The 72,089-nt window shown below is 36.5% G+C and overlaps 2 protein-coding genes and 3 long non-coding RNA genes across 11 annotated transcripts in view; all 5 read left to right on the plus strand.

The window, feature by feature from the left end:
• The first annotated feature begins 6,957 nt into the window (after positions 1 to 6,957).
• LOC311093970 (uncharacterized protein) lies at positions 6,958 to 49,122 on the plus strand. Of its 5 annotated transcripts, none has more exons than XM_084131682.1 (7): positions 6,958 to 7,073; positions 19,207 to 19,256; positions 19,683 to 20,000; positions 20,255 to 20,500; positions 20,613 to 20,675; positions 20,758 to 20,896; positions 23,731 to 32,853. In XM_084131682.1, coding segments are annotated over exons 1-7 (891 nt in total). In that variant the 5' UTR covers positions 6,958 to 7,071; the 3' UTR covers positions 23,804 to 32,853. The 5 variants fall into 5 exon arrangements, with proteins under 5 accessions (XP_083987808.1, XP_083987810.1, XP_083987809.1 ...); XM_084131684.1 differs by having other exon boundaries at positions 30,811 to 32,853; XM_084131683.1 differs by having other exon boundaries at positions 20,764 to 20,896.
• Positions 39,838 to 41,798, plus strand: LOC311094040. Its single transcript, XR_014608542.1, has 5 exons — positions 39,838 to 39,945; positions 40,784 to 40,827; positions 40,946 to 41,231; positions 41,376 to 41,621; positions 41,744 to 41,798. It is a non-coding gene; the product is annotated as an uncharacterized lncRNA (long non-coding RNA).
• A 2,371-nt stretch (positions 49,123 to 51,493) lies between the features above and the next one.
• LOC311093044 lies at positions 51,494 to 52,687 on the plus strand. The gene is made up of 3 exons (XR_014608354.1): positions 51,494 to 51,594; positions 52,422 to 52,465; positions 52,585 to 52,687. It is a non-coding gene; the product is annotated as an uncharacterized lncRNA (long non-coding RNA).
• Positions 52,688 to 59,121: 6,434 nt separating this feature from the next.
• On the plus strand, positions 59,122 to 60,866 carry LOC311093683. Its single transcript, XR_014608466.1, has 3 exons — positions 59,122 to 59,314; positions 59,827 to 60,052; positions 60,257 to 60,866. It is a non-coding gene; the product is annotated as an uncharacterized lncRNA (long non-coding RNA).
• Positions 60,867 to 69,478: 8,612 nt separating this feature from the next.
• Positions 69,479 to 72,089, plus strand: part of LOC311093993 (uncharacterized protein) — a 3,547-nt gene continuing 936 nt past the window's right edge. Inside the window, exons 1-5 of one of the 3 annotated variants that reach the window (XM_084131720.1) lie at positions 69,479 to 69,583; positions 69,693 to 70,034; positions 70,374 to 70,418; positions 71,528 to 71,572; positions 71,687 to 72,089. The exon at positions 71,687 to 72,089 is cut by the window's right edge and continues 936 nt beyond it. In XM_084131720.1, coding sequence (XP_083987846.1) covers positions 69,523 to 69,583; positions 69,693 to 70,034; positions 70,374 to 70,418; positions 71,528 to 71,572; positions 71,687 to 71,844 — 651 coding nt within the window. In that variant the 5' untranslated portion in view covers positions 69,479 to 69,522 and the 3' untranslated portion in view covers positions 71,845 to 72,089. Of the gene's footprint in view, positions 69,584 to 69,681; positions 70,035 to 70,373; positions 70,419 to 71,527; positions 71,573 to 71,686 lie in introns of all 3 variants that reach the window. The other 2 variants (XM_084131719.1, XM_084131721.1) reach the window with 2 other exon arrangements.

Consider the following 72,089-nt stretch of genomic DNA (forward strand, 5'->3'; position numbering starts at 1 on the left):
ATATAATGCCCGGTCCCAAAATAAGGATCTTCTGGAGACTGTAACAGTTGTCATAAATGACCTAAAATTAGATATCCTACAGAATATGTTTTAACTGGTGGCGATTTCAACATGACACCAGACGAATTTATGGATCGACATCCTTCTAAATTTAGTAGTTCTGATACAAACTATATTATTCAAGATTTCTGTTTATCAAATTCATTAACTGATATATGGAGAAAATTAAACCCCACTTCCAGACACTTTTCTTGGTTCAAACCAAATGCCACATCAAAATCGAGAATCGATTATTGGCTAGGATCTGAGACTCTTTCAAGTTATGCAACTAAATGTAGTATTTCAGGTGCCCCCTTAACAGATCATAGTGTAATCAATCTAATCTTAGAACAGAATAAGAAATCTTCTAAAACTAAAGGGTATTGGAAATTTAATGCAGACTTACTAAATCATAAGGACTTTTGTGCATATATAAAAAAAATAATAGCTGATTTGAGAGAATATTCAATTACATTTAGTAAAAATCTGATCTGAAAAAGAAACGAGAAAAAGAATTTCAGTTGATTCAAGAGATTAATAAATGTTGTTGTCAACCCATTATGTCAGAAGAGGAGAGACAAAAACTTACTAAATTACACTCTATTTTAGATGAATTGTATATTAAAAAGGCAAAAGGGGCTTATGTGAGATCCAGGGCTAAGTGGATGGAAGAGGGGGGAAAAAATAGTTCATACTTTGTCAATCTGGAAAAAAGGCATCAAGAAAGAAATTCGATTAACTGTTTAATTGTGAATCAAGTAGAGCACTCAGATCATAACATAATGATAAAAGAGGTATTTAATTTTTACTCTAAATTGTATTCGTCATCATTTTCCCCTAGTATTTCTAATTCTTTTTTTCAGATGATAAAAAATAATATACCATCAATTGATAGTGGGTTTAAAGAAGTTTGTGAATCAGAAATAACCGTACAAGAACTTGATGTAGCTGTTAAAAAGAGCAGACCTGGTAAATCACCCGGTCCTGATGGTTTAACCATAGATTTTTATAAACATTTTTGGGAGGACCTAAAATTTCTTTTGTTGGAAGCTTTACAGGAGTGTATAAGGAATAATGAACTTTTACCTACTATGAAGCAAGGCCTTATAATTTTGTTACCAAAACCAGGTAAAGATAAGAGATTATTAGATAATTTACGCCCCATAACACTTCTAAATACGGATTACAAACTATTTACTATGACTTTGGCTTATAGATTGAAAACTGGAATATCACAAATTATCAGTGTGACACAATCAGGTTTTTTAAAGGATAGATCAATTCATAATAATATTAGGTTAATTTTTGATCTGATTGAATATAGTCAATTAATTGAAGAAGATGGGTTTATTTTATTTTTGGATTTTTATAAGGCCTTTGACATGGTGGAACACCCTTTTATTTTTCAAACTCTTGAACACTTTGGTTTTGGTCCAAAATTTATAAGTATAGTAAGAATGCTATATAAAGACATAAACAGCTCTGTAGCTCTTACTCAAGGTACATGTTCAAGATTCCTGGTTGAAAGAGGTATTAGGCAAGGTTGTAGCTGCTCACCTTTACTTTTTATCATGGTTGCAGAAATGTTGTCTATTTTAATCAAAGTGAGCAACATATCGGGCATCAATTTAGAAGGGAATCATTTTATCATTAGTCAATTTGCTGATGATACGACTCTTTTTTTAAGAAATGAGCAGCAAATTCCCTTAGCACTCCAGTCTATAATGATTTTTTCAAAAGCTTCAGGTTTATGGTTGTACATGTCAAAATGCAAGCTATTGGCCATCCATGATCACCCTAATATATCATTATACAATATCCCAGTAAAAAATGAAATTAAATACTTAGGTATTTAGTTATCTAAGGAAAAGGATAATTTAGAAAACTTAAATGTTGATAAAAATCTAGAGAAATGTAGATTAATAATGAACAATTGGTTGCAGAGAGACATAACGATCTTTGGTAGGATTTTATTAACGAAAGTGGAAAGCCTTTCTAGATTCATTTATCCTTGTTTTTCTTTATCAATGTCTGCAAAAAAGATAAAGGCAATAAATAAGTTAAATTTTGATTTCATATGGAAAAAGAAAAGTCATTATATACGTAAAAGTGATATGATTAAAGATTACGATGAAGGTGGTCTTAAAACAATTGACTTTGATATTATGAATGGGGTCATAAAACTTAAGTGGTTACAATCTTTTATAAACAACAAATCTTCATTTTGGTTTCAGATTCCTACAGCTATATTCAAAAAGTGTGGTGGTATTAGTTTTCTGTTACAATGTGATTTTGAATTGTCTAAACTCCCCATAAAACTTTCTGCGTTCCATCAACAAGTACTACTTTACTGGAAACTGATTTTTAAACACAATTTTAGCCCACATAACATGTCTATCTGGAACAACAGGTGTATTGTGGTGAATAGAAAATCTATATTTATTGATGATTGGTGGAAGAAAGGAATATGGTCACTAACACATGTTATGAATGACTTAGGGAATATATTGAGTTATGATGATATGTGTGGTAAATACAATGTATGTTGTTCCCCTAAAATGTATGATAAAATTATTAAGGGTATCCCATTGCAGATGATAAATTTGGTTAAGGAAATAGTAAAATATTCAACAATAACTCCCAAATTGCCTGATCTTATGATAGAAAATGTTAACTTTACTGATAAAAAATGTTCTAACAGATTTTTGAGAAATTGTTTAATACAACGTTGTTTTCCAGGACCAGTAAAGAGATCTTATATAATTTGTCCTTTTGTCATTTTGATAAGAAAAAAGTGTCTGAAATTAGAATACATTTATACATTCCCTGTAAATTCTAAATGTAAAGAGGTACATTTTAAAATTATGAATCATTTTTATCCTACAAAAGAATTTTTAAGAATAAGATTCAATGTTGGGGATTCCAATATTTGCCAATTATGCAATCTGGAGATAGAAACAGTTGAACACTTGTTTTTTCAGTGTAATTTGGTACAAACATTCTGGAATGATGTATTTTGCTGGATCCACCAAAGACTACCTGTAAGACTGATCCTCTCTTGGGATATTGTTAAATTTGGTATGATATTTAAAGACAAAAAGATTTCATACGTATTAAATAATTTGTTACTTTTGTTAAAATTTTACATTCATAAATGTAAATTTTTCAAAACTCCCCCAAGATTAGTGGTGTTTAAAGAGGAATTTGTAATATATCTAGAGACGTTGAGAGAGATGAAAAGTCCTAAATCAAGATTTTTGTATATTTTATTAGAAGATTTTGGTTTCATAATATAACCCCCTACTCCCTTAAAAAAATTGTTTTTTAGAAAGTTGCGACACAGTAGTGATGTTAGGTGTGTTCGACATCGGCTGCGGCTGGATGCAACCGATCGGCGAGAGTAGCCGCGTGCAGGCGGGGAGGAGCTGCAAACGGAGACGTGAAGTCGGACACTTTCTGGTTCCCGTAGTGACCGCTCGCGTGGTGTTTGCATACTTTACCACAGCTGCAGTGAAATAAATGCAATATTTGCCAAATAATACACAGATGTTTCAGAGACATTTTCATTCAATACTTTATGTACAGCTTTATACAGCGTCTGTTTGAACAAGAATAAAGTTCAACATAAGCTACTATCAATGAAGTATGGCAACCTGTCAAGAATGACTAAACCTCAAGCCAATAGCGTTCGAGTATGAGATGTGATGGAGCATGATAGTATTTGTTGGATGTAGTGAACGAATACGCCCTTCACTGACTGTGACCGAGTTGCCTTTAAGTCTGAACGAGAAGAGATCTTAGTAGTTCCCGAAAGTAGTAGCAGCAGCGCGGTAGAACAGACCGTTTGTGATGCACTTTTAAAAGGTAAGACGTTTAACGAATAACATTGTATATTATCAGTACATCTGAATCAAATTAACTTGTGTATTAAAGCATGGTAGTTTACTATTGCTCTCTAAATTAGTAGTTTTAGGGGACGTTATCAGATAAAAGAAAGCTCACTGGATCAAGTTAGTAGTGCATAACAAACCACGAACAGCCTATTAATGGTTAAAACCGTTCTATTAATGCATTTGTATCCTTTGTTGTGTAATAAGAGATAAAGGCTTCTAAAACAGGTGTTAAATATAGCATTGGGGAGTGTGATAGTGATAGGTGGAAGTGATAAAATGAGAATATCATTTGAGACTATTTGAGAATATGTGCAATAACAAAAAAAAAAAAATCCTTATTTTAAATTGCATATTTGAGTTACAAAAACGTATGGGTGGAGTTTTTTAGGCATTGTGTTCCTGTAAGCTACCCGTCTATATTATGTTTCAGCTCAGCTGATTTTTGGATTGATGGGAAAGGGAAGTTTATTCATGAGATTAAAAACAATGCTTAAAAGCAGCAAGCCATTTACAAAAACAAATCACACTAGACTAAATGGGATAATAATATTAAATACCACAACATGTAATATATGCTACTATATTTTTTAAAAAAAAACAGTAATATTGTGAAATATTATGACAATTTAAAATGTTTTCTATTTTAATATATTTTAAATTGTAATTTATTCCTGTGATCAAAGCTAAATGTTCAGCATCATTACTCCAGTCTTCAGTGTCACATGATCCTTCAGAAATCATTTTAATATGATGATTTGATGCTCAAGAAAAATTCATTATTATTATCAATGTTGAAAACAGTTGTGTACATTTTTTTTTTTCAAAATTCTTTGATAAATAGAAAGTTCAAAAGAACAGCATTACTGTATATTCACATAGAAAACAGCTGTATTAAATTGGAATAATATTTCAGAATATTACTGTTTTTGTTTGCATTTTTAATCAAATAAATGCAGCCTTGGTGAGCAGAAGATAATTCTTTTAAAAACATTAAAAATCTTACTGACCCCAAACTTTTGAACGGTAGTGTATATTTTCTGACCTTCATCAGCTCCAGTGGCAGATGATGATAGTGAGGAGGATCAGGAGAGAGATGAGAAAGTGTAGAGCCTGCGGTAAGCAGAACTACTTTTAAAACACTTAGGCTATGTCATGAGTGTAGGAACCCATAACCCAGTTACAGATTATTTAGCACATCTGCATAGTTGACGATTACCGCAATTCACTAGAAATTTAATGAGAGGCGTTTGTAAACCATGTTTTCCGCCAAAATAAAAGCTTGATGCAGTTTGCGTCAAAATAAAATATCATGTGCTTATCTCTTTCAAGTATAGAAATTGGTACAAAACTAATTATGAAAGTTTCCTTTATTGTTTTACTAAATATGGCTATTACTGTCATTTAATTAATATTATAACTATTATTATGTAGTAGGTGTAATGTAGACACTGTAACTAAAAGAGGTTTGAATATTTCTTTGTTTAATTTGCACACTGAATATGGGTTGGAGCTTTTAATTTTGAACTCTCAAAGTGCACCAGATTGATGAATTTAACATTAAAATGCACAAAATTTTCTTACGGGGGGGGCATACCCCCAAGGACAGAGGTCCCACCACAGTTTTACCAAAAATCCTGTGAGAAACACTGGTATTGCTATGCCAGTGCAGCTTATAGCTTGTTTTAGGATTCATCACTGTATTAATAAATGTCAAATTTTTACTTATTTCATCTGTTAACTCTCATATACTCACTCATTACATGGCATTAGTGGTTTTAAGGAATTGGAGTTGGTATGCATATATTTAAGGGCGTGCAAAGATGGGTGCTGTTTATGATCATATAGTGGGCCAGTGTGGGCCAAAATGCCAGGGCCGATTTTTTTTATTTTTATTTTTTTTTTTCAGTCCAGCCCTGTGCACAACATATCCACGTTCTTAGAATTAGCTGCTTGTCTAATCAAATTATTGTACTCTTGATCAGATCTAATACAAATAACTAAATTTTGCCACACTAGTGTGCCCCCCCCCCCCCCAAAAAAACAAAACAAAATATTGCCCCTTTTTTGGTTTAGGCCACTGCCCCTTAAAATGTCTGTGCACGGCCCTGCGGATCAGGAAGCTTTCGTGTAAAGACCTTACGGCACGCCCCATTCCTTTCTATGGCTCTGGGCACGCCCATTGCTCCAGCCTGCAGTTACTAGTGATGGGATTTATGGCTCTTTGAGGGGATCCGGATCTTGGCGATCCGTTCCTTTCAAAGAGCCGTTCGAAAGAACGGCTCTTTTGGCTCTTTTTAAATATTTAGTCAGTTTTAAGAAGCCAGCTTGGGGGCATCTCAGTTTATCCTGGAAATAATCACTGGGAGGAATGATGAGGTGAGATTTGTAGTCAAATAATTAAAACTCAGATATCACACACACCAATATCTGAGTTTGAATTATTCAGAAATATTGATTATTACCTCATTTGTCATGTGTGGACTATATTCCAGGGTTGCACAACATCCCTCTGCTTAGACAGTGACATCACTATTTTGGATTTACCTTTAGTACAAAGTGTGTGTATGTATGTGTAAAGCTACGTTGACTTATGTTATTCATACAATACCTACTCACAAATAAACATCAAAAACAAAGCCGGCTGCAATGAATTTCTGTGCAAAACAGCTTTTACTACAAACACTTCCACACAAGAACATTGTTTTCACACAAGAACATTTTGATAGAAAACAAAAAATATTTAAAGTTTTAAATATATACTGTAGATAAAATTAGAATAAATAAAATGGAAATGTCTACATCGCTGGGTGCGCCCCTCCCCCTATAACTGTTCTGTCTCGCGGAGGAGCTAATGTGTGTGCATCTGTGTGAAACACGCATAGGAAATAAGAACGACAGAAAGAACGGCTCCCCTCCAGCCGCGTGACTCGGCTCCCATCGTTCATGTTTATGAGCCGTTCAAAAGAATCGGTTCGTTCGCGAACGTCACAACTCTAGCAGTTACCTCTAACCTACTTGGCAGATTCTGGAAAGTTACTTTCAGGAAAGTTATTATCCTCGTCTTGGTCTCACCACTCGCAAATGCTGTAATTTATGAAGTTTTAACGCCTGATCAAAAGACTCAAGCCGAAGTTTCACAATGTAAGTGTTCATATTTTTTAAATATATATCCAGTCTGTGTGTTTTTGTGTGATTAAACCAATAGTTGTGTTTCTGTTTGTGGAAAACTAACCCTGCTAATGATGCTAAAGAAATAAGTCGACATGTTTATGATGAACGTGATTATCACCAAATCACATTCCCGTCTCTGTCTTCTCTTATAAAATAACCTTTATCATAGGAAAATCTACATATCGTTCCCAACAAAAGTATTGTGTAGCGTAAAACATGTTTCGTGAACAGGCTGTCGATTACTTGTTTGTAAAGGAGGGAATGTCGCGACAGATAGGACTCGTAGGACGAAGATTGTCTGAATAAGGAACTGGCGAAAAAGGAGCTGAAGTCAGCCTCGTCTCGTACACCGCATTACCATTACAGATAGGACTTGTTTACGTTATTACCATGACATTTAATAGTAATATTGAGTGATATTGTCAGTGTTCAGGATGACTGTTTGCCTGATGCTTTTAATACTTTTTTTTTAAGATTTGAAACGTCTGATTTCATGCATGATGTCTCCAGGTTGAAAAACTCCTTGACACCATGTAGTGATATTAAAATATCTCAAGAACAAGTTGAGGTTCTATTTAACAAAACAAAAAAGAGGAAAGCCCCTGGCCCGGACCTTATTTGTGGTCACACATTACACCACTGTGCTGGACAACTCAGTGGTGTTTTTTCCCATCTTTTTCAAATGTGTGTTGATAACTGTAAGCTCCCAACTATTTGGAAATCTTCCACTGTTATTCCTATCCCCAAAATCAATAGAGCTAGGGAATTACAAGATTTCAGACCTGTGGCGCTTACTTCTCTTGTAGTAAAAAACCTAGAGAAAATCCTAAAAGAAGAGGTTCTTATCTTGGTCGAGGGCAAACTTGATTCTCTCCAATTTGCCTATCAGAGGAATAAAGGTGTGGATGATGCTAAGCTTTTTATCCTGGACACACTTTATAAGCATCTGGAGAAACCCAAATCTCATGCCAGGCTTCTATTTGCTGACTTCTCATCAGCTTTTAACAAAATGCAGCCTCTCATTTTGATTGAGAGGCTTGCTTCTTATTTTAATCTGCCCGACCAGCTTTTAGCCTTGTTTTTAAATTTTCTGACTGATAGGACACAGAGGGTTTTAGTAAATGGGGTTACTTCAAAAACCCAGGTCTCCAACACAGGTTCCCCACAAGGCTGTGTACTTTCCCCGCTACTGTTCATTTTATACACGGACAGTTGTAGGTCTCTAAAAGAGGACAGTTTTCTTGTTAAATTTTCTGATGATACTGCTCTGCTGTCACTCCTCCATGGCACAGAGTCAGATCATGGACGTGCACTTCCTGATTTTGTAAAGTGGTGCGATGACAGCCTTCTTGATCTTAATGTTCTTAAAACTAAGGAACTCATTATTGATTTTAGAAAAAAAGGGACAAATACTTCAGTATGCAGGATCCATGGTGAGGATGTGGAGATCGTAAATTATTATAAATATCTGGGTACGGTTTTTGATTCTCAACTGAAGTTTGAAAGGAACTCTGAATTAGTGGTCAAACGGGCCCAGCAGAGAGTACATTTATTGCGCAGGATAAATTCCTTCGGGGTTTCTAAATCTATACTGTGCACTGTGTATTTGTCTTATATTGAGAGCCTTCTTACTTTTTCTTTTATTTGTTGGTTTGGTAACATTTCAGTGAAGGACCGAAACTGTTTAAATAATATTGTGAAAGTCTGCTCCAAAATTATTGGAATCCAAATGTGCGACCTAAATTCTCTTTGGGAGAAACGTGTTCTTCATAAAGTAAAAAGTTTGATGAACCAACATCATATTCTGGGAGATAAATTTGTTCTTATGCCATCAGGTCGGCGTTATTTGCAGCCCCCTAGAAAGACAAACCGTTATGGAAGATCATTTATTCCTTCAGCAATTATGTTGTTAAACAGTGAGCTGAGGAAATAATTATGGACTGATCTGTTCTTGGCACTATGCACTTTAGGAGCTACGGATATGTGTAATTCACTTTCTATTTACTTTTTATTGTGTTTCTGTATGTATGTATGTATGTATGTGTTTATGTATGTGTGTATATGTACATGTGTGTGTGTGTATGTAGGTTTTTTTTTTATTTATTTTTTTTTTTTTTTATATATATAAACGGTCCTTGGATCCGGACCCTGTCATGTTGCCCTTGTTATATACTACATGCTATGGCTGTGTGAATGGTTGTATGTCTAGACGGTGTACTGTAGAAACTGAATTGCCCTTTGGGGATTAATAAAGCTATCTGTATCTGTATTGTATATTTTCTAAAGAAAGTAAACAATACCGATGTTTTCTTTCTTTGGCTTTCAGGTTTTACAAGTTATGATAATAAGACTTGAATTGACCCTTCGCTAAGCCACGCCCGAAAACCACCACAGGCCAATCGTGGCTTAGCAACCGTTACTAGGCGCGGGAGGTCTGGCAGTGGCAAGCTTTCGAGCGAGGGAAACATAACCGAAGTGTTGTGCAAATCTGATACCAGAGGGTTGTTACATAAAACAAGATTAGAATACAAGCCAGGCTTATTTTGGTTAGTCAGACTTATTGTCGGTGGATTCTGTTTCATAAAGCAAATTTAAAATAGTTCAAACACAGTTACCCTGGCAACTTATGCTGGGAAACTAGCCTGGTCCAGGGCAGGCTAACTGTCAGGCTAAGCCTCAGCTGTTACACAGATCCTCTAACACTGACCGACAAGAACACAATGATATTACCACTGACACTCTCTCATACTATTATTTGACTTTATTAGCCACTATTAGTCCAAAAATAAATACACAGTATACAGAACTTATATAAGGCTACAATGATAAATTAGACAATATACTGTAGACCTATATATATACTGTATATGTACTGTATTTATAGATATAGATAGATAAATACAATATATATACTACAGGTTTTCTTTTTTTACAGGCTGAATGTTTTGTGCCCAAGATTTAATTAGATTGTTTTAAAGATTTATGAATACATTTCTCTCTGGTTTTGTTTAGCAGCTGTAGTCAGTGGCGGCTCCAGACAATTTTGATTGGGGGGGCAGTGGGGGGTCCTGGTATTTTTAAGAGGGGGTCTCATGAAAACCAACAAAAAATCCAGTGGACACGGCTAATAACTGCATATTACTGCTACTAAACAACAAAAACAACACAGCATATCAACTACTTTGTTTTTAATTAATTAATCAATTGCAGTTTGCAAAAATATGCTCGAACTTTAATTGCCATAGCCACACCCATGACAGAAAACATATTTACAAAATAGTATCTATGAAGCTTGCTTCCGCCACTGAATAATAAATAAATAATAATAATTGCGACTTTTTCTCTCACAATTCTGACTTTTTTTTTCTCACAATTGCGATATCAAGTCAGAATTGTGACTTTTTTTCTAAGAATTGAGAAATATGAAGTCAGAATTGTGAGATATAAAGTCATAATTCTGAGAAATAAAGTCGCAATTGGGAGATATAAAGTCGCAATTGCGTGTTATAAAGTCAGAATTATGAGATATAAACTATTCTGAGGTAAAAAAAAAAAAAGTCTGTCTTTTTTTCCCTTAGAATTGGACTTTATCTCACAATTCTGACTTTATATCTCGCAATTCTGAGAAATAAAGACAGCTTTGCGAGATGTAAACTCGCAATTGTGAGATAAAAAGTAGCAATTATCTTTTAAAATGTTTTATTCTGTGGCGGAAACAAGCTTCCATAATTCTCATACTCTCACCACCTTTTGATTGCCCTACTTCTGTCCAGTTTCCCCCTGGCATCTTCTCTGCTCCTCTTTTGTCCAGCAAAGCGATCCATTTTTAGCTTCAAGCTATAACTGTAGCAGCTCTTGCGGGCTCGCGGCAACGCTTTGAACGCAATGACGCAAGGCGCAACGACGTTCATGAGGCGTCGCAGTGATTCTTATGTTTATATTTTTTTATATGTCGAATAAATTATTAATTATTATTGTTCTGCGTAGTTTGAAGAGAAACATTTTTAAATCTTTATCCAGGATATATATATTTTTTAATCAGGAAGGGGGTGGGGGGTCAAATGGGGGGGCAAGGCGTTTTTTGGGAGGGTCTTGAGACCCCCCAAGACCCCCCCTGGCGCCGCCGGTGGCTATAGTACATGTTTATGATTAGAAGAACATTAGAACACAATCTAAAAAAAAGCTTTTTAAAGCAGAAGTTAAAATCACAAAATTAAAAATAAATAATTACAAAAGCACAGTATAAATTTTAACTGGTAAGATGAATCTGAGCTTAGTAATTGACAGTATATTAGCCTACATTTGATTTACCCCAATAGTCCCTTTACAGTTATTGCTATCATAAAAATACACTTGTAGGTTTAAAATTCTAAATAAGGGACATCTAATGTCCAAATAACAAATATGTTACCATATATATATATATATATATATATATATATATATATATATATATTATGTACTTTATTATGTCTTTCTATTCAAACACATTTAACACAATTATACAAATGGACAGTTCCTTTAAAGACATCATATTTTCCCCCAATAAATATTCCTTATTTTTCCTTCTACTTTTTTCTTTTGTGATAATACCCACCAACACATACATATGATTTAAGGGGAAAAAGAAAAAAAAACAGTAAATAAATATTAATAAAAATGTAACAAACTCTTATAATGACACATAATTCCTAATAGTTATTCAAGTAATATTATTTAAATATCAAATATTCAATATTAAATAAGTAAATAAATAAAATAACAAATAACTAGAAATAAAAGGGAGGGCTATATAAAAATGTAGTTAATGTAGGCTAATATATATTCCTTTATTTTATGGAATATTCTTTGATTTTAGAGTTGCACATATATTTTCAAAATGTATACATTTGCTCTTAATTTCATGTTATTTCACTTTAGAAACTAAATCTAACCACTCATTTAAAATTGGGGATTCTTGCTTTCTCCAAAACATTATTGCATTAAAAGCTGTAATTCTCAGCATTCTAAATAAGTATATGTCATCTTTATTAAGTAGCATAGGTCCTATACCCAAAACTATATTTTGTATCTTTATATATTTAGTTTCTTAAAAAAAAAACTTCCCTGAATTAGGCTACTTCTGTTCATTTTTTTTATTTTTTATTATTAGAAGTATAAAATATATGAGTGTAATGAGCTAGAAGTTCACTGCAACTTATCCAACATCCTAAAGATAAATGATTATAATTAGAAGATATTTCTGGTGTTATAAAATATTGCATATTAATTTGCCAAGCAAAATGTATATTTTAGTCAGAATTATTGCGCTTCTATATGGCGCGCATGCGCTCAGCGGCGCTCGTTCAATATGAAGATTAGCAGTAAAATGGATACATTTGCACGACTTTCTAACATTTACAGGTGGAGAATATAACTGTAAAATGTAAGTTTTGCACTGAGGGGGAAAAAAACAGGTCACAAACGCATAAAACAGCACAAAATATATACGCTGTTTGATGGTGGATCGATTTGATCCACGATCGACCTCTAGGGCTGCTTCAGAAACGCGTGCACACGCAATTATCTAGACTAGATAAACCAGGATCAAATTAGTGAGATTGTGTGAACTTCAATTACCTTTTATGGAACCACTTTAGCCCCAACTTATTTGTTAGGCTCATTCAAGTCCGGTTTTGGAGTTTAATCCCCGCTTTTCTAAGCGTTATGGACAGGCCCGCCCACAGAAATGACTGGGCCCCTGTAAAGGTCCAGTGAATGGGCCCTCCCCAAATCCGCTATCTACTCATATCATGCGTGTGCTCTCTCTCTCTCTCTCTCTCTCCTACATTAACACATACATTTAACTGAGAGAGACTTACTCATTGATGGGGGCTACATAGGTACACACACACACAAAGGTTGAGATTTTAATATGCAAATGACACATTTCTGAGCGCTTTATTAAACAGAAATGTGCTGTTGGTGTATTAGCCTAAAACAACACGCTCGCCAGATTGCCCTATGTTGTTAGAAATGACTGTTTACCAGGTATGTGCCGCATCCCATGCAACAAGAGATTAACATGGTTGCCAAATTGCAAATTGCTTTGTTACACTTACTCTCGCATCAGCTGTTGTGTAAACAGTAGGGGTGTAACGGTTCACAAAATTCACGGTTCGATACGATACACTTGTGTCACGGTTCGGTACGTTTTTGATACAGCAAAAGAAATGCCAGAGAAATTTCCTTGATTTCATTTTTTTAATTATTTTTTTATTTATTAAAACTAACATCATAAAGTATGATTTTTTTTTACTTTGAGCAATTCTAGAGCTATAATTGACTCTTCTTAGGAGCATATAAAACAAAACAGCTCCTTGGAAAAAAAGAAATGTAATATTTAGGGATGGGAACGACACGGGATTTGGGAAATCGACTGTCGAGGCCCATGTGTCGACTTTTTGTCGGATTGTCGGCCTTTTTTTTTCTTTTTTTTTTTTTTAAAGAGCAGCAGCAATGCGGAGGGTGGAAAATATTCTACATTGTTGTACTAGTTTATTCTAGTCTCAAAAACATGGCTCTAGTGTCAAATTTTGACCATTGAAGCGGTAATAATAAAAACGAGAGAGAGAGAGTAGGCTAATTTAAAATGTTTATTCAACAGCCTTACAAACACATAAGACATAGGCTACTTTTTGCCGTTCGGAATTTACAGAAATAAAACGGCCTGTCCATTAGTTAATTAGCTCTGTGCATGTAGCCTAAACAAGATAGTTTTCCGAATGAAAAAAATAACACTCTATATTATAATTATATAACATTAACATGCTTATCAAACGTGAAAATAAGCAACAATTAATTTTGAAAACAGCGTGCCCATTTTTTTTTAAACCACAAAAAAGGAGGCAGCATAATACCATCAACTCAACATAACAAATCAGCAGTGAAAATAAAATATACCAATATGTATCTTTACATTTAGGCCTAATTTTTGTTTAAGAACAGAAGCATATCCACATGTTTGGGTAGAAGGCGACTGCGGAGTCTACTCACGACCAGTCCCGCGGCTGAAAACACTCTTTCTGCTGGCACAGATGTGGCGGGGATGCAGAGGTAGGCTTTCGCTAGACGGCTCAGGTTTTTGAATCTGGACTCATTGAGAGACCACCAGAGCGCAGGATCCTGACTGGATGATATTCCTTCTTCGTTTGTGTAACGTTCCATTTCAGAGTGGTCAGATGTGACCGTGTCCCCCATGAAATAGTCCTCTCCGAAGAATGAAACCATTGCATCCACCGGTTTTGCCCTTTTTGCGGGCCCGGACTCGTCACCTGAGACCACACGGAGCCCGGACAACAGATCTCTAACCTTTTCGTGCACAGCTTCCTTAACCTCGTTGGTCGTGAACTTTAGGTGTTTGTGACGCGGATCCAAAAAGGATGCGACGATGGCTGCCTTCTGTGCGGTGCCGGGATTTTCAGGTTCCATTCGAGAGGTGAGAGACTCTGACACTCTTCTCTTAAATTCTGAGACTTTTGGAGACTCCCCCTCGTCCCGCTGCAGGTGCCTGACAAGGAAGGCAATTATATTTTAATAGAATAATTCTCCCCATATAGACACAGAATCATACAATCGACTAAAAAAAAAAAAAAAAAAAAAAACACACACACAAACTAACCTAGAAAGCAGAGCAGCTGTAATCGGGTAAACGACTGACACCGACACTTCTTTTTCACTGCACAGTGCGGTTGTGGCCAACTTCAGGGCACGTAAAACTGGCAGTAGTTCTTCCATGGTGTGCCAGTTGGCATCGGTGAGATCCAGGGTCCTGGCATCCGACACTTTGGTCACCTCTCGGTCTGACAGAACTGCTGATATGGTCCAACGTTGCTCGAGCAGGCGTTCAAACATATCATGGATAGAGTTCCATCTTGTCTTTACGTACTGGATGAGACGGTGAGGCTCCTTAAGTTGTATCGCCTGCTTCTTCTTGAGCGCCTCAGACGCAACCGTGCTGTGATGAAAGTGCGAGACAAGACGACTTGCCCCACCGACCACATTGGCTATGGAGTTCAGTTTGAAGCCATCATTGATGGCTAGCTGCAACGTGTGTGCAAAGCATCGGTGTGACTCCCATTCCAGGTGGCGAGAGGTTGCCACAGTTATATTAGTAGCATTGTCGTGAACGCATGCTACAACTTTGTCAGCTATGCCCCAGTCCTCAGCTGCTGCTCTCAGAACATTAGCAAGATTTTCGGCGGTATGCCTCTCTGGCATGGCACGTGTCTGCAGGATAGCAGTTTTCATTTTCCATTTCTCAAAATAGTGAGCCGTAACAGTCACGTAAGACTCAGTAGTAAGAGCCGTCCATGCGTCTGTGGTGATGGCCAGGTGTTCTGCTGCACAGAGCAATTTACGGAGAGACGCAGCCTTATCCACGTACATTTTTTCCAAACGCAGAGTCGTCGTTTTGCGACATGGCACTAGATAATCAGGCTCAAGAAAAGCCATTAATTCGCGAAAACCTGCCCCCTCGACAAAGCTGACAGGCAGAACATCTTTAGCTACCATGCTAGTCATTAAACCAGTGATCTTCTCTGCGCGGCGACTGTCCAGCTTTCGCACTCTGAAGGCTTCCATACTGCTCTGTGTCGCTGACGGCATCGGGTGTTTTCTGTCGAGGTGAGCCTGCATCCCTGACGTGGATGTGTGGAACGCATAATCTTTGCCGCACAATTTGCACCTCACTATCTTATCATTAATTTTGCTAAAACTCCCCCACACCTTGCTCCTTGCCGCTGCCGCCATGTTGACTCTGTCGCCTGTCACACACACACACACACAGGGTCAAGTGGGGTAAACGGTCTAGTGGCTATCCTATTTAGAAAAAATGGGTTGTTTTATTTAAAATGTTTTATTTCATTATGGGAAAAGTGGCACTTTATGATGTGTATTTGAATAGGAAATGTAATAAATTAAAAGCAAAAAAAAAAAAATGCAATTTGGAAATCCCACAAGCCCCGCCCCCTCGACATGTCGACACTCTATTTTTTTTGTCGAGTGGAGCATGTGTCGAATGTCGGTCGTTTTGTCGATAAAAAGTCCCATCCCTAGTAATATTGTAGTAGCGAATGTTTCTCACTAGATCTCGCAGCGATGTTATTAAATGCTTTCTTTACCGGATCTCTTATTAGAGCTGTGTAGTAACAGTGTCGCTTGATCGAGATCGGCTCGCGCTGCACTGGTTCAAACTGATAAACGGTCCGTCAACCACACAATAACGAGCAGTTTCGTTCCGCTTGCATTACGTTTGCCATTTGATGTTGGACAATGTTGTGGTCGCGCCGGCGGATTATGAGCGCGCTTGCCACGCGCAACGCGCCTACATTTGAAATAACGAAATTTTGGTCTGCAGGAAAAATAAGGTCACTTGCGCTGCGAACTGGCGCGAAGCACTGGCGTTTTGACGTTGCGTTGGCTACTCATACCATTTTCAGGAGAGGTGTGTTTCATTATGACACAGGCTACATTTTACTCAAGCAACATTAAATAAAATGTTTTTTTTCGCACTTTCAACAATTAATGGTGCTATTTTGGTTCAAAATAAACTATGGTAACCTTTGCTTATATGTAGGATGAACATAATTATTGCTGGACTGCATGGGCCCCCCCTAGCGGCTGGGCCCCAGAAAACGTTCCCCTTTATCCCCCTTATGGACGGCCTTGGTTATGGACAGTGTTGCCAACTTAGCAATTTTGTTGCTAGATTTAGCAACTTTTCAGACTACCCTAGCAACTTTTTATTCAAAAAGCACCTAGCAACAAATTTAGCAATTTTTTAAATTTATTTGGCAACTTTTAGCAACTTTTGGAAAGTGATTCTAATCCAAACAACACACGTACAAGCTAGCTAAATAGACAGAGCGGTTCATTCATAATTCCTTAAGATCGCTGTGTAAATGTGGAAATCGCTGTGAAAACCGGAAAACAAAAGACAACGAGCGCAGGGGCGGGGCTACAGGTCTATATAGCCAGGCACAGAGGCTGCGGGCGGCAGCAGCAGCAGTAGCATGCATTTCACATTTTTGGCAAAAACACATTTCATGTTTCACTGGTTGATAAGAAAATAGCCTACATTAAATGTAATTGTAAAGTGTTTAACTGTACAATATCAATGTTGTATTTAAAAATTAAAAAATCTGATCATGAAAAAGTGTTTGTATTATGTATGTATACATATATATATATATATATATATATATATATATATATATATATATATATATATATATATATTATTTTTCTTTTCTTTTTTACAAACAAATCTAAATTAGCATTTCAAATAATATACGTATGACATAATGGCGTAATGTTGCGTTGCGATTACGTAATGACGTCATAGCGCAATGACGTCACAACGTCATTTAGCAACTTTTAGCAACAAATTGATCTGCCTTTAGCAACTTCCCCTGAAAATTAGTTGGCAACACTGGTTATGGAACAACCCTCCGGTACCCTAAAAGTTTGGACGGGGTGGTGGATTTTGTTCTCTTCCCGAAACCTAAAACCCAAGGGGAGAAATGCCGGGCGTCATCTTTATTTATATAGCGCTTTTAACAATGTAGATTGTTCCAAAGCAGCTTTACATTGATAATAGGAAATTAAAAGTAAAGTGTTTTCGCTTTATAGCAGCTCTAGAATAAAGTTATTGTCCAGCTCGTGGATCAAGCAGTGTGATTAAAGGCAAGACGGAGGCTCACTGACATAATTTAACGTTACTTAAAAATATATTTCAGCATTTTGTTAATCGACGGCCAAACTAACGTTACCCCAATCCGATCGCGACTCTCCCGGTGTTAGTTCTAGTAAAAGTAAAATATAGTTAGGCTAGTAAAAGGAGGGAACATCAGGGGGCTTGCCGGAGATCTCCAAGGAAAAGGTTGGTATGCAAACTTAATCGTTCATAACAGTAGTCACTAATAATGTGACCCACGACATGTGAGCACGAGCAGTAACGTTAGCCTGGCGCACTACAAATATAAGCGGGAGAATGTTATCATTGCAAGTGGTCAGGCTAATGTCTTGTGTTTATTCCACAATACATATGGATAAGCTGTTTGATTTATAAATATTAGAATATTTTCACATTTCACTTACCCTGCTGTGCATGCACAAAGCTGTTCCTCAATTTGTGTGTTTCCCATTTGAATGGTCAGCGTATGAGGCGGCTGCTGCTTGCGCTGGGACCTAACGTTATAGACTTTAGCTTCAATTTTGATGAAATTATTCTCTAATCGTTTGCATATTATGTCGTGGATATAGCCCTCGAATGCATACTGCAGTCTTGCTCTCTCATATTTTCACCTGTTCGCCAAAAAATGACTAATTATCTCCTTAGGAATGTCTGAAACCAGTGCATACATACTGTAATAGACGTGCCAGGCGCAAAAGCTTGACAGGCGTAGCAACAGTAACTAAGGAGGGCGGGGCTTAGCGAAGGGTCAATTGTATTGAGTATTAACTGCATGTATGCATATGATATGACGCTGATAATGAATAAATACTAAATGTATATTAATAAATATTATAAATATTGTGTTATATTGTATGTTGTTTAATTAAAATCAAACAAGAAGTGTTAGTGTCAACTGCTGTGTGCCTAATGATGAAAATGTACAGTAAAAAAATACATATAATTTTAATGAATTAAAAAAAGAATTAAATTACAATTAAGTTTTTAGTGTAATCTTAAATGTAGTTTTTTGTGCCCTGCAGTGACTAGTACTTTGCAGCTAAGAGACATATTTGCGCTTTTTTCCACAGTAAAGCTCAGTCCACAAACAATGCAGTCCTACTGTACCTTTACTAGCGATATATCACCAAATATAGATAATCTATTCACAAGACCAACATGTTAATAATCCACAAGAAATGTAAACTGTAGCTGACTGCCATTAAACTTTGCAGGCACAGACGTTACACAATAGGCTGAGGTGTGTCACATGATCCAAGTTAGCCATTACTGGGTACATTACCATCTCTGGGTTTATCCCTGTATAAATGTGTTTGTGATTATTAGCCTGTATCTGTGCCATAAACCAGCTCTTCTGTTTCTCTTCAGGTTCAGATGGTTGAATCTGCTGCTGCTGTTTAGCTTTATCAAATATAGTGGTCAGTATCATATTTGTTTATACATTGTAACAATGTTTAACTTTCATTTCCAGGTTGATCTAGTCGATTGTTTCTCGTTTGCACCGAGTGACTTTGCTTGACATTTGTGGATTGATGATGGAAATTTCTTTGTGTATTACATCATCACACACCATGATTACTTCTCTGTGCAGTTCATCTATTAATAAACATGTTCAGGAATTCACTACATTACAACATTTGATATTTTAAAATGTGGCACAGCTAATATTGTTGGCTCCTTATTACCTACAATTATATATATATAATTTTTTTATATAAATATATTCACTAAAATGATAATATTTCATGATGACATTGATTACGGAGAATAGAGAGAAACAATACATGTGTTTTTCAGTATTGATTCTTTGTATTGAGTTAATTTTATTCTGTCTGTGTTTGCAGAATCCTCAGCTGTAGGAAACAATCATATATCTGTGACGGGGAAAACAGGAGGAAACGTCACCCTGCCATGTGAATTTGGGGCCAGAGAGATTACTGTTGTTGAATTAAACAGACAGGCAGAAAACATCCTTGTTTGTCAGAATAAAAAATGTAAGAGTGAAAATGACAGAGTGTTTAAAACAGGATCATGTGACATCATCATCAAGGATCTGATCTACAGTGATGCTGGGAAATACATTTTGAGAGTCTATTACACTAATGATCAGACAAAAGTGAAGCCACAAACCCTGGAGTATCATCTTCATCTTCATATTCATGGTAAAGTCAAAACTGATCAAACCATCATCATGTGCTTTCATGATTTCCTAAAACTATTGTGTGCAGGGCCTGCGATCAGCAAACACATTAAATGTAACAATTATTCAATATTCAGATTAGATGATTTCAATGTAGGCTTTTCAGTGAATGGTTTTTAAATGATTACATTTCGTTCCTTTAATCCCAAATATGTGTTTATGGTCTTGATTGATTGACACATTATAATAATGATGAATGTCTGTGTTCCTCCTCAGATGAGATCTCTGTGCAGAAAGGAGAGGATCTGAAGTTGGATGTTCTGTTGATCAACGCTGATAAAGTGGAGAGAAACTCTAGTGAAGGCTGGACAGAGGTGTGGACGAGAGGTCACGGGGTCAGCAGTGATCGACTGACCGTCAGTGACGAGACTCTGAGCATTAATGAGTTTACAGACACTGACACTGGAACATACAGAGTTCTGGATTATGAAGGAGAAACCTTGATCACAGTCTCAGTCACAGGTGAGAGAAGATCAGTGGATGAGGAGAGATATTTGAGCTGATTTTTAATCAGGATTTGAACAGAAAATTGATGCTAAACTGTGTGTGAGTAACCTTTCAATCTCCTCTACAGAATCTGGCTCAGGATCAAAGGGAAAACTGGGAACAGAGGATCACAAACCTATAGAACAACATAGTAAGTAAAACAGGAGAAACTGAGAGAAAAAGAAAAAAGAAACAACATTTTTAAAAACTTGTGTTCTCTTCCCTCATTTCAGCTGTAGAGCCTTGGATTATTGGACTGTGTGTGTGTGGAGCTCTGCTGGTTCTGGCTCTGGCTGGGATTATATTTGCTGTCTACAAGAAATACCAACGTCACAGAAACACTGATCATGATGACTACAAGGATGTCCCAAGGCAAGACATTGTACAGTAGTCCAGAACATCTAGTGATGACACTGGTTAGTTGTAATTCCCCTTCAGATCAACAGATCTACAGAGGATTCTGTCAGCACACTGAACGTCTGCAGCGAGAGGTGTGTGGTATTAATGCAGAGAAAAGCGCTATATAAATGCATCAAATTAGGGCTGTGCGATATGGCGATTTTTGATCGTGGACGATTAAAATGTCTCCACGATCTGCTTTTGAAGAAATATCGTAATATTGCGCATTCTACCAGTTGCTGTTCTGGCGCCTCTGTCTAACATACTGAACAACGCGACGTATATTCACATAAAATGTTAACGCAGCGGAACGGGACACTGCAGTTCACAAAAGTTCATCATTTGCATGTGCTTTAATGCCTTGTCGGTTAAACATTTTATTCGCTTGCTGTTCTAACGTTGTATCTTTTCTCTTTTTGTTCTTTGATTTAGTTACTAACGAGAGTTTATCACATAGATCAATTATTGTTTAATGAACTTGAGCACATAATCTTTAGGTGATTTATTTCCCCAATTCTGTGGCACTTTATAACAATAATCCAAATGAAGAACTAGAGAAACAGTGTCTTTGATTTCACACACACACACAAAAAAAAAAAAAAAAAAAAATCAAATGAAGGTTCTTATCTGAAATGAAGTTTTGTCCTGAGAAAAAGATGAAGCTATGCAACCTGAAAAAACATTGAGTGCGTTGAAATTGGTTTCCATGAAGAAAAACATTGAGTACGTTGAACTTCTTCCCTCTTCTTTAGAATTGTCCTTTCAGGCTGGAGAAGACAAAACAAACAAATCCACTCCACCACAAAATCCTTTTAAACCAATAGGCTTCCCAATTCACCCTAAGACGCATGGTAAATGAATAGTTCTTAACATTGAGCTTAAAACCCTACGGTTTCTCAATGAGGCCAAGTTTTCTAAGGTAGCCTCCAAGAAACATGTGCTCCCACTACCCCCAAACTAACTTGCTTCTTCTTCTTCTTCTTGAATTTTTATTGGCGGTTGACAAACAACACAATGGTGTATTTCCGCCACCAACTGGTATGGAGTGTGGATCAAAACGACTAAACCCCCCCCCCCCCCCTTATTTATTTATTTTATTTTTTTAAATTCTCTCCCACACATTAGATTCCTCAAGAAACTTAAGAATAAAAATATAACACTCATTTCTCGAATTATTTTGCAGAATATACTTTGGTATGAATTTCATTTTTATGTTTTTTAAATTATGAATTAACAACCTTCTTTCATTCTCATATTTCTGACAATGCATTAAAACATGCTCTACTGTTTCCTCTTGCCCACAATAATCACATCTTCCCGTATCATGTTTACCCATTTTATAAAGCGTACTATTTAATCTTGTGTGTCCAAATCTCACCCGTGATATTACTATTTCTTCTCTCCTATTTTTCCCTGCAATTCTCATCTCTCCCACTTTCCTTTGAATTCTATAGAACCACCGACCTTTTTTCTCCTTATCCCACTGTTTTTGCCACCTTTCCTTTAGTCTCTTCTTGATAATACTCTTAATTTCACTCTTACTTAAATTAACAATTAAATTAATGTCATTGTTTTTAACTGCTTCTTTTGCTTCTTTATCTGCAATTTCATTTCCTTGAACACCAACATGTGCAGGCACCCACAAAAATACTACTGTAATCCCCATCATTTGAATTCTGTATATTGTTTGCATTATCTCCATTAAAATATCTGGTCTACTATCTGAATGACTGTATTGTAAACTAGCCAATGATGAACATGAGTCTGAACAAATAACTGATTTCACAGGTCTTATTTCTTCTATCCACTGTATCGCTAATAATAATGCAACCATTTCCCCTGTATAAACAGATAGCTCATCACTGATCCTTTTCCTTATTGATAAATGAAACTCTGGAACAGTAAATGCTACTCCTATCTTGTTGTCTGAACTCTTTGATGCATCTGTGTATATCTGAACATAACTGTAGTACTCATTAATATATGTCTGTACATTATATGAATTACATTCCTTACCCTTGTTTCTCTGTTCTAACAATGTAAAATCAACTATAGCATCTGGAAGTACCCAAGGTTTTATTACTGGTAATGGAACAGTAGGACTAACATTTAATCGATTAATTTTAAGTTCTGTTGCTTTCTGTATCACAGTCCATCCAAAACTTTTAGTTTTCCTCCTCTCTTTTTCCCAACATGGCTTTAACGTGTCTAGTGTTGGATGCTCTTGACTATGGCCTTGTAAATTAACCCAGTAATTCAATGATAGCTGTTCCCTTCTCATTTCCAAAGACATAACACCCATTTCCACCTGTAGTGCTGTAATTGGAGTAGTTTTTATAGCTCCTGTACATAGTCTAAATACCTGATTCTGTATATTATCTAATTTTTTAAGAGATGTTTCTGCAGCTGATCCATAAACCACACACCCATAATCTAACACAGATCTAATCAGTCCATTATACATTGCCTTTAATGCCATCCTATCTGCCCCCCACTCACTACCAACTAAACATCTCATTGTATTTATTATTTTCTTACATTTATTTATTATATTCTGAATATGCACTGCCCACGTAACTCTTTCATCAAGCCATATCCCCAAAAACTTAAAATATTTTACTCTTTCCAGTTCTTGATTATATAACTTTAGTTTCACCTCACTTCCAATTTTCTTCCTTGTAAACAACATTATTTTTGTTTTAACAACTGAGAATTTAAAACCCCATTTATATGACCATTCTTCAACTATTGTAATAGCCTCCTGTATTTTTTTCACAATAAAATCAATATTCCTTCCCCTTTTCCAGATTGCCCCATCATCAGCGAAGTGTGAGAGGCCCAGCCCATTATCCAAATCTTCAAACACATCATTTATCATAATGGAAAATAATAAAGGACTTATTATACAGGACTTATTTACAATTGTAAACTTTTCTGAATAACTGTTTCCTATTCTCACTTTAAGTGTTCTGTCTGATAAAAAATCCTTGATCCATCTATACATTTGACCTTTGATACCTAACTTATACAGTTTAATTAACAACCCTTCTCTCCACATCATGTCATAAGCTTTCTCTATGTCGAAAAAGACAGCTACTACACTCTCTCTATTTATTTGTGCTTTTCTTATCTCATGTTCTAAACACACAGCCGGATCCATTGTATTTCTCCCTCTCCTAAAACCACTCTGATATTTGGATAAGACTTTATTAATTTCTACATGATACATTAACCTTTCATTCACCATTTTTTCCATTATTTTACCAATATTAGATGTCAACGCAATAGGTCTATAATTTCCTGGATTTGTACTATCCTTCCCCGGTTTACGTATTGGTACTATCACCGCCTCCTTCCATCTTTGTGGTAACTTTCCTTCTTCCCATGATTTATTGTACATATTTAATAAAACATCCTTAGATACTTCGCTGAGATGTCTTAGCATTAAATAGCAAATCTGATCTATACCTGGAGCTGAATTCTTGGTTTCCTAAGAGCTCGATTTAACTCTGCCTTTGTAAATATCATATTCAATTGTTCATTATTATATTCCTCATTCTGTATTAAGTCTTTAAACTGTTCCAATGTCCTTTCCCTTCCTCTTTTACCCTCCTTACTACTATTATCTGATTTATGTATTTTAACAAAGCTTTTTGCAAGCATTTCTGCTTTCTCTTCATCTTTTATTGCTATTGTATCTCCATCTTTTAATACTGGATACCCAAATTCTCTTTTTATCCCATTCATTCTTCTTATCATATTCCATACTTGACCAATTTCAGTTTCCCTTCCCACTGTGTTACAAAACCTCCTCCAGAAGTCTTTTTTTGTATTTTTTATGATTCTCCTAACATTTGCTTGCATCCTTTTATATTCAATGAAGTTCTGAAAACTATGATTCTTTTTTAACATTTTAAAAGCTTTATTTCGAGATTTAATTACCTTATCACACTCTTTTGTCCACCATGGTACAATCTTCTTTTTTTTCCTACCTCCCTTCCTTGGAATAGACTGACTTGCTGATATCAATATAGCATTACAAATATCATTATTAACCTCATCAATCCCTTCTTTAACTTTAATGTTTTCCATTTCTTGTTCACTAATACTCCTAAATTTCTCCCAATCTGCATTTTCAAAGAACCATTTGTCTTCTCCTCTTGTATTACATTTTCCTAAACTTAAATTTACCTCAATTATTATAGGGTAATGATCACTCCCTATAGTTGTTTCTCTAATCACCTCCCATATGCACATACCCGCTAGTGAACTTGAAACAAGTGTAAGATCAATAGCTGATTCTATTCCTGTTCTCACATTAAACCTTGTTCCCCCACCGTCATTTAAACATACTAATTCCTTTAACTCCATTAATTCTTCAATCACTATTCCATTTCCATCATTGCAATTGTCCCATAGTGTGCTATGAGCATTGAAATCTCCGCAACATATAACTTTTCCTTCTAAATGAACAATTAGTTCACCCAACACCTCTAGTGATAGTCTTTTACAAGGATTATAAAAATTTAAAATTTTAACATTTCCTTTTTCCCCCAAAATTTCTATTACTATAAACTCCAACATTTTTCCTTTTTCTATAACATTATATTGTACTCCTTGTTTTACAAATATTATACACCCTCCCCCAATATCTTCCTCTCTATCTCTACGTACACAATCATAACCTTTAATATTAAAATCCAACACTGGCTTAAGCCAGGTTTCCTGTATGCATACAATTTCTGGTTTCTTTCTAAGCTCTTTTATAAAACCTTTAAACTCTTGACCATTCGCTAACAAACTTCTTGCATTCCACTGCACAATATTCAAGTTGTCTTATCACCTGCACCTCCTGACTTCCCATCTCCTTCCAGTCTTTTATTGATGTTTTCCCAGGATATATTGTTTATACCCAAAAACTTTTCAGCTCCCTTCACAATTATTTTTATTTTCTCTGTTTTGTGTCTAACTTGGTCCGTGCAATTAATTACATATGCCTAACTTGCTTCTTCTTCTTCTTCTTCTTTCTTATATTGGCGGGTGGCAACCGACATTTAAGGTGCATATCCGCCACCTACTGTGCTGGAGTGTGGGCCAGAAATGTAAGCATCACAATAGATAAAAACAAAAACAAAACAAAAAACTAATTTTACCTTCTTTCTACCTTTATAACTTCACCAATCAATTAAATCCTTTTTATTAAACCAGTTTCTTTCAAAAAGTTAAACAAAGCTCCCATTATCTGCTCTCCAATTTTAAAAAGATTTTTAAGGTTCAACACATTTTCCCCAAATTTCAGTGATTCCTCTTTTAATTTTATCCTTTGATTTTCATATTTGACACATTCACTAATCACACGTTCAGCTGATTCCTCTCCCCTTCCACAATCACACAAACCTGAAGGGTGCTTTTTCAATAAATACATAGTTTTATTTAATTTAGTATGTCCTAATCTCAACCTCGAAAAAATGCTACTTTTTCTAGTACATCGATCTATAGATTTCCTTTTCCCTACTTCTTGCACAATAATGAGAACCTTGGTAATTTTGTTTTCCTCTACCCACTGTAATACCCTTAAAATAGCTAACATTTCCACAGTAAATACTGTCAAATGATCAGAGGTTCTTTCCTTAACATTTATCTTTAATTCTGGAATAGTGAATGCAAAACCAGTAACACCACTCTTAGGATCTTTTGAGCCATCCGTAAATGCAGCTATAAATGAATTATATATAGACCTTATTCTGTCCTCCACTTTTTCTACCCAGTTTCCTTTCCCATTAAGTCTTTTTATTTCTCCTTGAATATAGAAGTCTAGAATTAGTGGCGAAAACAACCAAGGCGGCGTATTTGAAAAAGGAACATTAGGACTGAACTTATTCTCCTGCAATTTCATTTCAATTGCTATTTTACTAGATGCCCAAGCAAAGCATTCTATCTTAGCCTTCCCACTTTCCCAACAAGGGGTAAGACACTTAACTGTAGGATTTCATCTTTCATTATGACCTTTTAGATTAGTCCAATAGTTCATCATCAGTTGCTCAAATCTTAAACTTAATGGAAGCTCGCCCACCTCAACTTGCAATGCACAAGCCGGTGAGGACCTTATGGCTCCACAACACATTCGTAGTGCTTGATTTTGTATAATTTCCAGTCTCTTTAATGATGTTTTCGACGCAGATCTAAACACTATACTTCCATATTCCATCACTGGTCTTATTAAAGCCACATACACCCCTCTTAAGGCTCCTTTACTAGAACCCCACTCTATCCCAGTTAAGCACCTCATTATATTTAAAATCTTCTTACACTTTTCCTCTACTTTCCTTACCTGCTCTGTCCAAGTTAGTTTAGAGTCAAATGTTACCCCTAAAAACCGAAAGTAATTCACCTGCTCAATTTGATTCCCATACAATAACACCTTAGCCACCCTATCCCTCTTTTGAGTAAAAACCATCATCTTTGTCTTTTCCACTGAGAATTTAAAACCCCATGAATACGACCATTCTTCAATTAAACCTACTGCTTCCTGTATCTTCTCTTGAACTAAACATAAGCTCTTGCCATTTTTCCATAGGGCAACGTCATCAGCAAATAATGACTTCCCAATATCATACTTTATTTTACTAAAAACATCATTGATCATAATAGAGAAAAGTAATGGGCTTATCACACTACCCTGCGGGGTCCCATTATCTACTTTGAATTTATTAGCCACTGAAGCACCAATTTTAACCTGAATATACCTTTCAGATAAAAAACTTTTGACCCAATTAAAAGCTCTTCCCTTAATACCCATTTTATCTAATTTAATCAATAGCCCCTCTTTCCATACCATATCATAAGCTTTTTCCACATCCAAGAAAACTGCCATAACCGATTCCTTATTTATCATAGCTTTTCTAATTTCTGTTTCCAAGCAAACCACAGGGTCCATTGTTCCCCGTCCTTTCCTAAACCCACTTTGATAAGGGGATAAAAGATATTTACTTTCTATATAAAATGTCATTCTTTCTACAATCATCTGTTCCATAATTTTCCCAACATGCGACGTAAGGGCAATGGGCCTGTAGTTTGCTGGATTCGTTGAATCCTTTCCTGGTTTTGCTATAGGTATAATAATAGCCTCTTTCCAACTTATTGGTAATCTCCCTTCTTCCCAGCTCTTATTATATAAACCTAAAAGTTTCATTTGCATTAAAATTCCAAACTGTTTCAACATACTATAACTAATCTGATCTTTTCCTGGAGCAGTTACCTTAGCTTTATCTATTGCCCGTTTCATTTCGCTTAATGTAAAAGGGGAATCCATAGCATCCTCTGTACTTTCCTTTCTTATTAGTGCCGCTGGGTATGCATCTCTAGTCACTTCTCTTCCTCTTTTTCCAGCCTCTGACAGATTATTAGAACTATGAATTTCAACCAAGGCCTTAGCTATGATATCAGCTTTTTCCCTATTTGTTACTGCAATGGTTTCTCCTGCTTTTAAAACTGGAAACTGCCAGTCCTTTCTAATTGCCCTCATTTTCCTTATCATTCCCCACACATTTCCTAATGGAGTCGTTCTACCTATTTTATTACAATATTCTCTCCAACTGTCTCTTTTTGCCTTCTTTACTACTTTCCTAACTTGAGCTTGGGCCTTTTTGTATTCTATTAATCTTTGGAAGTTAAGATTATTCTTCAGCATTTTAAATGCCTTATTTCTTACTTTAATGCTTTTCCCACACTCTTCCGTCCACCATGGAACTGGTTTCCTATTAATTTTTCCTTTGCTTTTTGGAATACATAAGTTAGCCACTCTAATCACTACTTCTTTAAATTTTCCATCAATTTCATCTATATCCTGGCTTAAATCAATTTCACTACTCGCCTCCTCACATAAATATTCAAATTTACCCCACATAGCCTTATTTAATATCCATTTATCCTCTCTTCCTTCTTCCCTCTCATCCTTTCTCACACATAACTTACATAAAACAGGAAAATGATCACTACCCATAGTAGAGTCCTCCCATAACTCCCACTCACAAATACCTGCCACCTCTTTTGACACTAGTGTTAAATCAAGTGCTGAACTTTTACCTGTGTGAACATCTATTCTTGTGCTTCTCCCATCATTAATGCATACCAGATCAAACTCATCCAACAACTGTTCTATTATTAGACCATTTAAATCAGTTTTCCCCCCTCCCCATAATGAACTATGGGCATTAAAATCTCCACATAAAACAATGCGGTCACTTGCTAGTTCAACGATCTGATTTAATTTATCGCCATCTAATCTTCTACATGGATTATAATAATTTACCACAGAAAACTTCTCTTGCTTAGTCCATATTTTAACAATAATATACTCTTCCTCCCTTCCTTTTGATATAACTTGATATGGAATATTCTTCTTGATAAATGTAGCACACCCACCCCCTACACCATCTTCCCTATCATTCCTTACACCAACATAATTATATATACTAAAATCTAATTTCCGTGATAACCATGTTTCTTGTATACAGATTACATCAGGTGTAGTTGGTAACGAACTGATAAAATACTTAAATTCCTGCCCATTTGCCACCAAGCTTCTTGCATTCCATTGAAGAATAAGAACCATAATATCAGCCAACAGATGAAGCTTCCTGACTGACCTGAGCACTTAGCTCATTCCTCACCTCTTCCCAGGACAAATCATTCAGGCTAAGATGGTTCACTGCTGCCTTTACTATTATTTGTATCCTTTCCGTTTTTGACTTTGCCTCAGTTGTAGCATTGATGACCCCTGCTATAAAGATGACTAATTTCCTTAAATCAACCAGAACTTTACCCCCTTTTATCTGTTCATGTTGATCATTATTCAGATTCTCACTTGCCTCATTTACTACTCTTTCCTCCCTGTGATTCACCAGTCCAACGGCCTCTGCATATGATATTTTATTTTTCACTCTGACCTGCTGAATCTCAACCTGCCTTTTCATTACTTCACATCCCCCGTATGCCACACTGTGATTCCCTCCACAGTTACAGCATTCCGGTTGCACATCCCTTCTACATTTCTCATAATCATGGTCCTCACCACATCCAGCACACCTTCTTTTCCCTTTGCAATTCATGGCTGTGTGACCAAACCTCTGACATTTAAAACACCTCAAAGGTTTAGGAACGTATTCTCTCACATTATTCATCATATATCCTAGGGATACTCTGTTAGGAAGCATTTCATCCTCAAATTCCAACAACACACTTTCACTTACTTGTCTCACCCCATTCTTAAAGCTGGTCAATCTTCGGGCATCTTTCACTTTCCCTCCTTTTAAGTTTGCTTTTATTTCATCCACATTTACATCAACAGGGATCCCCCAAATCACCCCTCTATTCCACATGTTTCTCTTCTCCACGCGACTAACGCTACTTACTTTAAACCTTCCTATCTCCTTCATTCTACAGGCCCTTTCTCTTTGATCTTCATTTTTGCATATTATTAAAAGGTTTCCATCCCTCAAAACTTTGGCCATTTTGACATCTCCCACTTGGTTTTTTAAAATCGTAGTCAACTTCACTGGATTCATACCAAGCACTCCATTTTCTTCCCCAAATCTAAGTATTACTTTGCACTCATCATCTATCTTCAAATTATCATCCTTTCCATCAACTTTAGTCATCATCCCTTTGAATTTCTTTGACCCCTCTTTTCCACTCTCACCACCCCGTCTCTCTCTTATTCTATCTATCTCCTGGCTAAACTCCATATGATCTTCACTCTCAGTGTCATCCGAGTTAGCCCATTCTGGCCCATTTCCAGCACAGCTTTGCCTACCCGACATCGTTTTCACCCCTTTGTCACGTTTCCCCATTTCTTCCAATAAAGTTCCTTGTCTTCTCTTCATTAGGTGACAGCAACTCGAAGAACTTTTATCATCGCTTCTTCAACTTTCCTCCCGCGTGAACTTTCCGAAGGGTAAGTCTCCAGTATCCAGGGAACAATTTTCCAGCAAAGTGTCAAGAAGACAGCTAACTTGCTTCTTCATGCCAGCTTTTCCTTATATGCCATACAGGTAAGCATATATAGCGCCCTCTAATGGCTTGTAGTATCTCTACACCTTTCCATTCTTTCATTACAAACTAACTGTTACAGATATTTCACTCTGTTACAACGTGTGCGTTTCTCAGCGCGTACATGTGAAGCTCACATGCACTAAAAGCCTGTCTACCAGCGCCTGGATACTGGAGTAAGTTATCTTTCGAGTCTTATTGTGCTAATACTGTTAAATACACACAAGGTTTACATAAACAAAGTCGTTTATGTCTAAAGTGAAAGCAAACTTGAGAAAATCGAGAGAAAATCTGCATGTCAAATGCGTGTATATTCTCATTATTTATGCACTCTAATGTTGTTCCAAACCTGTATTGATTTCCTTCTAATATTTTCTAATATTTTTCTAATATTAATATTTTGAAGAATGTGGCTATCCAAACAGTAGCTGGTCCCTATTGACTTCCATAGGAGAAGAATATACTATGGTAGTCACTGGGGTTCATCAACTGTTTGGTCACCCACATTCTTCCAAATAACTTTTATTTTCAACAGAAGAAAGAAACTTATTCGAATTTAAAACAACTTGAGAGAGAAAATTATGACAATTTGAATTTTTAGGAGAACTATCCCTTTAATGTTAATAAAACAACAAAATGCAAAAAGACTGATAACTTTAATAGTAGCTTTAATAAGTATCAATGTATAATTTATACAGTGAAGTCTATGTTTTGTTTTATTTTCATATTTGTTCATTTAATTACTTTCTTCAATGCTACTGTTAAATACACCTACTGTAGCTGAAAACATAAAGCACTGTTTATTTATAGTTGTGCATGTGTATCTTTGATCTTAATATTTATTAACATAAAGAAAATAATGACAATTTTTTTTATCTTCGCCCCTGTCTGCCATTCTTTTTTATTTTATATTTTGTTACCTAAAGCTTTGTTTTTAAAATATGGACATTAGTTTGGCTGTAATGCTCAGTCACAAAATAGTAAAACCAGCATAAAAAAGAATTGTGATAAAATCGTGAATCGTGATTTTCCTGAAAAAAATCGTGATATGATATTTTTGCCATATCGCCCAGCCCTACATCAAATTATTATTTATCATCTACAATAATATCAGAATTGTTGTTTTATTGATGTGGAATCTGACATTATTAAGCCACTCATATTGCAAATTGTTCGATTTTCCTGTAATTTGTTTCTGTCTGTCTGACTGTCAGTACAGAAGGAAAAGTGTGTCCAAAGTTGAGTCTGTGTTCTTGCCGAAGTGTTTTCCCATATTAATAATCTTTAGAGAGATTTCTCCTCACCGCTGTTGCCTTTAACTGATCTCTACAGGAGATTATAAGGGGCTTCTCTTTGTAAACTGAATTGAATCCTCTCTTGCTCTGAAATGATCCGGCATCAAGATAAACTTCTCTCCTTTATCACTGATGTTCACTTCTTCAAAATGTCAGTGTAAGCTTCATGTCTTACGTCACATTAGTGATGGACTTCCTCCTTTAGTTTTTAAAGACAACAGAAAACACATGCGGACTTCTGAAAGTTTAACCAGAACACTTGAACATTACATGTGTTACTGAGATCTATGTAAAGTTATATTCACTCTGTAGGTGCCAGGTTTGGGTTGATGTCTTTTATTTAGAAATTTTTATTTTCGGTTTGTTACGTCACTTGTTTTAGGTGCATATTACCTGTTAGTTTGCGTGTGGTTGGCATGGAGGAAGGGGGTGAGTAGCTGGGATGCTCACTTTCTGTTGACCGTTTTCATTTCATTTAGATTTCATTTCATTTCCTTTTGTTTACTTTACTGTCATCATCATCATCATCATCATGTTGCTGTTCTTTTCAATGTTATAATAAATCACCTGGATCAACAGTGAAAACGCGTCAATCTTTAATCCCTCTACTCAGCCACTTAGCGGTTACTGGCTGCCGCTATACACTCTTTAACTCATGTTGTGACATGTAAACCAGGAAGAAACATGATTTATAACTGAATAATTAAACGTACAGTATGTAATTTTTGGCCGCTAGGGGTCGCTAACCTCTTACAATAACAAAGGCGTAGTTTGATGACGCAACATTTGCTAAGAATTATGGATCTTGTCGTCAGCATCAAGCCGACCGATATAATAATGTTTATGGATGAGTTAATACATCGATGCTTTTATCATGACTGTGATATGAAGCAGTTCGGGATTGCTAAGAGACAGCGATCAGCTCCACACGCGACGCGAGTCCCGCGGATATAAAAGGAATATGGACATTTCATTCTACCGAACTACACGCAGAATCACTACTCACAGGTCAGTTTATCAGACAAATTAAACTTGTGAGGTAACGCAGCGCTGTTTCACTTGGTCTAACATTACACTATCACACTAAACTGCATTTGAATGTGTTGAAATGTATGTGTTAGTTTGTCTGTATGAGACTAGCAGTAAACTAGATCAACATTAGAATAACATACAGATTATATTCTAACATTTTATCATTGTTGAACTATAAAACATTGATTAGTTTTATGTAAATGTGCTCACCTGTTTAATAAAGTACATGTAGGAGCGGTCGAAGTCTCGGACGTGGAGCTCTCGTTTATATACTGTCTATGGGAGCTCTCGGCATCTCGAAAACACCGCGCTGATATTGATTCTCGTTTTAGTTCTCCTTTTTATCCAAAGTCTGCTTGCCATGGTCCATAATGTTTGAACGAAACAACAACAGCGTGCAGATAGACATTACGAACTACACAGTGGTCCACGTCAGTCGCCTTGGTTACTATCAGAGGGCTCTGGTTGCTATGGCAGTACAAGCGGAAACCAGGAACAACGCGGATATGACGTCATTGACGGTATGTGTCTTCGAATTAAATTACAAATTTCTCCTCGTTTGAAAGTTGTTGGAAACAACCGGGATAATGTACGGTAAGTACACAACTAAAAAAATATATAACATAGATATATTCATTTTTGCTATTTTTAAAGCAAAAAAATTACATATTGTACCTTTAAATGTATCATGATGTGCATGATATTAAAAACAACGCTGGGAAATCAGGAGGATTTTAATACATCTTTGCACTTAGTGGTTTGATGCAATGAATCTAAGGGGACGAACTGATATAGTGAAAAACAGTGTTTATGTACATATGCATGAATTGTAAAATATTGTTTTTAAATATGTATGTTTAATATGGCCTTTGGAAAAGCCTTAGCTTCTCCTTAAGTGTCATCATCATCATCATCTATAGACTTGTTCCTTTCCACTGTTGTTTTTGTCTGCATAATAGGGGATCTGCATCATTTATTGTAAATCTGCAAGTAGTATTGTGAAAAACTCAATAAACCACTTTTGTAAGAAACATTTTTGTTGGTGTTTTTTTTTTTTTTTTTTTTTTTGTCATGTATTTTTGTATGAATTAAATATTTTGACTATTTTTTACTATGTTCAGAAAATATGTTAAATAATATATACAATAATATATGATGGGGATGTTTAAATATTTTACATCTTACTGCATCTCAGATTCACACACAATTAGATCTGAAATCTGCTGCTCAGATTGATGAGATCAGACTGAAATCATCAGCGATCTTGTTCAGAAATAAACTTCCACACATCATACAGCCGTTTGTGGAGCCACACAACAGACAGAAGAAGCACAATGATGGACTTTCCCTTCTTACTAGTGATCCACCTTATTACCTCACGTTAGGGATGGGCAAATGAAGCCTCAGGAAGCACTGAGGCTTTCCCCTGATTGTTCCGGGAAAAGACTCAAAGCATCAAGAGTGTCGAAACAGCGCCATCTTGTGGTAGGTCACATTTACAGCAGCCATAAACCCGAGTGCGTATTTCACCTCGGTTGTTTTATCCATTAGACACAAATTAAAGCCTGACTACGCTAAATGTTCAGTTTTCTGATAATATAATTCACATATTAAAGTGTGCCAATAAATTAAATGTAACAACTATATTAATAGCCAACTAATTATAAAAATACCAAGAGTTGCTTGATGCAAGTGTAGCAGGGTGAAGTGTATCTGTGTTGATTATTGGCCAGTGTCATGTGAAACCATTGAACCTATCAACAGTCTGGTGTCATGGTATAAAATGGGGAGGTTGTTTGTCACTTGGGATGCGTCGTCGACACTCGTACCGCCCCTTTACGGAGGCCGCCATTTATGAATGGAGAGTTTGAAGTGCTGTTTCGGCTCTGTGCGGCCGTGCACAGTCTGCCCCGGGCTTTGAGTTCATTGACGAGCAACCGGCGGTATGTTGAGGCCAGCGAACACGCATAGTGCTGCGCTGAGAACGTTTCCGATTTGAGTGACGAGAGCAAGGGTTTCACCTCTATATTGCGGGAAGAGATGCGCGTCTTTTGACGTAACGCACTGCTGTCTTGCCTGAGCTTAGCTTTGTCGTCTTTTCGTTGGAGCGAACTTGAACTTGCATAACAGCGAGCCGGGACGATTGCTCGCCGCAGTGTGCGAGTGCGTGGCTGTTTCCTCGCTGACTTGTTCTGCTCTTTGAGTGTGTGTGCGGCCGATCGTGGCATGTTTGTTTTATTTTGATGTGTCTTTTGGTTTGTTTCGAATTTTAATTTAGATTTCTTTATTTTTGTCTTGTGCTCATTTTTGCGTATTTTGTATGTAATTTATTTTTCTTTGTTTAAGTTTAATTAGTTTATGTTTTGTTTGTGTATTTTTATTTATTTAATGTTTGTGAACTGACGGTGTCCTTTCTTTTTTTCTCGTAAACAACGTGACGAAGAAAGTGTATTGAGGAGGGGTTTATAGCTGCTGTTTAACGGGGTTTACATTGAGTGCTGTGTTTGAGTGACCTGACTTCACCAGAGCGGGTGTGTGTGGATATTAAGTGTGTTGTGTGAATTGAGGGTCACAGCAGGCCATCTCCCTCCTAATTAAGCTTTCTTGTGTATTTGTATTTTTGTATTTATTTCTTTATTTTGAAGTTTTGTAAAGTGGTGTTTGTTTTCCTTTTCTTTTTGACATGTGAATATTGAGCCCTTGTTAATGTATTGATGGTTTTAAATTTTGTATTTGAATAAAGCTGCCTCATCATTGATATTCCCTGGCCTATGTCTCTCTGCTTACCCATTTCTTTTGGTAACGAACCTGTGCGCTCCCTGATTTGGGGCTGATAGTTCCCGGTATATACCGGGTGGCGTAGTCGAACGTTATATAATAGTTTCATACAGTTCCCTCAAGTACCTGACGCCACTGGCTACATTTGGCGTAGTCGGCAGGATTTCCATATTTTGGGTGAGCTTATTTTGAGAAGTGGGTCTGGGAGTAGGCTACTTGAGGCAATATTTTATATATTTTTTTACTGTTGGTACATTGTATGTTTGAAGTTTAATTTCTTTTTGTTTTTCTTTTTTTCTCTTTTTTTTCCTTGTTTTCTCTTTTCTTTTTTTTCTAAAGGCAAGGCAGCAGTGTGTTTGTAAGTCCCCTCTGTTGGTGACTCCCTCTGCATGTGGTAAGTGTGTAGCAATGGAAGCATGGGAAGAGATTAGGCTTCGCCCTAGTGTTGAACGGGGGGATTGCACTAGTTATATTTGCATTGCGGGAATTATTTGGCTGTTCTCAGTCATATGTAGCCGTCATGGCAGAGCACTGTAATCAGTGTCTCGTGTTTCCCGTTGTGTGGCCGTCATGGCAGAGCACTGTAACCAGTGTCTCGTGTTTCTCGTTGTGTAGCTGTCATAGCTGAGAACTTGTGTATCACTTGTTCCTCATCGTATAGAACTTGTGTATCACTTGTTCCTCGTCGTATAGCCGTCATGGCAGAGCACTGTAACCAGTGTCTCGTGTTTCCCGTTGTGTAGCTGTCATAGCTGAGAACTTGTGTATCACTTGTTCCTCATCGTATAGCCGTCATGGCAGAGCACTGTAACCAGTGTCTCGTGTTTCCCGTTGTGTGGCCGTCATGGCAGAGCACTAACCAGTGTCTCGTGTTTCCCGTTGTGTAGCTGTCATAGCTGAGAACTTGTGTATCACTTGTTCCTCGTCGTATAGCCGTCATGGCAGAGCACTGTAACCAGTGTCTCGTGTTTCCCGTTGTGTAGCTGTCATAGCTGAGAACTTGTGTATCACTTGTTCCTCGTCGTATAGCCGCCATGGCAGAGTACTTGTAACAAGTATCTCATTCGTGTTTCTTGTGTAGCTGTCGTAGCTGAGAACTTGTGTATCACTTGTTCCTCGTCGTGTGGCCGTCATGGCAGAGTACTTGTAACAAGTATCTCATTTGTGTTTTTCGTTGTATAGCCGTCATGGCAAGAAGACTCATAATAAGGTTCCCCCTTAGTGTTTGCTGGGACCCACGGCAGAGGTGAGTCTCTTGGGGCTGGGGACTAATCGTCGGGGCGACGATTCATAATGTGGGGGTGGAATGTAGCAGGGTGAAGTGTATCTGTGTTGATTATTGGCCAGTGTCATGTGAAACCATTGAACCTATCAACAGTCTGGTGTCATGGTATAAAATGGGGAGGTTGTTTGTCACTTGGGATGCGTCGTCGACACTCGTACCGCCCCTTTACGGAGGCCGCCATTTATGAATGGAGAGTTTGAAGTGCTGTTTCGGCTCTGTGCGGCCGTGCACAGTCTGCCCCGGGCTTTGAGTTCATTGACGAGCAACCGGCGGTATGTTGAGGCCAGCGAACACGCATAGTGCTGCGCTGAGAACGTTTCCGATTTGAGTGACGAGAGCAAGGGTTTCACCTCTATATTGCGGGAAGAGATGCGCGTCTTTTGACGTAACGCACTGCTGTCTTGCCTGAGCTTAGCTTTGTCGTCTTTTCGTTGGAGCGAACTTGAACTTGCATAACAGCGAGCCGGGACGATTGCTCGCCGCAGTGTGCGAGTGCGTGGCTGTTTCCTCGCTGACTTGTTCTGCTCTTTGAGTGTGTGTGCGGCCGATCGTGGCATGTTTGTTTTATTTTGATGTGTCTTTTGGTTTGTTTCGAATTTTAATTTAGATTTCTTTATTTTTGTCTTGTGCTCATTTTTGCGTATTTTGTATGTAATTTATTTTTCTTTGTTTAAGTTTAATTAGTTTATGTTTTGTTTGTGTATTTTTATTTATTTAATGTTTGTGAACTGACGGTGTCCTTTCTTTTTTTCTCGTAAACAACGTGACGAAGAAAGTGTATTGAGGAGGGGTTTATAGCTGCTGTTTAACGGGGTTTACATTGAGTGCTGTGTTTGAGTGACCTGACTTCACCAGAGCGGGTGTGTGTGGATATTAAGTGTGTTGTGTGAATTGAGGGTCACAGCAGGCCATCTCCCTCCTAATTAAGCTTTCTTGTGTATTTGTATTTTTGTATTTATTTCTTTATTTTGAAGTTTTGTAAAGTGGTGTTTGTTTTCCTTTTCTTTTTGACATGTGAATATTGAGCCCTTGTTAATGTATTGATGGTTTTAAATTTTGTATTTGAATAAAGCTGCCTCATCATTGATATTCCCTGGCCTATGTCTCTCTGCTTACCCATTTCTTTTGGTAACGAACCTGTGCGCTCCCTGATTTGGGGCTGATAGTTCCCGGTATATACCGGGTGGCGTAGTCGAACGTTATATAATAGTTTCATACAGTTCCCTCAAGTACCTGACGCCACTGGCTACACAAGCAAATGGTGGTTAAATTATTCTGTGATTTCTATGCTGTTTAAATGGCAGAATATATGATCATGTACCATAGGCTATAGGCTTATTTATAAAAAAAAAAATTTGTAAATGGACTTAAACTTCCAGAAACCTGTAGAGTAGTGGCCTGGGTTCAAACACTCCGACACACAAAGTGAGCATTCACGAGACTGGAGAGAAAGTCAGGCTTAGTTTTTCGTTGATCAGTTTCTCTGAAAACACTCCGCGCTCCTCATACTCGATACACACTCTGAAGCTTCAGTGTCATATGAAACATCACTACCTCACGTTACTGATCATAAATGTGGTTATAGTCATGCTAAAGTGTTCTGGTTTATATGGTCAGCAGGTGTTTTTGAAGCTTTGTTTCACTGAATGATTTGTTCTGTACCAGAGAGAGCTGAAACAGTTTTACACTCATGCAGAAACACATTATTCTGAGTTTAGCCAGAACACTTAAACATTCACCCCTGGTTTCACAGACGAGGCTTAATCTAGTCTCAGACTAAAATACATGTTTGAGCTGTTTTAACTGAAAGCTTATCTTAAAATATATCAGTGTCATTGTTTTGTCTCAAGATTCACACCATTAATGTTTTTTTTTTTTTCTAAGGCATGTTTATAAAAGCTTCTCAAATGTCCTAATTGTACTAAGGTCTAATCCTGGCCTAATCTAAACCCAGTCTGTGAAACAGGGCCTACATGTGTTAACATGAGACTAATGTAAAGTAAATGTAAACTGGGATGTAAACTGGGAAGAGACATGATTTATATTAGTACATTTGTGTAAAGAAAATGATTAACCAAAAGCAAGATGATTCCCAACTTGTATGAAACCTGGAATATTGATTTCTGGACTCGCAAATCAGCCAAGTGTCTATGCAAGCTAACAGACCACATCCAGTATTAAAACTACATTATAAAATCATGAGGATTTTCATTACTGCACATATAGTGTCTTGATGTAATAAATCAACTATTATTAAAGGCTTAATTTAGTTCTGGGAAGGAAGTGGAAACACTTTGTGGTTTAGAGTCTCTGCATTTTGGTCTAATTACAATTTCAACATGTTTTAAACTCTGAACACAGAAGTGTAATGAAGGAATGTTTTGTCTGTGTTGTGTTTTCAGTAATAATAATAACTCTGTTAAGCAGCTCTAACGGCTGAGATCAGATCTCTCCTGAAGGAGCCGTATTCAGTCTCTGGAGGCTCTCATCTTTGTGTCATACTTTCACTTTCAAGTCTTGCTAATTGTGCTGTGGTTTACACAAGAACACTCGTACAAAGACTCATACAGAACCTTTACCATGTACGTTTTCGTGTTTTTAAATGTATTTAAAGTCAACTTGTGTGTTTTTATGTTGTAAATAGTTGTGTTTCTGTTTGTGGAAAACTAAACCTGCTGATGCTGAGGAAATAAGTGAACATGTTTATGAACGTATCCAGTCGTATCCATGATTATGACGATGACTATTATGACAGTATATGAAGAGTTCAGATGCAAAAGCCTCTGAGTGCCATCTGAAATTTTCTTCTAGAATGATCATTTTTATCAAGCTTGTATATTTAAGTTCAGTAATTTCACTTAAATGGCAATGAAAATGACCTATGATTTGTCATTTAAGTGAAATTACTGCTTAAATATACAAGCTAGATAAAAATTATCATTCTAGAAGAAAAAATTTTCTTCTAATTTTTTTCTTCTAAATCTTTTGCATCTGAACTCTTCATATATATATATTTATTGGAGTTATTAATATTATTATTAGACTGTTCTACATTGATAACTCAGATGAGAAAATTGGATTGGAATAGCAGGAAAAATGATTTAATAAACTTTGTTTGTGTCTATTGAGCCTTTGAGTTTAATGGTTCATTTTGAGTTTTAAATATTACACTGGAATCATTTATTAAACCAAAGATTCAGATTCAAGTTTGATGTTTCTCATTGGACAATTTTTTTTATCAAGTAAGATCCACATGTGTTAAATCTTTAAAATAAAATTGAAACTGAAGGTTTAGAGTTGTGTATTGTGATCCGTTATGTAATATTTTTTTTCCACTCAGGAAAGTGTTTTATCTCGGTGTAAATGCCTTTGCGATGTGTGTCTGAGTCTGTGTCATAAACCAGCTCTTCTTCTCATCAGGTTCATACGGCTGAATCTGCTGCTGTGTCTGGCCCATTATAGCAGTCAGTGTAATTTGTGTTTATAAATTGCAACTATTTAAAAAAAATTGAAGAGAAAACATTGATTACAGCCAATAGGCAGATACTTTTTATTGATGTATTGAATGAATATTATTTGCAGGAATCTCCTCTAACTCTGTGACGGGGAAGAAAGGAGGAAACGTCACCCTGTCGTGTGATATTGAGGCCAGAGATATTTCAGATATTGTTTTAATCAGACTCTCTAAAAACATCTCTGTGTGTGAGAAGAAAAACTGCAGTGGTTGAGTGTTTAAAGAAGGATCATGTGACGTCGTCATCAAGGATCTGATCTACAGTGACGCTGGGAAACATTTTTAGAGTTTATTATAATAATGATCAGACAGTGCTGGAGCGACTAATACTGGAGTATCATCTTCAAATTCATGGTAAAGTCAAAACTGATCAAACCATCATCATGTGCTTATTTACATGATTACATCTGGTCCCCTGATACTAAATATGTGCTCATGGCCACGATAGTTTGACACCTTTATAATAATGATTAATGTCTTCTCAATGTTCCTCCTCAGATGAGATCTCTGTGCAGAAAGGAGAGGATCTGAAGTTGGATGTTCTGTTGATCAACACTGATAAAGTGGAGAGAAACTCTAGTGAAGGCTGGACAGAGGTGTGGACGAGAGGTCACGGGGTCAACAGTGATCGACTGACCGTCAGTGACGAGACTCTGATCATTAATGAGTTTACAGTCACTGACACTGGAACATACAGAGTTCTGGATTATGAAGGAGAAATCTTGATCACAGTCTCAGTCACAGGTGAGAGAAGATCAGTGGATGAGGAGAGATATTATGTTTTAAAACATTTGGACAGAGGAGGTTTATTCATCATGATCTGAGCAGCAAATGTTAAACTGTGTGACTTTTGATATTCTCTATAGAATCTGGTACAGAATCAAAGATGACAGAGGATAACAAACCTAATGGCACTGGACATAGTAAGTAAAACAGGAGACATTGAGAGATTTGCACAATCTTTAAACAGATTAAAAAAGAAAACAAAAAAACATTTTAAACACAGTTTTCTCTTCCCACTTTCCAGATATGAGGTTTTGGACTGTGTCTGTTGGACTGCCGGTGCTTCTGGCGTTCTGCTGGCTCTGATTATATTTGCTGTCATCAAGAAACACAAATGTTTGATCAGGAAAACAGAACATAATTCCTCCCAAGTGGATCATGACCAAAAGATCCTAATGGAAAATATTGTACAGTAGTCCAGAACATTTCACTGCCTATCTGTCATATTCACTTTCATCTGTCTACAATATGAATTTAGTCTACAACATCTGCCCTGCACTCCTACATGAGGTCCTGTGTGTTCACTGGTTAAAGTGAGCTATAAAGATCAGCTGGAAACTGAAAGATGACCAAGTCTAATGCATGAACTTTTGTTTCTATTGAATCCATCAACTATTGTTTGAAAAAAAAAAAAAAAAGTAAAGTATTCACAGTATTAACATTGAGCAAGCATGTCTATGACAAACAAAGAGAGAAAGTGTATTTATATATGTGATCCTGGACCACAAAACCAGCCACATGAGTCAATTTTCTGAAACTGAGATTTTGAGAAATTGAAAACTGAATACATAATATTTCCATTGATGTATGGTTTGTTATGATAGGACAATATTTGGTCGAGATACAACTATTGTAAATCTGGAATCTGAGGGTGCAAAAATATCTAAACATTGAGAAAATCTCCTTTAAAGTTGTGCATTTATGTTCGCAATTGTGCAGCATTCACTCACAAAAATACATGTTTTATATATTTACAGTAGGAAATTTACTAAATATCTTCATGGAACATGATCTTTACTGAATATCCTTATGATATGATATTTTGACCCATACAATGTGTTGTTGGCTATTACCACAGATATACCCGTGCGACTCGAGACTGGTGACGTGATCCAGGGTCACACATATATATATATATATATGTGAATATATATGTTTTCTTTTTAAATATGTGTGCTTAAATAATATGTATATGGCATGAAAAACAGTTTTAGCTTCTCCTGAAGTGTTCATTCCTGTGAATGATGAAGTGATGAAAGTGTTGCATTATTCCTCGTAAAGATGCTTTGAAAGAGTATGTATTGTGATAGAAGAAGACATGTTTTTGTTAGTATTGTTTGGTTGATATTTTTTACTATGTTCATAATTGTTTGTAATATTATGAAGCGTCACTGTGAAGCTGCTCAGACTCAGAACACTGTGAAGTTTCTGATCATTAAATGTGTCTTTTATGACGTCAGAACCCAGAAGATTAATGTGCTTCCCTCCAGTATTTATTATCATTTATTTATTTATTTACAGATTTTTACTGGTATTGTATTTAATTGTTGAATAAAAAAGTTTTTTTTTTCAATTTATGAGTAAAATAAGGTCTGTGATAAGATAGTGTACAGAAAAACTGCAATGCCATCCATAGTTTATCAAGTTATTATGCGCTGTAAGTTGTAAAAAAAAAAAAAAGAAAGAAAAGAAAAAACTCAATGTTGGCTCATGTCTTATGCCCCCATGTTCCTGCAAAACTGTGTTTATGAATGTATAGTTTCCACAGTTACACAGAGTTACTGCATAACTACCATTACTGCAACATACAAACCTAATAAAGTATTTGTAGAAAATAGATTTATAATAAAGAAAACTTGGTTACACTTTATTTTAAGGTGTCAAAATAAAAGTCACATCATTATTAAAGTTAATTGTTGAATTCATATGCGAATTTTTTAATAAATAATTTACTAAATCATATCAGTTACTGAACATCATGATGTATGTTTTTACAGCTCAATCTGCTTCGAAAAAATAACCAGTAGAAGAAAATTTTGACCAATCATACTATAAATAATGGCGAATTATTATTATTTTTTTTTCTTGAATCGCTCATCTTTGTGGGATACTTTTGGTTAGAGACGGGAGAAACTGTGAACGAAACTCTTCCACAAACTGTGTAAATGCAGCGAAACTCAGTCAAAACATGCAGAAAACACCTTTACCAACCAATTACAAATGCTTTATTGAAAGTAAAATCTATTAAATACATTTAACAAATCATCTAATACCATTAAATATGACGTTTCTGTATAATATGTGTTATTTAGTGCTTGTTTAATAAAGAGCTTGTTTAACTGGACCAATTATATACTATTAACTCAAAAGCTTCGTTTTTATTATACAAATGTGTCATTTATAAAAACTAAAACTTGAAACTGCTGTTTCTGGTCTATAGGGGCTGTTGACAAGTGTACTTGATGTATTAGATGCATGATTGAATTTTGATATAAGATGCAGAATTTAGATTTTTACTGTTTTTGCATTCCTCTATTGTTATTTGGGGTTTTTTTAGATAAAAAGGAACTGGTTCAGAGATCTCCGCCCCCTAGTGGAGAGGACAGGGTCAGTCACGTGACATGAGGCTCCAATGCTCAGAATCAGGACCTGGAAATTACTTTCAGTTTTGTTATTATCCAGTTGTCTCACCACTCGCTAAATGCTATAAGTTATGAGGTTTTAACGCCTGATCAAAAGACTCATGCCGAAGTTTCACCATGTAAGTGTTCATATTTTTAAATATATGTCCAGTCTGTGTGTTTCTGTGTGTGGAAAGCTAATCCTGCTAATGATGCTAAGGAAATAAATCGACATGTTTATGATGAACGTACAGTATCCACTACTGTGATTATCACCAAATCACATTCCCGTCTCAGTCTTCTCTTATAAAATAACATTTATCATAGGAAAATCTACATAGCCTATCGTTCCCAACAAAAGTATTGTGTAGCGTAAAACATGTTTCGCCAACAGGCTGTCGATTACTTGTTTGTAAATGCCTCGTCTCGTAGACTCGTACACCGCATTACCATAGCATTTCATACGGTGTAATACCGAGTGATATTGTATATTGTCTAAAGAAAGTAAAAAATATCGATGTTTTCTTTCTTTGGCTTTCAGGTTTTACCAGTTATGATAAGACTTGAATTGTATTGACTATTAACTGCATGTATGCATTATGCATATGATACAGGGCTGCCAACTTTTGAGTTTAGCTTGGAGTGAGATTTTTTATTTTATTTTTTATGTAAAACAAATATTGCATCACAATAAGTGTAATTGTGATTGTCAAAACATTTGGTAACTAAATAGAATTTTATGAAGTTTAGTGACAACATGTTACAATGTTTACATTGTACAATGACTGGTAGGATACAGTTTTTATTATTGCTTGACAAAAATTAATCTAAAATTAATTTAAAAAAATAATCTCACCTAATGCTGTAAACATAGAGGGCCCAATCTGCTGGTATTATTAAAGGTTAAAAATAACATATTAAATTAAATATAATGCAGTTTTTGTTATAATAACAATTATTTAATGACATAAGTAAAAATATAATAAATATGTAATATAGTGCTCAGCAAAATCTTCTCTCTAGCTATTTTTTCTATTCAATTAACATGCTATGGTCATTAAATGGCTTTCCTGAGGTAAATGTAACGTTATGTGACATAATTGTTCTCCTGCTGTTATATTGACCTCTTTCCGTGGTTGAAAAACACTAATTGGTCGATATTATGTATTCTTTCGGAAAGTTGTACTGCGTCTTTAAATAAAAAGTAACAGGTGATCGGTTCACGTGCACTTGAACTGAGGCGCTCAGCGATCTGTCACGTCACATTTACAAGCGCCAAACGTATTTTTGTCTGAATTTCGTAATAAAATTGACGGAATCTAAGAGCTGAGAATTAGTTTAATATTAAAAGTACCTCTTTGCTCCACAATTTTTCTGTGCGTGAGAAAATGGATGTGTGGCGTGAGAGCGTGTGAAAAGTGTCAATTGCGTGAGTCTCACGCTCAATGCGTGAGAGTTGGCAGCCCAGTATGATATAACGCTGATATTATGCATTTTAATGAATAAAGACTAAATGTATAATTTAATTATAAATATTGTGTTATATTGTATGTTGTTTAATTAAAATCAAACAAGAAGTGTTGTGTCATCTGCTGTGTGCCTAATGATGAAAATTTACAGTAAAAAATACATATAATTTTAATGAATTAAATGTGTATTAAATTACAATTAAGTTTTTAGTGTAATCTTAAATGTTTTTTGTGCCTGCAGTGACTAGTACTTTGCAGCTAATGGAGATATTTGCGCTTTTTTCCACAGTAAAGCTCAGTCCACAAACAATGCAGTCCTACTGTACCTTTACTAGCGATATAACACCAAATATAGATAATCTATTCACAAGACCAACATGTTAATAATCCACAAGAAATGTAAACTGTAGCTGACTGCCATTAAACTCTGCGGGCACCGACGTCACTGCCGTCACACGATAGGCTGAGGTGTGTCACGTGATCCAAGTTAGCCATTACGCTTTCTCCAATGGTTAGAGAGAGTCAGACCCTCTCATCTCCATAAGGTGAATGTGTTTGTGGTTATGATTATTAGCCTGTATCTGTGACATAAATCAGCTCTTCTGTTTCTCTTCAGGTTCAGATGGTTGAGTCTGCTTCTGCTGTTTAGCTTGATCAATTATAGCGGTCAGTATCATATTTGTTCATAAATTGTAACAATGTTTAACTTTCAGTTTCAGGTTGATCTAGTCAATTGTTTCTGTTTGCACCAAGTGACTTTGCTTGACATTTGTGGATTAATGATTAATGACATTTCTCATTATATTACATCACCACACACACCATGGCTACTTCTCTATGCAGTTTATCTATTAATAAACATGTTCAGGAATACACTACAACATTTGATATGTTAAAATGTGGCACAGATAATATTGTTGGCTCCATATTACTTAAAATTATATATATTTATAAATATATTCACTAAAATAATAATATTTCATGATGTCATTGATTACGGAGAATAGAGAGAAACAATACATGTCTTTTTCAGTATTGATTCTTTGTATTGAGTTAATTTTATTCTGTCTGTGTTTGCAGAATCCTCAGCTGTAGGAAGCAACCCTGTACCTGTGACGGGGAAAACAGGAGGAAACGTCACCCTGACATGTGAATCTGGGGCCAGAGAGATTTCTGTTGTTGAATTAAGCAGACAGTCAGAAAACATCCTTGATTGTCAGAAGAATGAAGAATGTAAGAGTAAAAATGACAGTGTGTTTAAAACAGGATCATGTGACATCATCATCAAGGATCTGATCTACAGTGACGCTGGGAAATACATTTTGAGAGTCTATTACAGTAATGATCAGGCAGAGCCACAAATCCTGGAGTATCATCTTCATATTCATGGTAAAGTCAAAACTGATCAAACCATCATCATCTGCTTTCATGATTTCCTAAAACTATTGTGTGCAGGGCCTGCGATCAGCAAACACATTAAATGTAACAATTATTCAATATTCAGATTAGATGATTTCAATATAGCATTTTCAGTGACTGTTTTTTAAATGATTAAATTTGGTTCCTTTAATCCTAAATATGTTTTTATGGTCTTGATTGATTAACACCATGTCTGTGTTCCTCCTCAGATGAGATCTCTGTGCAGAAAGGAGAGGATCTGAAGTTGGATGTTCTGTTATCCAACGCTTATAAAGTGGAGAGAAACTCTAGTGAAGGCTGGACAGAGGTGTGGACGAGAGGTCACGGGGTCAACAGTGATCGACTGACCGTCAGTGACGAGACTCTGAGCATTAATGAGTTTACAGACACTGACACTGGAACATACAGAGTTCTGGATTATAAAGGAGAAACCTTGATCACAGTCTCAGTCACAGGTGAGAGAAGATCAGTGGATGAGGAGAGATATTTGAGCTGATTTTTAATCAGGATTTGAACAGAAAATTGATGCTAAACTGTGTGTGACCTTTCAATCTCCTCTACAGAATCTAGAACAGGATCAAAGGGAAAACTGGGAACAGAGGATAACAAACATAATGAACAACATAGTAAGTAAAACAGGAGAAATCATTGAGAGAAAAAGAAAAAAGAAACAACATTTTTAAAAAACTTGTGTTTTCTTCCCTCATTTCAGCTGTAGAGCCTTTGACTATTGGACTGTCTGTGTGTGGAGCTCTGCTGGCTCTGGCTGGGATTATATTTGCTGTCTACAAGATATACCAACGTCACAGAAACACTGATCATGATGACTACAAGGATGTCCCAAGGGAAGACATTGTACAGTTGTCCCAAACATCTAGTGACGACACTGGTAAATGTAATTCACCTTCAGATCAACAGATCTACAGAGGATTCTGTCAGTACTGAACATCTGCAGCGAGAGGAGTGTAGTTTTGGTGTTGGGGGTGTTTGAGGAGATTCCCCCCTTCTGTGTAAAGCTCTATATTAATGCATCAAATTATTATTTATCATCTACAATAATATCAGAATTGTTGTTTTGATGTGGAATCTCACATTATTAAGCCACTCATATTGCAAATTGTCTGATTTTCCTGTAATTTGTTTCTGTCTGTCTGACTCTCTGTACAGAAGGAAAAGTGTGTCCAAAGTTGAGTCTGTGTTCTTGCCGAGGTGTTTTTCCCATATTAATCATCTTTAGAGAGATTTCTCCTCGCCGCTGTTGCCTTTAACTGATCTCTAGGAGATTATAAGGGGCTTCTCTTTATAAACTGAACTGAATCCTCTCTTGCTCTGAAATGATCCGGCATCAAGATAAACTTCTCTCCTTTATCACTGATGTTCACTTCTTCAAAATGTCAGTGTAAGCTTCATGTCTTGCGTTACATTAGTGATGGACTTCCTCCTTTAGTTTTTAAAAACAACAGAAAACACATGCGGACTGTTCTGAGAGTTTAACCAGAACACTTGAACATTACATATGTTACTGAGATCTGTGTAAAGTCATATTCACTCTTTAACTCATGTTGTGACATGTAAACCAGGAAGAAACATGATTTATAACTGAATAATTAAATGTATCATGATGTGCATGATATTAAAAAAACACTGGGAAATCAGGAGGATTTTAATACATCTCTGCACACAGTGGTTTGATGCAATGAATCTAAGTGGGAATAAACTGATATAGTGAAAGACAGTGTGTATAGACATATGCATGTATTGTAAAATATTGTTTTTAAATATGTATGTTTAGTATAGCCTTAGCTTCTCCTTAAGTGTCTTCATCATCATCTATAGACTTTTTCCTTTCCACTGTTGTTTTTGTCTGCATAATAGGGGATCTGCATTATTTTTTTGTAAATCTGTGAGTAATATTGTGAAAAACTAAATAAATTAAACCACTTTTGTAAGAAATATTTTTGTTTGTGTATTTTTGTATGAATTAAATATTTTGACTATTTTTTTACTATGTTCAGAAAATAATGTTTTTTAAATAATATAAACACTGATATATGAAGGGGATGTTTAAATATTTTACATCTTACTGCATCTCAGATTCAGACACAATCAGATCTGAAATCATCAGCGATATTGTTCAGAAATAAACTTCCACACATCATACAGCCGTTTGTGGAACCACAGAAGAAGCTCAATGTTTGATGGACTTTCCCGTCTAATCCTCCTTATTACCTCACGTTAGGGATGGGCAAATGAAGCCTCAGGAAGCACAGAGGCTTTCCCATAGACAGTAAAAGAAATGGACACAGCGACCCCATAGGTTTCAACGGAGAAAAGTTAAGCAAATTAGAAGCACTCACTTCCTGATGGCTGAGCGACTGCGCAGACTCAAACTGAGCTTGACGACTCATACGTATACGTATACGTATAGATGTGACATGAGCATCCCGTCTGTCTTCTAGTACCTGTGCCGAGAGAAATCTGAATCATTCCCTTCCTAAACTTGCAGAGACGGAGAGTGTGAGTAGGAGCTGTCCATGAGCTGGAGCAGGAGCAACTTTATGACTCTCTATGGGCTTCTCTCTTGACTTTATCAGACTTTATGCCTCCACGTCCCCCCGATTGCCCGTGATCTTCTCCTCCTGTCCTTACGGTAATTTCCAGAGAGTCGCGTGGTTATGACGCAATCGTTAGCCTACTTTTACAAAAACTGCTTCTACGGGGCCATAACGTAAGCTACAAGGTAATGGAGCATTTTATACATTGTCGTGTTTCTTTAGAAATAAATAATGGACAAATGGAGTCTTTAAACGCCTCAGATGTAAAGCTATTCGCTGTCAAAGTGACGCCAAAATGAATGGGAGTCAATAGAATGCTAACAGCAGGTGATGGTCTGCTAATCAATGGCGGCGCCCGGGGATGGTACGCTTTCCAAGTACTGGATTACCCCCCTGGGCTTTCCCCTGATTGTTCCGGGAAAAGACTCAAAGCATCAAGAGTGTCGAGAACAGTGCCATCTTGTGGTAGGTCACATTTACAGCAGCCATAAACCCGAGTGCGTATTTCACCTCCGTTGTTTTATCCATTAAACGCTAAATTTTATCCATTAAACTACGCTAAATGTTCTGTTTTCTGCTGTTTAAATAGGCTATATATAGAATATATGATCATGTAACACAGGCTATAGGCTTATTTATAAAAAAATATATTTGTTTTTTAATGGACTTAAACTTCCAGAAACCTGTAGAGTAGAGGTCTGTGTTCAAACATTCGACACGCAAAGTGAGCATTCACGAGACTGGAAAGAAAGTGAGGCTTAGTTTTTCGTTGATCAGTTTCTCTGAAAACACTCCGCGCTCCTCATACTCGATACACGCTCTGAAGCTTCAGTGTCATATGAAACATCACTACCTCACCTTACTGATCATAAATGTGGTTATAGTCATGCTAAAGTGTTCTGGTTTATAAGGTCAGCAATTGATTTTGAAGCTTCGTTTCACTGAATGATTTGTTCTGTACCAGAGAGAGCTGAAACAGTTTTACACTCATGCAGAAACACATTATTCTGAAAGTTTAACCAGAACACTTAAACATTCACCCCTGGTTTCACAGACGAGGCTTAATCTAGTCTCAGACTAAAATGCATGTTTGAGCTGTTTTAACTGAAAGCATATCTTAAAATATATCAGTGTCATTGTTTTGTCTCAAGATTCACAGCATTAATGTTTTTTTTTCTAAGGCATGTTTATAAAAGCTTCTCAAATGTCCTAATTGAACTAAGGTCTAATCCTGGCCTAATCTAAACCCAGTCTGTGAAACAGGGCCTACATGTGTTAACATGAGACTAATGTAAAGTAAATGTAAACTGGGAAGAGACATGATTTATATTAGTACATTTGTGTAAAGAAAATTATTAACCAAAAGCAAGATGATTCCCAACTTGTATGAAACCTGGAATATTGATTTCTGGACTCGCAAGTTAGCCAAGTGTCTATGCAAGCTAACAGACCATATCCAGTATTAAAAACTACATTATAAAATCATGAGGATTTTCATTACTGCACATATAGTGTCTTGATGTAATAAATCAACTATTATTAAAGGCTTTATTTTGTTCTGGGAAGGAAGTGGAAACACTTTGTGGTTTAGAGTCTCTGCATTTTGGTCTAATTACAATTTCAACATGTTTTAAACTCTGAACACAGAAGTGTAATGAAGGAATGTTTTGTCTGTGTTGTGTTTTCAGTAATAATAATAACTCTGTTAAGCAGCTCTAACGCCTGAGATCAGATCTCTCCTGAAGGAGCCGTATTCAGTCTCTGGAGGCTCTCATCTTTGTGTCATACTTTCACTTTTTTAAGTCTTGCTAATTGTGCTGTGGTTTACACAAGAACACTCGTACAAAGACTCATACAGAACCTTTACCATGTACGTTTTCGTGTTTTTAAATGTATTTAAAGTCAACTTGTGTGTTTTTATGTTGTAAATAGTTGTGTTTCTGTTTGTGGAAAACTAAACCTGCTGATGCTAAGGAAATAAGTGAACATGTTTATGAACGTATCCAGTCGTATCCATGATTATGACGATGACTATTATGACAGTATATGAAGAGTTCAGATGCAAAAGCCTCTGAGTGCCATCTGAAATTTTCTTCTAGAATGATCATTTTTATCAAGCTTGTATATTTAAGTTCAGTAATTTCACTTAAATGGCAATGAAAATGACCTATGATTTGTCATTTAAGTGAAATTACTGCTTAAATATACAAGCTAGATAAAAATGATCATTCTAGAAGAAAATTTCAGATGGCACTCAGAGGCTTTTGCATCTGAACTCTTCATATATATATATATATATTTATTGGAGTTATTAATATTATTATTAGACTGTTCTACATTGATAACTCAGATGAGAAAATTGGATTGGAATAGCAGGAAAAATTATTTAATAAACTTTGTTTGTGTCTATTGAGCCTTTGAGTTTAATGGTTCATTTTGAGTTTTAAATATTACACTGGAATCATTTATTAAACCAAAGATTCAGATTCAAGTTTGATGTTTCTCATTGGACAATTTTTTTATCAAGTAAGATCCACATGTGTTAAATCTTTAAAATAAAATTGAAACTGAAGGTTTAGAGTTGTGTATTGTGATCCGTTATGTAATATTTTTTTTCCACTCAGGAAAGTGTTTTATCCCTGTATAAATGCCTTTGTGTCTGAGTCTGTGTCATAAACCAGCTCTTCTTCTCATCAGGTTCATACGGCTGAATCTGCTGCTGTGTCTGGCCCATTATAGCAGTCAGTGTAATTTGTGTTTATAAATTGCAACTATTTAAAAAAAAATTGAAGAGAAAACTTTGATTACAGCCAATAGGCAGATACTTTTTATTGATGTATTGAATGAATATTATTTGCAGGAATCTCCTCTAACTCTGTGACGGGGAAGAAAGGAGGAAACGTCACCCTGTCGTGTGATATTGAGGCCAGAGACATTTCAGATATAGTTTTAAGCAGACTCTCTAAAAACATCTCTGTGTGTGAGAAGAGAAACTGCAGTGGTCGAGTGTTTAAAACAGGATCATGTGACGTCGTCATCAAGGATCTGATCTACAGTGATGCTGGAAAATACATTTTGAGAGTCCGTTACAGTGATAATCAGACAGAGCCACAAACCCTGGAGTATCATCTTCATATTCATGGTAAAGTCAAAACTGATCAAACCATCATCATGTGCTTATTTACATGATTACATCTGGTCCCCTGATACTAAATATGTGCTCATGGCCACGATAGTTTGACACCTTTATAATAATGCTGAATGTCTGTGTTCCTCCTCAGATGAGATCTCTGTGCAGAAAGGAGAGGATCTGAAGTTGGATGTTCTGTTGACCAATGCTGATAAAGTGAAGCATCAGAACACAATCAGCTCAGAGTGGAAGAAGGTCTGGACGAGAGACGGTGGAGTCTGCAGAGATCGACTGAATGACAGTGATGGAAATCTGATCATTAATGAGTTTACAGACACTGACACTGGAACATACAGAGTTCTGGACTCTAATAATGAAACCCTGATCACAGTCTCAGTCACAGGTGAGAGAAGATCAGTGGAGGAGGAGAGATATTTGAGCTGATTTTTAATCAGGATTTGAACAGAAAATTGATGCTAAACTGTGAGTAACCTTTCAATCTCCTCTACAGAAACAGAGGATAAACCACCTGAAAAACAGCCTAGTAAGTAAAACAGGAGGCATTGAGAGAAAAAGAAAAAAGAAGCAAACATTTTTAAAACGGTGTTCTCTTCCCTCCTTCCTCCTTTCTGCTGCAGAGATCAGGATTATTGTGTCTGTGTCTGGAGCTCTGGTTCTGGTTCTGGTTCTGGCTGGGATTATATTTGTTGTCTACAAGAAATGCCAACATCAGCACAGAAACACTGATCATGATGACCACCAGGATGTGCCAATGCAAGACACTGTACAGTAATCCAGAACATCTAATGATGACACTGGCTAATTCACCTTCAGATCTACAGAGGATTCTGTCAACATGTGTTTGCAGATAGAGGTCTGTGATATAGTATATAATCTAAGATAATATAGTAGTTGTTGTTTTAGTGATGTGCAAAATGAAATTATTGAGTATGACATTCACTTGGCTTGATTTTCACTGTAGAATACAGTTAGATTGACCCTGGATTCAATATATGAGGCAAAAATGCTCCTCTGTGAGTTTTCGTCTCATATATTTATATCATATATTATAGTTAAGCAACATCACATGAGCAAGCTTGCTGTTCTTCCCGAATATCAGCATGAGTGCAAATGTGATCCTGATTTTAATAGTTCAATAAACAAGAAGTTAATATTATGGCAGTTAAATTTCAGACACAATATTGTCTGTTTTTGATCTATTTCACAAATGAGAATAGTTCAAAATAAACCCAAAGCAGAACCGTTGCACATCTCTGATCAACACATTTATCAACATTGCTTCATTGATAAATGTATCTGCATTTTTGAATTAACAATTCAATTATGTGTTCATAAAGACAGTCACTCTCTTCATTTCCTGAATGAATCAAATAATGAATAACTCGTATAAGAATTTTGTATCAAAATATCCAAAAACCACTTGCACAGTGTTATATATTTCTTTCAGTTGTGCACTGTATCCTAAATGTTTCCAAGAATTTGTAAATTCTGAGAAATTCACAATTCAAAAGTGCCCGTCCCCTGTCGCCTGTCAATGACGTAATATCCACGTTATCCCTGGTTTCTGCTCGTTCTGCCGTAGTAACCATGGCAACAGACGTGGACGACTGCGTTATATTTAGCGGTTATGATAACGTCAACAATTAAGGGGTGGGTCTGACTTCTTCCCACTCCGTTTCGAGCAATTGATTGATTTATATTGTTAAAGTAAGGTGAATTTACCTTGTTGTATAGATCGAATCAAATGCTTCTTTATTGCCTTTGTTATATGTCACTATTGCTCGAAATAAAAAATAAATTATGTTAAAGTATGTTATTCTAATGTTGATCTCGCTCACTGCTAGTCTCATACAGCCAAACTAACACATAGAATAACATTATAACTTTAACACACTCAAATGCAGTTTAGTGTGATAGTGTAGAGCAAGTGAAACAGCGCTGCGTTCCCTCACAAGTTTCATTCGTCTAATAAACTGCCCTGTGTGAGTATTATTCAGCACTTGCGGGCAGGGACGGCCCGCGGCATAGGCGATATAGGCAAATGCTAAGGGCGCCACTCATCCATAGGGGCGCCAGAATGAGTGAACGAGTGAATTTTTTTTTTTTTTTTTTTTTTTACATTTTTTTTATTATAATAGGCTACTATTTTAAAACCATTAATTCGAAATACTACCAAATAAAGCAAAAAAAAACAAAAAACTTCAATCTCCGGCTCTTCAATCTTCCCCCGCCCATTGAGTGCTTGACGTGCGTCAGAAACAGAGCGTCAGAAACATTACTCCATTCTTCAGTGTCACATGTGACATCCGGTCAATCACATGATCCTTTAGAAATCATTCTAATATGATGATTTATTATGAGTGTTGGAAACAGTTCTGCTGTAATGTGTGTGTGTGTGTGTGTGTGTGTGTGTGTGTGTATGTATGTACAGTGAGGAAAATAAGTATTTGAACACCCTGCTATTTTGCAAGTTCTCCCATTTGGAAATCATGGAGGGGTCTGAAATTGTCATCGTAGGTGCATGTCCACTGTGAGAGACATAATCTAAAAAAAAAAATCCAGAAATCACAATATATGATTTTTTAACTATTTATTTGTATGATACAGCTGCAAATAAGTATTTGAACACCTGTCTATCAGCTAGAATTCTGACCCTCAAAGACCTGTTAGCCTGCCTTTAAAATGTCCACCTCCACTCCATTTATTATCCTAAATTAGATGCACCTGTTTGAGGTCGTTAGCTGCATAAAGACACCTGTCCACCCTATACAATCAGTAAAAATCCAACTACTAACATGGCCAAGACCAAAGAGCTGTCCAAAGACACTAGAGACAAAATTGTACACCTCCACAAGGCTGGAAAGGGCTACGGGGAAATTGCCAAGCAGCTTGGTGAAAAAAGGTCCACTGTTGGAGCAATCATTAGAAAATGGAAGAAGCTAAACATGACTGTCAATCTCCCTCGGACTGGGGCTCCATGCAAGATCTCACCTCGTGGGGTCTCAATGATCCTAAGAAAGGTGAGAAATCAGCCCAGAACTACACAGGAGGAGCTGGTCAATGACCTGAAAAGAGCTGGGACCACCGTTTCCAAGGTTACTGTTGGTAATACACTAAGACGTCATGGTTTGAAATCATGCATGGCACGGAAGGTTCCCCTGCTTAAACCAGCACATGTCAAGGCCCGTCTTAAGTTTGCCAATGACCATTTGGATGATCCAGAGGAGTCATGGGAGAAAGTCATGTGGTCAGATGAGACCAAAATAGAACTTTTTGGTCATAATTCCACTAAACGTGTTTGGAGGAAGAAGAATGATGAGTACCATCCCAAGAACACCATCCCTACTGTGAAGCATGGGGGTGGTAGCATCATGCTTTGGGGGATGTTTTTCTGCACATGGGACAGGGCGACTGCACTGTAAGGAGAGGATGACCGGGGCCATGTATTGCGAGATTTTGGGGAACAACCTCCTTCCCTCAGTTAGAGCATTGAAGATGGGTCGAGGCTGGGTCTTCCAACATGACAATGACCCGAAGCACACAGCCAGGATAACCAAGGAGTGGCTCTGTAAGAAGCATATCAAGGTTCTGGCGTGGCCTAGCCAGTCTCCAGACCTAAACCCAATAGAGAATCTTTGGAGGGAGCTCAAACTCCGTGTTTCTCAGTGACAGCCCAGAAACCTGACTGATCTAGAGAAGATCTGTGTGGAGGAGTGGGCCAAAATCCCTCCTGCAGTGTGTGCAAACCTGGTGAAAAACTACAGGAAACGTTTGACCTCTGTAATTGCAAACAAAGGCTACTGTACCAAATATTAACATTGATTTTCTCAGGTGTTCAAATACTTATTTGCAGCTGTATCATACAAATAAATAGTTAAAAAATCATACATTGTGATTTCTGGATTTTTTTTTTTTGGATTATGTCTCTCACAGTGGACATGCACCTACGATGACAATTTCAGACCCCTCCATGATTTCTAAGTGGGAGAACTTGCAAAATAGCAGGGTGTTCAAATACTTATTTTCCTCACTGTATATATATATATATATATATTTATATTTATATATATATATATATATATATATATATATATATATATATATATATATATATATATATATGCTAAATCATGAACACAATGACAGGGTGAAATGGGCTGTGATGCATGGGGCGCCAGGTAAAATCTTGCCTAGGGCAGCAAATTGGTCAGGGCCGGCCCTGCTTGCGGGAACGTTAGTTCGGTAGAATGAAATGTCCTTAACGCGTGTGGCGCTGAGATCTGTATCTCATTAGCACTCGCGCCCTGCTTCATACCACAGTCATGTTAACAACATCACTGTATTCACTCATCCATAAACATTATTAGATCCTGCATGACGACAAGTTCTATAATTCCGCTTATGCGTCATCAACCGACGCCTTTGTTCTTGTAAGAGGTTAGCGACCCCTAGTGGCGAAATTTTTTTATTGTAACTTTAAAAGATGTTGCATGCATATAATTAGAAAAATTCCCATATAAAAGTATAAATGCCTCTGGAAGTAAATTAAGTAAGTTGGCAAATATTGCAAATTATTTATTGCAAATAATGCAAAAAATGTCCATCACTGTGAACTAAACACTGAACATAATATAATATGAAGAATATGAAAAGCTTTGGGAGTCAGACAGGCTGAAACCAGCACAAAAACACACTCAACAAAATACTGTTTTTGTTTTATAATTATCAACAAAATGTGTCTAACTGTGAATGACTGGCAGAATAAAATGTATTTATATGAATGTATATTTGTGACAAAGGAAAAGCCAGCATAAAGTGTGTTAGTAAGGTGTTGCACCAACATATTCTGCCAAAACAGCTGCCATTAGTGTTCAGTTGGTGACATCAAGCAACATATCTATAGTTTATACATTAACAGCATTTTTAATTTATACTCAAACCATTCAGCTGTCAACAGTTTGTATGCAATCTTTGCACAAATTTGTTTCTTTCCCATATTACATCTCGCTGCTGTTCCCTTTGACTGTTTACTATGGGATTTTCAGGTATTCTTTAAAGCTGTATTAAAAATATGTATTGAGAAAACACTATACCATTAAAAACACTTGCTCTTTTATAAATGTCTTAACCACTTTTGATGAAGTAATATTTGGATTTTGGATACAATATGTGTATTATATTGTATATATATATATATATTAATTTAATTAATTAAATATGGAATTTGATCATTTGTAGTTTTGTTTTTGTCATTTAGCTTACTAATCTTACTAGACTTTTGGCTCTTATTGTTCATTATATACTGTGTCAAATAGATAAAAAATATCCGTCCTCATCACCTGAGTGTGACTGTGAAGGTTTAGATCATCAGATATGTGCAAATATGAGTGAGGTCTTGTGAGGTCAGCAATTGTTGTTTTTGTGCTGTTTGCCGCTGAGATGAAGAAATACTGAAAAAGCATTGCGTCATCAAAGATATTATCTACAGTGATGCTGGGAAACATTTTGAGAGTTTATTATAATAATGATCAGACAGTGCTGGAGCGACTAATCCTGGAGTATCATCTTCATATTCATGGTAAAGTCAAAACTGATCAAACCATCATCATGTGCTTATTTACATGATTACATCTGGTCCCCTGATACTAAATATGTGCTCATGGCCACGATAGTTTGACACCTTTATAATAATGATGAATGTCTTCTCAATGTTCCTCCTCAGATGAGATCTCTGTGCAGAAAGGAGAGGATCTGAAGTTGGATGTTCTGTTGATCAACGCTGATAAAGTGGAGAGAAGCTCTAGTGAAGGCTGGACAGAGGTGTGGACGAGAGGTCACGGGGTCAACAGTGATCGACTGACCGTCAGTGACGAGACTCTGATCATTAATGAGTTTACAGTCACTGACACTGGAACATACAGAGTTCTGGATTATGAAGGAGAAACCTTGATCACAGTCTCAGTCACAGGTGAGAGAAGATCAGTGGAGGAGGAGAGATATTTGAGCTGATTTTTAATCAGGATTTGAACAGAAAATTGATGCTAAACTGTGAGTAACCTTTCAATCTCCTCTACAGAAACAGAGGATAAACCACCTGAAAAACAACCTAGTAAGTAAAACAGGAGGCATTGAGAGAAAAAGAAAAAAGAAGCAAACATTTTTAAAACGGTGTTCTCTTCCCTCCTTCCTCCTTTCAGCTGCAGAGATCAGGATTATTGTGTCTGTGTCTGGAGCTCTGGTTCTGGTTCTGGTTCTGGCTGGGATTATATTTGTTGTCTACAAGAAATGCCAACATCAGCACAGAAACACTGATCATGATGACCACCAGGATGTGCCAATGCAAGACACTGTACAGTAATCCAGAACATCTAATGATGACACTGGCTAATTCACCTTCAGATCAACAGAGGATTCTGTCAACATGTGTTTGCAGCTAGAGGTCTGTGATATAGTATATAATCTAAGATAATATAGTAGTTGTTGTTTTAGTGATGTCCAAAATGAAATGATTGAGTATGACATTCACTTGGCTTGATTTTCACAGTAGAATACAGTCAGACTGACCCTGGATTCAATATATGAGGCAAAAATGCTCCTCTGTGAGTTTTCGTCTCATATATTTATATCATATATTATAGTTAAGCAACATCACATGAGCAAGCTTGCTGTTCTTCCCGGATATCAGCATGAGTGCAAATGTGATCCTGATTTTAATAGTTCAATAAACAAGAAGTTAATATTATGGCAGTTAAATTTCAGACACAATATTGTCTGTTTTTGATCTATTTCGCAAATGAGAATAGTTCAAAATAAACCCAAAGCAGAACCGTTGCACATCTCAGATCAACACATTTATCAACATTGTTTCAGTGATAAATGTATCTGCATTTTTGAATTAACAATTCAATTATGTGTTCATAAAGACAGACACTCTCTTCATTTCTGCCATAGTAACCATGGCGACAGACGTGGACGACTGCGTTATATCTAGTGGCGCGCTCACGCTGATGTTGTTTCGTTCAAACATTATGGATCATGGCAAGCAGACTTTGGGACAAAAGGAGAACTAAAACGAGGATCAATATCAGCGTGGCGTTTTGGAGATGCTGAGAGCTAGCGTCCGCGACTAACTTCGACTCGACAGAGACGCCGCTCTTGCATGAGCTTTATTAGACAGGTGAGCAAATGTACATAAAACTAATCAATGTTATATATCTCAACATGATGAAATGTTAGAATATGCTCAGTATCCACTTTTCCACTTTTTCTCAAATCAAAGTTATTAAAAATACAGGACCTTGTTAAATTCAACACGGCACAATTCTTATTTAAAGCATTTCACAACCTATTACCTGCTAATATACAAAAGTTATTCACACAGAGAGAGCAGTTGTACAGTAGGAGGATCTATGGGAACTTTTCAATACCAACGGTCAAAACCACCAGGAGGAGTTTCTGTGTGTCTGTATGCGGAGTTAAACTATGGAATAATCTGGGGCTCGAACTCAAAGAAAGTCAAAGTCTTCACCAGTTTAAAGCACTCTATGAACAGAAGGTCTCGTCACAGTACAAGGAGGACAGCGCTTAATCGTCTGGTGTTGTGTTCATGTATTCATGTATTCATAGGCCGTGTTATCTTATCTTGTAGGTATTCTGATTACCATGTTTTGTTTATATTACTGTAATTGTATAGATGTATTCATGTATTCATAGGCTGTGTGGGTATTCTGATTACCATTGTTGGAATTACTATAATTGTTACCTGCAGTAATATATGGTGTGTATTTAAGATATGTTTGTGTTTTTTTCATATGTGTATAAAATTGTAATTGAGAGTTATGATAACGTCAACAATTAAGGGGTGGGTCTGACTTCTTCCCACTCCGTTTCGAGCAATTGATTGATTTATGTTGTTAAAGTAAGGTGAATTTACCTTGTTGTATAGATCGAATCAAATGCTTCTTTATTGCCTTTGTTATATGTCACTATTGCTCGAAATAAAAAATAAAAATCATTCATTCATTCGGTATGTTATTCTAATGTTGATCTCGCTCACTGCTAGTCTCATACAGACAAACTAACACATAGAATAACATTAGAACTTTAACACACTCAAATGCAGTTTAGTGTGATGGTGTAGAGCAAGTGAAGCAGCGCTGCGTTCCCTCACAAGTTTCATTCGTCTAATAAACTGCCCTGTGTGAGTATTAATTCAGCACTAGCGTGTAGTTCGGTAGAATGAAATGTCCTTATTCCTTTATATCCGCGGGACTCGCGTGTGGCGCTGAGATCTGTCTCTCATTAGCACTCGCGCCCTGCTTCATACCTCAGTCATGTTAAAAACATCACTGTATTCACTCATCCATAAACATTATTAGATCCTGCATGACGACAAGTTCTATAATTCCGCTTATGCGTCATCAACCGACGCCTTTGTTCTTGTAAGAGGTTAGCGACCCCTAGTGGCGAAATGTTTTTATTGTAACTTTAAAAGATGTTGCATGCATATAATTAGAAAAATTCCCATATAAAAGTATGAATGCCTCTGGAAGTAAATTAAGTAAGTTGGCAAATATTGCAAATTATTTATTGCAAATAATGCAAAAAATGTCCATCACTGTGAACTAAACACTGAACATAATATAATATGAAGAATATGAAAAGCTTTGGGAGTCAGACAGGCTGAAACCAGCACAAAAACACACTCAACAAAATACTGTTTTTGTTTTATAATTATCAACAAAATGTGTCTAACTGTGAATGACTGGCAGAATAAAATGTATTTATATGAATGTATATTTGTGACAAAGGAAAAGCCAGCATAAAGTGTGTTAGTAAGGTGTTGCACAAACATATTCTGCCAAAACAGCTGCCATTAGTGTTCAGTTGGTGATCAAGCAACATATCTATAGTTTATAAATTAACAGCATTTTTAATTTATACTCAAACCATTCAGCTGTCAACAGTTTGTATGCAATCTTTGCACAAATTTGTTTCTTTCCCATATTACATCTCGCTGCTGTTCCCTTTGACTGTTTACTATGGGATTTTCAGGTACTATTCTTTAAAGCTGTATTAAAAATATGTATTGAGAAAACACTACCATTAACAACACTTGCTCTTTTATAAATGTCTTAACCACTTTTGATGAAGTAATATTTGGATTTTGGATACAATATGTGTATTATATTGTATATATATATATATTAATTTAATTAATTAAATATGGAATTTGATCATTTGTAGTTTTGTTTTTGTCATTTAGCTTACTAATCTTACTAGACTTTTGGCTCTTATTGTTCATTATATACTGTGTCAAATAGATATAAAATATCCGTCCTCATCACCTGAGTGTGACTGTGAAGGTTTAGATCATCAAATATGTGCAAATATGAGGTCAGCAATTGTTGTTTTTGTGCTGTTTGCCGCTGAGATGAAGAAATACTGCAAATCAAGCTCTATTGAATCTTTATTGTAGAGCTCACTGAATATGTGTGAAACTCATTACAAAATTAAATTATTACTGTAATAATAACAGTTATTAATGTAGACTAATTATCAGATTTTTTCAACACAAAGGTTACTTTGATGAGTGGATTTGTTTGTAGCAGCTAAACACTTTCTGAGGATTACAATAGAATAATTTATTCCATATAAATCATCAAATATTCAGATTAGAGATTGATGTTTCTTATAATTTTTTTTTATCATGATAGATCCGCGAGTTGAATCTAATTGCAATATTTCAAAAACAGCTTTTGAAGAACATGATTTCAGTGTCACCTCAAGGGCTTCACTAATAGTTTTAAAAACCAATGCACAGTATTAAGAGGAGCAAGACAAAAATGCATGCGTCAGACTGATGGCTATTGTGATTATCCAGTCTTAAATGTATTTTCTGTAAAAAAAAACAATATATCTGGTTTGAAAGATTTAAGATGGGAGAAGCTTTAGGGGCCCTATTTTTAAGGATCTAAGCGCATGGTCTAAAGCGCACGGCGCAAGTGCACTTAGTATATGTCCGAATCATGGCCGGAGTGGTAGCCTGGTTGACACCAGACTCTTCTCAGTCGTAACTGAGAGTGGGTTTGGGGAAGCTTCATTCACAGCCCATTTCCAAAGGGGCGTCACCAACAGGACGTCGCTCAAATGCCTCTGGGCACAAGTGGATAGACCTAAAACCAATCAGAGCGATCGTCATCGTGTAAAGCACGCCTCAACGTTTGTGATTGGTGCCTCGATTAGGAAAAACCCACTTTAGTTCACGACTGACTATATTAAAATAATGTAATTAAAACCTCAGTATATAAGTCTGCAATAGTGCACTGTTCTATACAGGCTTGTAATTCATTGTATTTTTCAAAAATATCATTTTCTATTCAGTGCAATAGCCGTACGCAGGGTTTTATAAATACCCTGGTCCCAAAAGTGATTTTCCCAGGGGGGTTTGGGGGCATAAATAATTTTGCATATAACAGATTCTTAAACATGAGAATCAGTTTAAATGTTGCAATGAATGATCCACACTACAAAATGAAAATGCAGAATGTTTATACTTATTGTTGACTATAGCCTACACAATCACATATTCCAAACGGGAATGGCCTTAAATAAGAAATTATTCAAGGATTATTTTGCATAGATGTTACATTTCAATCAAACGCCAATGCAATCCCTCTGTCTAGACTCTAGAGGCATATACGAGCTATACGAGCACTTAGTGTGAGCATCAAATTTCAGTTTCGGCTACTTTTTCTTTCCTAAATTAATCAATGTTTTTGGGCTAATCTGTTAATGGTCAATTGTTCACTCATAAAGACAGTCACTTGTCACCACCTACTGGCTTAATAATGCAAGTTACACAAACACAGACGAGGAGTAATACAAATAGTGAAAAGTCCCAGTGCTGATACTGGGGAAATATTCAAACACATTCGAGGTATACAAATATATATATTTATACAATAATAATGGCATTATATTTTATATGTGCTTGTGTTGTTAAATTGAGCTTATAGTTTCCACTGGCATTGGCAAAGAACATATGTACAATATATCTGTGTTAAATAGGAATCAATTGTAATAAAGTTAATCTCATTCTGGGCACAGTATGCAATAGCTATACCTGCTCCATCTCCATCACCTTCTGTCTTTCTTCTTCTCGCAGTCTCTTTATCTTGACCTGTAAAAATAATAATACAAAAATAGTGGGACTGAGCTGTGACTGCAGCCTATATAGGGAAAGCATTCAACCCAGTGCCGTGACAGCACCGGCCCTCCTGGCCAATAAAACAGGCCGGCCCCCCGGGAATTCTCCCGGTGCTCCTGATTAGCCAATCCGGGCCTGGTCCGAATCCACTTTTGCTAGTTTAACGAGGGGAAAAATGGTCAGCGCTCCCGGCGCATGATCTAAAAGGGTTTTCCCTATTCTCTTAATGAGTAATGGGTGTGTTTTATCCCTATTCTCCTAATGAGTAATGGGTGTGTTTTATCCCTATTCTCTTAATGAGTAATGGGTGTGTTTTATCCCTATTATCTTAATGAATAATGGGTGTGTTTTATCCCTATTCTCTTAATGAATAATGGGTGTGTTTTATCCCTATTCTCTTAATGAGTAATGGGTGTGTTTTATCCCTATTATCTTAATGAGTAATGGGTGTGTTTTATCCCTATTCTCTTAATGAGTAATGGGTGTGTTTTATCCCTATTATCTTAATGAGTAATGGGTGTGTTTTATCCCTATTATCTTAATGAATAATGGGTGTGTTTTATCCCTATTCTCTTAATGAATAATGGGTGTGTTTTATCCCTATTATCTTAATGAATAATGGGTGTGTTTTATCCCTATTCTCTTAATGAGTAATGGGTGTGTTTTATCCCTATTATCTTAATGAGTAATGGGTGTGTTTTATCCCTATTATCTTAATGAGTAATGGGTGTGTTTTGGGCGTAACATGAAATAAACCAATCAGAGTCTCATCTCCCATTCCCTTTAAAAGCCAGTTGCGCTCACACCATGGCGGATTCGCTATTTACATGGAGGAATTAGCAAGTGGAAAAACTGAACGCTTCTCTAGCGAGGAAACGGATCTGCTCGTGCGCGAGGTTAAAGCTCTATGACTCTATGAGCTTTTCTGTAACAAGATTACAGAAAGCAAATGTTAATTTAACATTTCTAAATGCGTAAGTCCTTTGTTTTATTGCATTTCCACATTCATTATTCCACCATGGAACTGCTTTCCTTTTCTTTGATTTCAGTACCTTCCCAGTTATCTCCATTGCTGAATTATAGCACTACTAATTATGGAGTTATACTCTTCTTCTTCAACATCTAGTTCACTTAATCTATTACTACATTGTATTTTTTTCCCCAATTAACATTCCTTAGTTTCCATCTGGGTATATAATCTTTATCTGATATCTATACCTCCATTCCAATATTACAGTATATAGTAAGCTTGAAATGGAGACGCGATATCAAGGCCCCTCCCACACTCGGTTAGTACAGTTATGGAAATGTAGAAATTAAAGTTTAAGCTCCAATCTCCTCCCTAAGATCCCGAAAAAAGTCAGTTGGCGCCTCAGTGACTACTTCACTCAGATAAGCTGTCTATCTCAGCTGTCAATCATGACCAGGGACGGATTATGGCGCTGATGTGGCCTGGGCACGGATGTCTCGGCCCCCATCACCAATTTTTTGGGCAACAGTGTTGCACCTGTATGCACAGGCGCCGCAATAGGGCAGGCAAGCCAGGCATTTTAAGGGGGCCCCCGAGGGCTGATCATTTAAACAATCAGAAATGTTAATATAAAGACGCAGCAACATCTCTGCATCCCCCTTAGTGGAGCCCCTCTCTCGTTACGCTCGTTATGCTTTTACCTTTTTCAGACTGGTGCAGCGCTTGCTCGCGGTATGTAGAAAATGCATGATTTGATTTGTTAAACATGAAAAGGACTTATCCGTCTGGCATGGCAGCTCGCTCTAACTTTAACCTAGATAAATGCATATCCATAGTGTTTGTGCGGAGAGTGCAGCGCGCACTGCATGGCAGGCGTCGGCGCGAACACTTGCATTTTCCTATCAACAGTGGAAACAACTTGAAATACTCAATCTTTTCTGGTCATATACAGAAAAGAATAATGCATCAGTCGCAAGTAGCTATTTTTATTTTTGTAAACTCACAATAACAAGAAAATGTTGTGCTTTTGTAAAATAAAAGAAAACAAACAGGGCGCGCTTTCATGGTCTCCGTGGCGTGAACTGGAGCGCGTCTCAAAAATGAACTGAAACACAGTGTATAGCCTCACAGACATGATGAATATTTCTATATAAAGCTTGAAATGTCCACTTTTAAACGAAAAAATTCGAATCGAAAGCAAATACCGGCTGATATGATATGAAAGGTGCAATTCTCTCTAAAGGTGCATCCACTTTACAGCGGAGATATAGATATGTTTGCAGCCGACACTGATTTAGAAATATATATTTTTTATTATTAAACAATAAAAATGCCTAGTTTTTTTTCAGACATATTAGGTCTATCATTAGCCTGCTTTTGCCGGTGCTTTGCGGCTAGATTTATGCATGCGCTTGAGCGCGGAATAGGCTATGCCTCCATGCACTCCATAAGTATTTAAGCAGAAATTAATATTATAAGATTAGTCGACTAATTGCTTAAATGAATGACTACTAGTCGACTAGAAAAATCTTTAGTCAATGGCAATTCTAATCAATGCATTAGTTGACATTTATTTAATTAGTAATTCTAGTATCCAGGTCTTTACGTTAAATTAGTTGAGTTAACAATTAGTTAATGAACTAAAATAATAAAACAAAGATTAAATTAAGATGCTATATAGCATTGCTTGTTCCACCACAAAAGACACTTTTTAAGGTGACAATCCGTTAAACATTTGAAGATTTACTGTATCTTGAAGATTGTTGTATTGTATTTTATCTTCTGTTATAAAGATGAAGATTGACATTTCGTTTAAAAATAAGCCCTAGGCTACTATTGTAAATCATAAACAACTTAGCCTATGTTCTGTTAGATGTTCTGCGTTTTGACTACTTTTTGAATTTTGTATAATTATAGGCCTACATCTAGGTAATGAAGATATATTAACAAAAAAAATGTAGCCTATATTACAGTATATATATATATATATATATATATATATATATATATATATATATATATATATATATATATATATATATATATATATAAAATGGGCCTCATTGATTAATTTTGCCTGGGGCCCTACTCAGTGTTGGTTCACCTCTGCCTGTATGCCCCATCTTACAGGATTAACAATGGCACTAATATGCGGGGAGAGAATGCACACATATTCTGTACTTTCACACCACAAATTGGTTTATTTATATCTAACCAGTATCTCAACATACAACATACTGTAAAATATACTCAATCAAAAAGCTTCTGACCTCTCCAAATCATATCACAGGAGAAAATTCCATAAATAATTTACATTTCTACATTTAGCAGACATTTCATGTGTAACTGTCGTTCACCACAGGCATTTAACGTTAGCTTAGAACAAAAAAGTTGGTTTAAATTTACCTTTTTAAGGAGATTGTAGCTTTTGTAGTAATTGAGCTTCTCTTGCTTCTTTGTCCTTTTTGTGCTTTCTTTTCATTGATCCACTTGGTTGTGGTTTTAAACTAATTTTTGTTTTGTTTTTTGAGTAAACGTCTTCTACGCGTGACTTTTATATTACGCAATGCTTTTCGCTCGCCTCTAGATGTCCCTCAACAGCGCAGCAATACATTAAAATTATTTATTTGATTTATTTACTAGTTAATACTTTGCAACTGCAAAAAAATAAAAAATAAATAATCACATTACTCCTCAATATTTAACACAATTTTACTGAAAATAAAATTAAAATTAAAATAATTATTTGAAAAGAATAGACACAGTAAATTTGACAGGGCCCCCTGCTGGCCCAGTGCCCTGGGCAAGTGCCCAGTAGGCCCGTGCGTTAATCCGTGCCTGATCATGACGTCACATCCCCGTTTTTAAAGCATCAAATAACTAATTAAAATCAAACTTATTTAAAGAACGAACACTTGAAGTAGCATCAGTGTGATAAAAACTGCCTAAAATGACAGAAACCTCAAAAAAATCATTTGAAGTATAATTTGATTGTTTAGTTTGTCTCGCGTTCATTACGTTACATGGAAAGGGTGGGGTTTATGACCTATACTGCATCCAGCCACCTGGGGGCGATCGAGACGCTTCAGCTTCACTTTTCAGGACTCGTGTGGCACGCTTGGCGGCCGACTGGTCCTCACTGTCCACTTTTAGACGCCCCTGCTCTTCAAGCACAGATATTGTCTGCTTAATTACATCCCAGTCTTTGGAGTTTTTACCTAATGTTGTCATGCGCCACGGGCTTCGGTTCCGGACCCAATCCCGTCTTATCGGATGTGTTTTAAGTCCTTATATTTCTAGTACCTTGCCATGGGGCCCTTGGCATCAAACGCCCGGGTCTATGGACTCATGCTCCCCACACACGTCAGAAGAATTTACTTGCGAGATAACCGTATTGAAAGGGAATGCTCCAGTTAGTAACGTAACCTCAGTTCCCTGAGATTACGGAACGAGCGTTGGCTAGCTTGCCGTGCTACTGTGCCTACGCGCGAGTCGACGCTGCTGACTAAACATTCTGACTAAAAATGGCTTTCAGATATCTCAGGGATATCTCTTTTTTAAAAATACAACAAACACATGCACTCTTCTGAAAGTTTAACCATAATGCTTACACATTCCGTGTTATCATGAGACTGCTGCCTGTATAAAGTTATACACTCATGTTACATTATATAAATCAGGAAGAGACATGATGTGTATTTGTTAATTTTTTGTATTCTGTAAGAAGAGAATTTTTCCTCTTCAGTCGTCCTACAGGTTGGAAGCGGAATTGTCCATTACCGCTGTTGTAAATAATTTCGCCGCCCGCAGCCGACTGTCACACACACTCACTGTTTATCCAGCACCGGAATGAACGATGGCCACAGACAAGGTAGAGTATGTAGCATGATTTTATGAAAGTAGGATGTATTGCGACATCAGAAACGAAGAAAAACTAAATAATGACTATTGTAACGCTTGCCGTAAGGCAAGTCAGATTTGTAGTTTTCTAATGTCTCATTCGAACTACAGAAAATGCAAACTTTAAAAGTGTGGTTATAGCAGATATAGGGCCGCAAAGCGAATGCAGAAGTGCCTTTCACCCTGTTACGAGTTAATGAATCACTGAAACGGTTTTGGAAACATTATTTTAAGGGAAAAAAAAATATCTTTAGTGTAGCTTTAAGTAATAAAAAGTATGTAAGCTGTTCATAAAGCTTCACTGAATGACACCTGGAAAATGTATGATTTTGTTAGCTAAGCGTCTATGCAAGCTAATAAACCACATTCAGTAATAAAAAATCCATTGATAAATCAAAGATTTTTCAGTTTAGGTTTGATGTGAGGATGCAACACTTGATCTGATATAGAGACTATTATTCAAAGCTTGAGTTTGCTCTTGAAAGGAAGTGGAAACTCTGTGTGGTTTAAGTGTCTCTGCATTGATCTTAAACCTTTAGTTTGTTCAACACCCTTAACAACAGACACAATGGAGAAAGTCATTTTCTTCTGTGTATTTTCTTGTTGGATTATGCAAATCACATCCAGTGGTAAATATATTCTATTTCAAGCATTCATGAAATTTAACATATCAATCTCAAATACAATGACCATAAACATAGTCTAAAAGGATCTGTGTGTTTATCAATGTCTCTCCAGATTTGTCAGTTGAAGGATCTTCTGATGTGAGAGTTCGGATTGGAGAAGACATCACTCTGAACTGCAGCATGAGAAACAGATATGAAGTCGCCTGGTATCATCTCAGATCTGAAGAGCTCGTTCTGCTGATTTCTGCTGAGAAGGATGAAACCGGGAGAAAACTTCTGACCAACTACAATCCAAACAGCAATCGCATGGAAATAACAGCAGACAGTTGGGTCACCAGAGTCTCTTTAACTATTACCGGAGTAACAGAATCAGATTCAGGACTTTATTTCTGTGGAATAAAGTCTGACGCTCCAGAGATGCACTTCGACAAACCCATCAGACTGGAGATTGAGGGTAACAGATTTCAGTTTTTCTCATTATATCTTCACAAACAGTGTATTGGCTGTTTAAAAATCGAGGGAAATGCATGGGTGGGAAAAGTGCAGATGTTTGCTAAATTTTATACACTTGTCTTTTTTTTTTTTGCATATCAGATTATTATATTTACGGATCACAAACATACACTATCAATTAAAAGTCTGGACACACAAAATGTCATTATGCATTGTTTATATTGCATAAAGCACAACTTAAAAACTGTAAAAGCTCATTTTAATCCACTCTCCCATTTAAAACTAACAACTAAACAATGTTTTTTTTTATGTGTGTTTTAAACTGTTCATATATTTACAGGTCTTTTTTTAACAGAAGAGCCAAAAGCAGAATTTGAAATCCCAGGTAACACATTGGTTGTTATCTTGATGGTTAATTAATGGAAACCCACCACTAAATCTGGCTATGAGTTAAAACTGTCCGATTGTATGAATATGAATAACTCTTCTGTCTCTGTAGACGAAAATATTTGAACACAAAAAATGTCATTATGCATCGTTTATATTGCATAAAGCACAACTTAAAGGGATGGTTTGGAGTAATTTTAACCCAGGGTCCTTTGCACCATGATCTTGAGCCAAACACCCTCCAGAAGCCTTTTCTCCCTTGGTTGAACATTATTAAAGTTAGAGCTTATTTAGAGGTTCTGTACTCATAAAACAAGGCATTGGAAAGTTTGTAAGTACATCAGGAGTTTATTTAAATATCACTTGCCTGACGGCTAATGCTACCGCTAACCCGGACGTCAACGTCACTTCACTGATTTGGGAAAAGCCCGTAAAAGTCCTGGCAGAAAGCGATCATAAGGATGTAGTGTAACGACGCCCAGTTCCAGGAATGCACTCATATTTTTTTGGTAGTACCAGTAACAATTATTAACATTAAGTTGTCAACACTTCGGGAAAAAGAATTAAAAAATGTGGATATACCAAAAAACTTTTTCAGCAACACCGGGTGATCGCGCGAGACTTATTCCCAAATCACTGAAGTGACGTCGACGTCCGGGTTAGCGGTAGCATGAGCCGTCAGGCAAGTGTTATTTAAATAAACTCCTGATGTACTTACAAACTTTCCAATGCCTCGTTTTATGAGTACAGAACCTATTTGTACTACTGTAGAAGTTTGGTACCATTCTGGGCATTATTAGTGCGGTAATTTACCAGATACATCATAGGATCCATTAGCGCCTGCACTAAACCATCCGGCTGATATCTCTAAATAAGCTCTCACTTTATAATGTTAATAATGTTCACTTTAATAATGTTCAACCAAGGGAGAAAAGGCTTCTGGGGGGTGTTCGGCTCGAGGTCATGGTGCAAAGGACCCTAAGTTAATTTTACTCAGAACCATCCCTTTAAAAACAGTAAAAACTCATTTTAATCCACTCTCCCATATACAGCTAAGAACTAGGCCTAATGTTTTTTCAGTTTGTTAAACTGTTCATATATTTACAGGTCTTTTTTTAACAGAAGAGCCAAAAGCAGAAGTTGAAATCCCAGGTAACACATTGGTTGTTATGTTGATTGTTAATTAATGGAAACCCACCACTAAATCTGGCTATGAGTTAAAACTGTCTGGTTGTATGAATGTGAGTAACTCTTCTGTCTCTGTAGACGAGGTGACGGTGACGGAGCGTGTGTTGATGTTCGGTGGTGTTGGACTGGCTGTGTGTGTGTTTTTTCTGACTACAGTCATCGCAGGAGGAATCATTTACCATCGCGGACAGCAGAAAGGATGGAAAGCAGCAAAACAAGAAGCTCTGATCAGCTAAATGACACATTTGTGTGCTTTATTTTACAATCTAACTCAATATAACCCAGCGCATTGCATTGCTGTAAGTTTACCACAAATTAAAAATGCACAACTCAGATGTCTCAGATGCTTTTCCTGTTGGTCTGGTCTACTTTCATTTCAGAGAAACTGAGAAGTTGTGGTAAATGGTGTCCTTAGCACCAGAGAAACTTCAACAGTCTTAAATGATTGAGGTGACCCGAGTTAAAGATGAACGTTGTGTAT

The sequence above is a fragment of the Abramis brama genome (assembly GCF_963993115.1).
Source record: "Abramis brama genome assembly, chromosome: 12".
Classification (NCBI taxonomy): Eukaryota; Metazoa; Chordata; class Actinopteri; order Cypriniformes; family Leuciscidae; genus Abramis; species Abramis brama.

Bases quoted from the DNA above. Each gene is read 5' to 3' on its own strand.
- LOC311093970 (XM_084131680.1), top strand. The intron at 20,501-20,612 runs GTGAGAGAAGAT...TCTCCTCTACAG, and splicing joins GATCACAGTCTCAGTCACAG to AATCTGGCTCAGGATCAAAG. The intron at 20,676-47,887 runs GTAAGTAAAACA...TTTCAGCTGTAG, and splicing joins CAAACCTATAGAACAACATA to AGCCTTTGACTATTGGACTG.